At 38.9% G+C, this 57,343-nt stretch overlaps 2 protein-coding genes across 2 annotated transcripts; one reads left to right on the top strand and one right to left on the bottom strand.

The window, feature by feature from the left end:
- The first annotated feature begins 3,237 nt into the window (after positions 1-3,237).
- On the top strand, positions 3,238-40,578 carry LOC108682020 (potassium/sodium hyperpolarization-activated cyclic nucleotide-gated channel 3-like). Its single transcript, XM_047880577.1, has 13 exons — positions 3,238-3,379; positions 10,361-10,757; positions 12,179-12,316; positions 16,478-16,641; positions 17,787-17,923; positions 19,281-19,298; positions 20,948-21,094; positions 27,984-28,133; positions 28,623-28,841; positions 33,094-33,240; positions 37,173-37,290; positions 39,698-39,974; positions 40,159-40,578. Exons 1-13 carry the CDS (start codon positions 3,238-3,240, stop codon positions 40,499-40,501), a joined length of 2,397 nt encoding a protein of 798 aa, XP_047736533.1. The 3' UTR covers positions 40,502-40,578.
- Positions 40,579-48,645: 8,067 nt separating this feature from the next.
- On the bottom strand, positions 48,646-52,867 carry LOC108682019. The gene is made up of 3 exons (XM_047880582.1): positions 51,890-52,867; positions 50,248-51,318; positions 48,646-49,879 (listed from the first exon to the last, which is right to left on the bottom strand). The coding sequence occupies exons 1-3, from the start codon at positions 52,556-52,558 to the stop codon at positions 49,295-49,297; spliced, it is 2,325 nt and encodes a 774-aa protein (XP_047736538.1). The 5' UTR covers positions 52,559-52,867; the 3' UTR covers positions 48,646-49,294.
- Positions 52,868-57,343: the final 4,476 nt, after the last annotated feature.

Raw genomic sequence — 57,343 nt, 5'->3', positions numbered from 1 at the left:
CGAGTTTGCTAAAAGTAAGTCGCAAGTTACAGTGCAGCGGACAAATTGTCCCAAATTCGGTATTGAGCCAACGACTAGAAAAAGCATTAGCCGTTGGTTTACGCTTTGGTTAAAAGTTTTGTTCGCAGTCCTCCTACGTCAACCAAAAGAGTTAGTAGATAACGTGGTATACTCCAACCAACTGCATGGCAAGTTATGCGAAAACGTTTGCTGTACAAGCCCTATTGATTTCAACTTGTGCAGTCTTTAAAACCTAATGACAAAATGAAGCGTCTTGAATTTTGTGATGATATGCTACACATTATGAAGGATGGCGGATTTCTTCAACGTATCGCTTGTAGCGATGAAGCTACGTTCCACCTCAATGGGGAAAGTTAACCGACACAATGTACGCATATGGGGTCTACATAATATATTTTGACTCGCCAAAGAGAAACAGAAAGAGAATCGCCGCAGGTAAACGTGGTCTGTGCCTAATCTCGAACGAGGGCTATAATAAACCATTTTTTGCGGAAAGAACTGTGACTGGAATTAGTTAGCTGGGCATGTTGGAACAATGGCTCTTCCCTCAACTTGTAGAAGATTCATAGGAATTTTAATTTTTTAATTATTTTAATTATTTAATTTTTTATTATAATATAATTTAATATTATTTTTTTTTAATTATTTTAATTTCCAACATGATGGAGCTCCGCCCCATTGGCATCTTGATATCCAAAACTTTTTGAATCAGTCACTTCCTGAGCATTGGGTATGACGCAGAGGAAATGAAGATTCGGCTTTACACTTTTGGCCACTGAGATCACCTGATCTCAAACCATGAGACTATTTCTTATGGGGTTACGTCAAGGAAGCTTTTACGTCCCTCCTCTACCAGCAACTCTGTTTACGTCCCGCCTCTACCAGCAACTCTGTTTACGTCCCGCCTCTACCAGCAACTCTGGTTAATCTGAACCTCTACCAGCAACTCTGTTTACGTCCCGCCTCTACCAGCAACTCTGTTTACGTCCCGCCTCTACCAGCAACTCTGGTTAATCTGAAGAACCGTATCACTGCTACGGTGCTCTCAGTAACAGAAGATATGCTTTCTCGTGTGTGGGATGAGTTTGTCTGCCGTTTAGATGTTTGCCGTGCAGCACATGGGGGACATATTGAACATTTATAAATGTGCAAAAAATACTTTGAATCTCTGTCTTTCCATTGGTGTGTAAAAATATTCATTTTGAATTCATACTTGAATAAATACGAATCTATTAAATTGGGTCCTTCATTTAGCATAACCATGTATAACATTCACCAGTAACATTTATGTGTAGAACTTGAACGCATAATTGCTAATATTCACAATTCGGCTGTTATAAAAAGAATACCAAAGCATCAGACCCACTCAGCGAGATTGCAAGTGATACTATACGTTCGTATGTGCATTCAATGCATCTCAAGCGACGGTTATGCAGATTGCGGCCACGCCGATAGTATAACAGTGGCTTCGCGAATCCAGCAACAGTCAGGATCTATGCTGAGAAACTAAGCATCAATCGTTCGGCAATGTTAACGACTAGATTGAAAGTTTCTTGTGTCTCTCGAGAGAAAAGGTTGCAATACACCCACTGACAGGATGCAAATCTTACTTCGGTATGTACAAAGTCTTTAGCATCAGGCCTGCATTGAACACTTGACCTTCTAGAAAGCCAAATAACCAATTGAAGAAATCAGAAGTACTCGTAACATAAAGTTAGCTAGTCAGAAATACCATAAAAGGAAGTCTAACATTCATATACACTATCGGATACCAGGACTTTGCACTGTTCAACGCTAATATCTATAGTTGAATGAGGATATGCGCATGCAGGTTTATAGTTCGCTAAATTTTGTTCCTTTATGCTCCGCCAGTCTAGAATAGAAGTTTGATGATGATGAACCGACGTACGTTGATGCGTGTTGCTAACAACTGATTTTAGTACTGTTCACTAACGCTGCATAAAACTTGACATTCGGAATCTATTCCACGGAAAACTCAATTTATTCAAAATGCTATAAAAACGCTCTCAGTATATAAGTTAAAAGTAAAACGGCTGTTTTTATCTCATTCGGTAACAATGCATGTGGTATACCGTTTGGACAATAATTTATTAATCTCTGTAAACACTCGATGCGACGGAAACCCATTAACGACAAATTTTTTTCTCAGAAATTAAAGATCTGAGTGCGCCATCTCATGCAATAGAATGCTATGCATGTGTGGTGTGTAATGATGCATTGGTGCATTCTAATAGCAGTGGATCCTTGTTGTGGATAGTGGTGCATAATTGCGCTCTAGTATATAGTGCGTGGTGGTGCAAACTAGTGCATAAACGCGCAATGGTGAACAAACGCATTTTGGTGAATAATTTTGTACTAGTAGTGCATGGTGGTACAAAACGCAAAATGGCGCACTGGTATAGTGATCGGGTATCGAGAGGAGGCACAATTTCATTTCAATGGATAATGGTGAACAAGAAGACATGATGACGCCATTTCTACCGCCGAACGCGGCGTTAAGAAACTCTCGGAGCGCATTGTGAGGTGGTGTTCCCCTCGAACTTTCGACTTTCGAGGGGAACGTCGTCAAATATATATATGGGCCTCGTGGGCATCATTTGATATTCTCCCACTCTGGCCTTGCGCTCAATACTATAACGGTTGTTCGCGTTCGGATGGTCAGATGCATTCAAGTTCGCTTGTCGGGTGTCAAGTTTCGCATCGGTCAAATGATTTCAATTTATATGAATTAACTCTGTTGCTTTGCATTGTCTGCAAAAATAACAGAATTTATGGGGAAAACTTTTTTTCACAAATTTAAAACGTTTCTATTTGATTTTTTAAGGAAAACATTACTGATTGTAAAAAAATGCCGTGCATGCCTAGTTATTTTAATGGATTTACATATTTAGCGAAAAATCTCGCTCACAACCATGCACTGCAGAGATCGTTGTGGCAGGCATAGCAGGTAGTAACACTGCGAAGATCGTTGTGGCATGCACTGCAGGTAGTAACACTGCGAAGATCGTTGAGGCAGGCAGAGCAGGTAGTAACACTGCGAAGATCGTTGGGGCAGGCAGAGCAGGTAGTAACACTGCGAAGATCGTTGGGGCAGGCAGATCAGGTAGTAACACTGCGAAGATCGTTGTGGCAGGCAGAGCAGGTTGTAACACTGCGAAGATCATTGGGGCAGGCAGAGCAGGAAGTAACACTGCCATGATCGTTGTGGCAGGCAGTAAGCTTGGGGGCAAGCAAGCGCTGCTGAGCCTGTGCCTCGCGAGTTCACTTGTACCTGCAGCGGCTGCAGGACAGGCTGCCAACGAAGATAAGCCGAGAGAGAGAGAACATTGCACGATCGGTGAGCACAGCATGGAGGACAAGGATAGAGCAGAACTGGCTTGACTGATCAGAATGTCAGAGTATTAGACGACCCTGACCTGGGCCGGTAATACCGTCATGTAAGATCCGTATCTGTCGCTGCTGATGTCAGCTCTAATTTGGCTCCCCCTGTTAGATTTCCGGCTGGAAACGTTCAACTGGATTATACACAATGATAATATTGTGTGTCGTGATGAAATGCATTGTACAATAAATAATACGTTGTGTGACCAGGTATTTCAGTATATGACGGTGAGGTTTAGGATGGGCATGCGCTTGCCTCTCGCAGACTTGCATGTGTGTGGTATATATAATTTCAATTTAAAATTTGTCAGCACAATAGGGGGGTCAATAATTGTGTCAGCACAATAGGGAGGACTTGCGTCGATGTATAGTGAAACATCGTACGAAGTGTTGTAACTTGTAAGTTATAATAAATAGCTGGAAGTAAATATTTTCTGTGGTAATTTGCTATTATGAAGAAAAGTGAGAAATCACATTGAATCTTTCATTTTTTGGTAGGGTTTTTAAATCAGCCTTATTTCTCCGATGGCCATATACTGTGAAGTTTTTTTACTTTAAAAATTTTTTATAAAACTTTTAAAATTATTCTGCGTCTCGTGATTCCTCGGGCGTGACTTTTTAACCCGCTGCAGTGGCTCTTTCAACCGCCATAACCGTCCAATATGACGACCTTAGGAGGCTCCATGTCAAGTTTTTATTTAAAAACTTTAGCAATAAAATTTTTACGAACCTTTTGTTCCAGCTTTTGCGTACAGTTCTGCCGCTCTCCGGTCCCCTGCGACTCTTCTTGATATTGTGTAATTGGAAGATTAATGGAGCTTTCAATAAAATTTAACCTTTCTCGACTCCTTATCGAGATAACCTCGAGCTGCAGACATCAGGAGATATGCTATGCAAATCGTTAGCTCGGTCGAATATATAATAAGCAAATGGTTGTTAGAAATCTGTAACTGATAGCTTATATGAGACAAGGTTAAGCCTTTGACGTTCATGTCATCTTTAAACGTGTCGGCCCGTGCTATCAAAACTCGCTTAAGGACATTAGCTGCCGATTTATCGTGAGTGATCGGTGGGATTAGCTTGGTAAGCCGTCAATCATTGGCTGACGGAGTTTCGAACTCGCTAATAATTTGATCAGACGATCCCTGTGTTTGCGATCATATCTTCGTTTTTACTGCCATATCATAATTGCGCTCTGAGTGAATGCCAAATTATGGGCTTTAGGCAACTTGATTGCTATTTTTTGCAGTCGAATGAATTTGTTTTTGGTGATCTTAAATTGCAACTGCATTTTTATATTTGAACAAAGTTTATCTCACTATAATAATTAGTAGATTTTTTAGGATTATCGCATTTTCAATATGTAGGTACTGTGAATACAATTTTAAATCATCAAGCGTACTTTTTTTCCAAAGCAGCTGGCATCATGTTGTGAAAGTTGCAAATATAATTCTTTTATTGGTGTTTCTTTACGATCAGTCGTACATTTTAAATAAAGTCTATTTAGTTGTATTAAGAAGGAAATCCTAACTTGTATCAGGCTAACTGGACTCAGGCTCATGACACTCGAACAAAAAAAAAATTGAAATTTTATCTGAGGCGATTGGTGACTCAGTAACATTGAGTGTCCATTTCTTACGTCCATTAAAGCGTCGCCTCCAACTTCTGCAGCGGCGTCGATAGCTCCTCTCGAGGGCGCCATTACGGAGGCCTCAGCGAGGGTTGTTTGCCGCCTCGTCCTGCCCTCTTGTCCTCGTACATGCACTCACATAAATTAATGGGGTGAATTGTCCTAATATTGACCTCTTAGAACGGGCAGAAAGCGGGCGTAGCACTAATAAGCCCTATTTCTGGGCTAAATAAGATCAGAATTATCCACACAAGCTCAAAGCGTGCATCACTATTTGGACAAAAGTCTCACGCACTTCTCTGAGTGTGCGTTTGAGACCTGCGCGTCTCAGAGGGCAGGTCCTAGAAAAAGGATAGGCTTATTGCAGAATTTTTGGCTCCGGGAAGATTGAGTTGGTTTAGAGAGGCTTTATGGAACGGACGGTTTTGTGCGCCGACGATGTGGAAAGCAGCGTTCTAAACGTGAATGTTTTTTCAACCCTAAGCGGATTTTTCTGGGCGTTCATCGATCGTTCGTATTGGACGTTACGAATGTGATTGTCTCTTCATCAAAAGTAGTGAGATTTTGGTACACTTCCAAATCTTGGCGTCACGAGTTAGTTCTTTGCGACAAATTGCATTTAACTTTTCTATGACATTAGTTGCGTAATACGTAATCTTTCAAAGTCTACATGAATCCTGACATGACTGTTGTATTTCATTTATTTAAATTAATAATGTCATTTTACTGACATGTGTTTTCATAATAAGTGCTTTCTATGATTTTCGAAGCACAGCAAAAAATAGAGTCGACGACTACCTGCATGGTCTGTTGGTGAAAAACTCATTTTTAGCGCATTTCTCATTTATGGAAAAAATGCGCTATTGTGCTCGCCATGTCCGTCTGTCCGTCCGTGACTTCACATTTTCGTCGACGAGAAAATGCGCTCTCTGTCACTCACTGCAGTGAGCACCGAGTTATATTTTTTTCAAATAACCTCAACTTGGCCAGCCATCCAGGATGATTTTAGTTTAGTTGTCGCAAAAGTGGAAGACTTACGCTTAACGGGATCATCTAAGAGCATCTTTAATGCTTTTTTTTGTATGACAGTTTGCTCCTTGTGGGTCGGAGAGCATTCTTGTGAATGTCTCTCAGCCCGAAGTTTAGGAGGAAGGCTAACGAATTTTCACTGCCATCGCAACGCAACCCACGCAGCCCCAGCGTGTCCTGACGTACTCTGAACCGTGTGTCCTGACGTACTCTGAACCGTGTGTCCTGACGTACTCTGAACTGTGTGTCCTGACGTACTCTGAACCGTGTGTCCTGACGTACTCTGAACTGTGTGTCCTGACGTATTCTGAACTGTGTGTCCTGACGTAATCTGAACCTTGTGTCCTTATGACCTTATGATGAGTTTAGGACTTCTTAGTCCACGGTCACGCTAATGCACTCTCCGCCTTGATGATCCTAAAACCTTTCATCTCTATTTACTCACGGTCAGGTATTACTGCTATCATCAGTAATATCTGTATTGCTTTCATCATTGATATCTGTATTCCTTTCAGCTGATATCTGTATTCCTTTCATCGCTGATATCTGTATTCCTGTCATCATCAATAACTGAATCCATAATCCCTGAAAGACTCAGAAATGACAACACTCGAAGCGCAATTCTACGTTCATCCATGGCCAGAGAGAAGCTCAATGTCGATGTCTTTCAGTCGTTCACATTTTTCCGCCAATCAAGAGGCTCTTGCTGAAAATCAAGAGGCTCTTGCTGAGCTACAAAGGCAGCGCAACCTTCAATAGACCTGTAAAGAGGAAGACAAGAGGAGAGGGATCTTGTGATCAATGCTGCATCTGTTACAAACTGTGCAGTCGGATGAAGAAAAATATAATTCCTAAAGTTAACTATAATCATTCGTGCCGTGATAATATGTTTGGCAGGACGCATGCAATCCTCTGGTCGGGAGCGACTTTGATCAAGTCATCAAGGAAACGGCGCCTCCGTAACACAAAGGTGGCATTAACATTCGTGGTCCACTAAGGCATTGAAATTGTTTTCATTGTTTAGTCTCTGTTTGCGTGAGCATCGCACACAATTCAGCCTGTTTATTTGGAATGTAGTGTGTGATGAATTATATCAAAACTAATTCATCAGAGTATAATTTATATTAAACTAATTGTAATGTTTCATGTTGTCTCTCATGGGTGTTCAGAGAAAATTCGACTTGATGCAATGCGCACCTTGTTTGGCTAAAATCTTTAAATTTTTTCATTTTCACTCATACGCGATTTTAAAAACGAAGAAATCCCATTTAAGAATTCTAAAACAGTTATTTTCTAATTATAAAATATAAATATAATGCAAGTTCTTACCCAGAAAATAAGAATTATGGATCCGTTATATGAACGAGCTAATTCTACGCAGTGTCGTCGAAGTACTTCAATATGGACTGCACGTAGATCGTTAGGATGTCTTTATAATCCTTGGTCTTGACACTAGAAATAGTTTACGATGATCACTGCCTTTATGAAGCTCGTAAATTCGCCTTTCTTGCCAATCATTGCAATCAATTTTTAGTACAGGGCCCATGTCTTCTGCCAATCTCATTTGTATTTAAGTTCTTAACAGCCAATTCCAGAATTAGCAGCAAATTTTATTATATATGTGTGAAGATACTATCACCGTAAGAAAGAGGATGGTTTTCCTTCGATGAGAAGTGGTTATTTATAGTCTGTCATCTATAATATTATTGTATGAGCTCTTAAGACAACCCAAATGTATATACGTACATTTGACAGCATTTCACCCAGTGGAAAAATTTCGTTAACATTTTTAGGAAAAAAATGCTGGTTATGCATTTGAGCCGTAAAATTTTTTGTTCACAATTTAAGACGATGTAATTTTCAAGAAGCGATTAATTGTTCAATGTTAACAAAAATATCAAATTCATTTTCTAGCGGTTAAAGATGCCCAAAAATTCGCAGCAAAGTGTCTGTCGTAATCATGTACCAACGAATTAGATCAAACGTGATCGTTGCAACCGTACTTATTCCGCGCTACTGGATGGCTTTCGCTATAATAAGCCTACTCTCCTAGCATCTGAAGTTAAAATAACATATATAACGTTGTTTCAACGTAATCAATACACATTAAACGTTATTTCCCTGTTATTTGCCTTGAGGGCAAGCACATGAGAAGCGTTGCTCGTGATATACAATCCAGTCAGCGAAACGACACGCAAGAGCGACAATAATCATCAGAATTAACGGCACATAATGGTCGGTCTGCTGCCCGAGCTTAGCGTTGCGCTCTGCGCCGTTTTTACATTCAACATTGGAATGAAGAACGAAGGTTCTTACTATAGTCATGTAGCTTACGAAAGAATAAAATAGAAGGTCTAAACCAAAATGATACCGGAAGTTGAGACGATAGCATCCGCCGAGTTTATGCATACAAGGTTTGCTTCAATTAAATTACTATCATTTATCTTTTCGTCATTTTTGTCCTATCGCATACTATAGTTCAATTTTTCTAGTGCATACAATGCTCAACATTCCTTGGATTGATGCAATATCATTTTTATCGTCGCTTGATGATTGCAAATATCCAATGAGAATTATATGGTTAAGGCATAACCCTTTAGCGATCACCTACCTTGCGAATGCAAAACACTTCATTGCATCCATACCACATCGCTGAAATTTACTAATTGAAAAAAACATGACAGGTGACATGGGCATACCTGGGTAAAGCGCAGCCTGGAATTAAAGCCAACACATTTGTCAAATTGGACGAATGGGTTTCAAATGTTAGCAAGGCGACAGATATTAAATCAAAGGCGACAGATATGGATACAGCTAGACACCAAAGTGATTTTCAGCAATCGATAATTTGATCACAATAGCACATGTCTCTATAACAAGGTTGAGAGTATCGCGGTATTACTCAGTTGTTACAGTGATGCAACGCTGCAAAATTATACGTGGTTGACGTTTCTATAGATAATGTCGCACATCATTGTTTTTCCTCGTTCATATTCTTCGCAGTTTTGTGCCCAAATAACGGGCATTTTTACATCCACCCTGGTAATAGCTACTTGGTTTTTGTTTGGGACAATCAAGGTATCCACGATTACCTTGTGAGAGCCTTCTAAGAGCGACATCACAGAATGTTCCAAGCTGGCAAGGGCTCGAACCTACGACTCACTGCTTCGATCTCGACACCATTTGACCATTAAATATGGTGCTACTCGATCACTATATAACTTTATAGATTTTCCATTAGGAATCCTACCATTTTATTCATTAAAAGGCCCTGAATTCACGTCTGAAAATTTATTTTGTTTTTGGAGAAACTAATGTATCCAAGAATTTGAACATGGCTATTATGAATAATTTTTCCGGTTGTAGAATTTTATTTAATCTCGATACCATGGTTTTAATCCCACTAAATTGAGCGTGATCGTGCGACTGTGTAATTACTTTTCACGCCAAGTTCTTATCTTGTTACTCATGAAGAAAATCTCATCGCCGGTAAGCGGGATTAACGAGCTATGCCAGCCTAGCGCAACGCCAACGGCAGCTAGCACAAAATTTGATGCGGGACTACAAAAAAAAACATAAATTGCGAGAAGCTAAAACCGCTTTAGAAGCAACGAAGCCTGGACGCGAACTAGAGAAAATTAGCATGAGAACTTCTTCCTGACTTTGAAGAGCTTACCCGCTCGGTGTGTGTTTCAGTTAGCTAATTAACTTCCGAGTTTTCAATTAGGATCTGAGTCCAAGTTTGGATCCAAAGTTCTAACAGTCAGAAAAATTTTATCTTGGAACTTGACTTGGAAATCAATATTTTGCTAATCAAGCGCCAGTTGATAAGCATTATCCAAAGCGAAAACTTGTCCCTGAAATTTGTAATCTTATAAGAAATCGTGGAAAAAATTTGTTCTGCAAAGCAGTTGTTGAAACTTCGTCAGAAACTTTATTTTATATTTTATCGGGCGACGTTATCTATCACACTCGTAATTCAACTATTCAATGTGTCATTATGATGAGTTAATTTTTAAGTTTAAATTTATTTTTCTGCCCCAAACTTCACCGCCAATTTTTTCTCTTCTTATTTAAAAACCATCGACGCTTGGCGTGCGTGTTGAGGGCCATCGTATTTTAACAGAGTGAAGGACTAAAAAATAGTTTGCGCTCATAAAAAGTGAGGACAGCATTTTCGCGGCCTTGAATTAAGAGCCAGTCAATGGCGAGAAATTGCAGGTGATGAAAGAACCTTTTTTTGTTTGGCTGACGTCGCTTAGAAACGCGGCTGAACAGCCACTAACGTCCAATGCTTTTGCACCAACTGCTCCTACCTGAGCACCAACTGCTGCTACCTGAGCACCAACTGCTGCTACCTGAGCACCAACTGCTGCTACCTGAGCATCAACTGCTGCTACCTGAGCATCAACTGCTGCTACCTGAGCATCAACTGCTGCTACCTGAGCATCAACTGCTGCTACCTGAGCACCAACTGCTGCTACCTGAGCACCAACTGCTGCTACCTGAGCATCAACTGCTCCTACCTGAGTTTCAACTGCTCCTACCTGAGCATCAACTGCTGCTACCTGAGCATCAACTGCTCCTACCTGAGATTCAACTGCTCCTACCTGAGCATCAACTGCTCCTACCCGAGTTTCAACTGCTCCTACCTGAGCATCAGCCGAGATATGGGGTCACATTTCTATCTACTAAATTCGCGGAATTTGCATAAGCTTATCGTCTCGTAAGTTTAGAACTGAACGCGCTTCTGTTCGTCCAACTTGTGAATGAACTTTACATTCCAGAAGCGAATTATTCGATGATCCCGGTTGATCAACGAATTGACTTCGATCATTCATGATGCCGCCTCTACTTTCAGTATGACCGCCTCTCTACTGATGATCTTCCTACTCTTCGTTAAAATTAATCCACGGTCATATCAGTGCATATTTTTATGCGAATGAATGAAGTAATGTATGTATTCTTTAATTTTACTACCTACCCAGGACGTTGAAGAATAGTATGTAAAAATGACGACGAGGCGCTATAACCTGACGAAAAGTGGATAGAAACCAGCCTTTTGCATGCCTTCACTTGTCAGTTGCAGCTGATCGTTCTCATCGACAAATTGCAAAGTCCACCTGAATGAATTTTAATCACGAAAGAATTGTCGTGCAATTCATTTCGAACTCGGTACGAGCCCTAGCTGCCTCGTCAATCAGTAAGTAAAGTAAAAATTTAACGGGGAGAAAAATAGTATCCTGTTTTGAGGCTCATTGGAAGGCCAGACGTGCCCTTCATGTCCATCCTGCTGCTGTCGTGTTGAAAATTTCGGGGCGGATCAATTACCTTTTTCGCTCTGAGGTACGACGCTCGGTGGGCTTTTCGGCAGCGAAGAAATTGGATTATAGAAAAGATCTGTTAACTGAAATTGGATATTCTGCTCGGGACTGTTCAATTTAATGGATCTTTCTTCCCAAATTTTGTAGAAATTTTGATCGAATGCTCGATGTCGAATTTTGATCGAAGCACCACAGAGATAAATTTTCTTAATTTTCAAATTCTCTTCATTATTTACGTTACGCGCTGAAATGAAAATTCACAAAGTAAGAATCTTTAGCCACCAAAATTTCTGCCATTTTCTGGCCAAATAATGCGCAAATAATTCCCAAGTCTTTTTGTTTTTATATAACTTTGTACAAATTCCATATTCTCTTTTTGGTGGACGTAATTCTTTGTAAATAATGGCACGCGCAACATCAACTGCTCCTGTAACACGAGCCTGAGATTGCGATGTATTTTTGTATAACCGTTGATGAGTGCCTAAATTGCTGTGTAGAGTGCGCGAAAAAAATGAGTTATCATTGGTTTGTTTTTTAAGTCATGATTTCTAGTGCGACACATTATACCACTGAACTCGGAAATAATTTAACTCGGCGAAGTAAACATAAAATATTTATAAGCTTTGTTATAGATAACGAATATTTTTCTGAAATCATTAAAATGAGTTTATACGGAATAGATGGCTGACATGACTTCTTATCCGATGGCAAAATATGAAAATAATGTCCGGATCTTTTGAACTAATTTCACAACAATTTACCCTTCCCTCAGAACTGGACAGCTCAAACATTTTTGTAACAAGTGTTGCAGAAAAATGGCGCTGTGGGGTGTAGAAGGTTTATGGCAGATCTCGTGGAGTTCAAGCTACGCAGCGATCGAACTCTTCAACAGAGACGAGGCTGAAGTTAGGCAAGCTTCAGTACCCGAGTTTCTAACAATCTTTAACGCAATTAAGGTCTTTGTCTGTTTAAGGACAAGGAAATCCTAAGAGAATAAGATTCCTCGTTGTTTTGCGATGTTATTCATGCAGTCGTAGCCTCAAGAAAAAAACTCTTCGATACTCGATAGTTCAATACGCGCCAAAATACGACCGTTGAGCCTCAGGTCTCCTGCATTTTTCATTCAAGCCAGAAAATCTTGCATTAATCATCGAGCTTCAACATTGATTCGTTTTCATTATCCTCTAATTACAATGAGCTTGCAGAATCTTATCAGACTATGCACAGAATAAGTAATTTAAAGCGAGACCTGATACTCAAGACCATAACACTCGTAGAAGTAAAGAAAAAGTCTTACTTAGCGTGACTTCATGGTAAAAATTTTCCTAGCATAATTAATTGAAACTCCAGTTGATAAACTAAGACAGGTTAACCCTCTACCTACTGATACTTCCTCTCGTTACCAGTCCTTTAATTACTAACAGTATTGACGACGCTAAATTTATCTGTAAAACACGGGCTTAAAATTTAGCTCACTGCTTTACATCAGACTATTTAATGCTAACTGACGGCATGTCGACGGCAGGGCGGGAGAATACAGGCATAATTTGCACCCGGAGACAACAAAAGCAGCACAGGAACTACTTCCAAACAACTCCATGAGGCAGCAACAAGACAAAAGCTGCACCAACTTCGAGGGGACGCTGATATTCGCTGCAGTTGTAATATCGTAGCCAATATAAGGCGGAAAATTAAGTTATTGACTTCAATTCGGTTGTAATCACTTTTTCCGTTCTTCTCACATATAGAATACATGTCGACCGAGCATAAGTCATTCGCCTTATGCAACTAAGTAATTATAAGAATAAAATTTTTCAGGAGTTTGAAAATTTACGATTTCAAATTTCACGATTGAAGCATGAAGCCAGTTCTTCATTTTAAATAAAGCTTTACAGGTCGAGCGGTTTGGTCAGGAAGGACCTCCGTTATTTGCGGTTCCGCAAGAAGAATGGCCTCCCGGGGTTTCCGATTTTACGAGCGACGCCTGCGGTTTGTCATCGGAGGTTTCGGCTCCCAGAATTTGGTGGAAAATTCTGGGAGCGGTCGGGGTCGGTTCTGCCTTTAGAAGTGCAGGTGCTCGTAAATTCCTACATCATTTTTAAACCCGATGTCAATCGCTTGAATGCTTATGAATAAAATTGACCGATTATATACGGATGCGAGGCGAAGATTTACCATTTTTTGCGGTTTTGTCTAGTTACTGTAGAACCATAATTAGGTTAAACTACGTACGTCCCATTGTAGTGGTAATGATGGACCGCTGACATTTTGAACAAAAGGAAAGTGGCGACGTTACAGTAAATGAGAGAATGTGAATGGTTGTAATTCAACCTTTTCAAACGCTATAAATTTACGACCTCGGATATGAATGGCGTCTTTGAAGGGATGTCAGGGCCATAGTTGATAGTATATGGGGATGTGATGTTCTTATAAATATTAGCTTAGTTATCTCGTTCAGGTTTTTAGTCACCACTGACGTGACCTCGGGTAGAAATCTGTTATACCTTGTCACTCATTTATGCAATTCCACCACGTAGGTATACGTGGGTCAATTAGTCGTGTTTATTTGTGGTGTATGTCATATCTGGGTTGTACAAGTGTTGTTTTTATTGATTGTAAATATTTTTATTTATACGGCTTCTTTATTAATCGTGTGTGATCCGTGCTATATTTTTTACTTTAATTAGTTTATTTATTTCGTAAGTTCTAAATTTGTGTTTTAATTTTTGTGTGTGCAGAAAGGCTTCTAAATAAGGACTTTCAAAAATTATCTTTGGAAATCGATGGTTGGCCTAAAGAAACGCGCGGTTTTCATATTTGCTACTCTGCTCGAAGATATGTGGCTTAAAGAACTTACTTTTTATTCAGTGTTATTCATCTTCTTTTAGTAGCGATCGTTATATGATTCTGGAATCATTGACGGCTTTAATTTTAAATTTTTATTTAGTTATTTATCGAATGGGCCCCGACAATAGCAAAGATGGATGCTGGACTTGTTTTTTAAGTTTCTTCGAAACTCGACGATTTTTTTAACTGCAAGAAAGCTAAAAACTCGTCCAATTATAAGGATTCTTTTTACGAGTACCTCCCTTTGGTCATTTGAACTACAGGCTTATTCGCGATAGCTTCTTGACTTGAAATCTCAATAAAATAAGAACTAGCAAAGATATCATTACAGTATAACTTTTATTGAAAAAGACATTTCCTGAATTTTTGTATCATTTAGTTTTAAAAATGGCATCAGATAAATTACGGCCCCAATTGTCAATGCATTCCGTTGGTCTATTTTTGGTGTTTCGTTCAACTCACTGAAGCAGATTGATGGGTATGTTGGCGATGGTTGGCGTATGTTGTTTATCAAATGAGGTAGTAGGGTCCTTGGAGTGTAATTGTAAACAATTAACTTGAGATAACTTGTCCTAAATGTGTTCACCCACGTAACAATCGATTTTTGATCTGGAAACCGACCTGATGGACATATACGGATCCGAGTACCGAATGATCGTTGAGTGGCGATAATGAACGGCAATTAGAAAAGTACGCATCGACAGCAAACGCACGTTGCTCACTTGTCCAATGCATAGTGGCAGTGGACAAGGCTGAGCACAAAGCTTCGTTACTTATAAATTACTCATCGCTCTTTCCCTACAACATCGAAATACAAAAAGGGTAATATCCGTGAATCACCCTGTATTTTTTTATTCTAAGTAACAACATTGCTCAAACCGATTAACAAATATAACTTGTCCTAAATGTGTTCACCCACGTAACAATCGATTTCTGATCTGGAAACCGACCTGATGGACAAATACGGATCCGAGTACCGAATGATCGTTGAGTGGCGATAATGAACGGCAATTGGAAAAGTACGCATCGACAGCAAACGCACGTTGCTCACTTGTCCAATGCATAGTGGCAGTGGACAAGGCTGAGCACAAAACTTCGTTACTTATAAATTACTTATCGCTCTTTCCCTACAACATCTGGCTGCTTGACACGAAATACAAAAAGGGTAATATCCGTGAATCACCCTGTATTTTTTTATTCTAAGTAACAACATTGCTCAAACCGATTAACAAAAAATGAGCACCTTACTGATTTGTAGGAATTATTTGGTTACATTATAAAATAAACTCATTAAATATTAATATCACTCGATTGCTCGAATCGCAGATCGAGCAGAAATTTAAAAACAACGAACAAGCAGTTAGTATAAAGTCGTAATTAAAAAAGAAACGATTTGTGTGACTTATTCTTTGCATTTAAATATCTGGGTTACGTCGTCAAATTCATCGTTGTACACATGAAAGAATTTACATCTTGAAATTTAATTCCACTCAAAACTTGACGATTCTAAGTTCTATTCATTCGCTGAATAGTAAGACTTCGACTTCATGACGATTATTTTCCAATTATTATTTTCCAGTATCCAAAGAATATTGTGTTAATTTTTCTTAATTTAATGTTATTTTAAGGACAAAAAAAAATAATTTCAGTCCCGTTCGAGTGTATCACTTTCGCAAATATTTGAAATGAAAAAAGCGATTATAGTGCATAGTGACTTCCAACGTCGACCAAATGGGCTGTCAATGAACTGCCGACGTAAGCAAGGACTTTAGGGCAAAACCATCTGCAAAAATGTCAGCATATTTTAGCACTATTGTTTGACGTTATATTTAATTTCAAATCTAATTATAAATCTGAGCTGTCTAATTGAACTAAAATATATATATTATTATTTATATTTTTCGCCAGCAAATTCGGGACATTATTCCTTTCGAACTCCTTGTATTAGCTTGAAACCAGCGTAGCATGACACCTAATAGGAATTATTGTTAGCAGCTCATTATTCTGTTTAAGTTTATCTGCACCAGGGCTATTAAATAATCGGATTATCGTTACAAAGCTATTTTTAAGTTGAATTGAGATGCATTTATAATTTTTACGATACTCTGTTCCTCCTAATGTTCACTTCTCCCGTCAACTGACAATAAAATGTACGAGCCCCAAGTAATTTGAAGCCATGAATTTCCTGACCGTTCCATGCATGACGATGCCTTTTTGTTCACAGATTTTACTGGGACCTCTGCATGCTGCTGCTGCTGGTCGCCAACCTCATCATCCTGCCTGTGGCCATCTCCTTCTTCAACGATGACCTCTCCACCAGATGGATCGCCTTCAACTGCCTCTCAGACACCATCTTCTTGATAGATATCGTCGTCAACTTTAGGACAGGTACCGAGCACTGCACCTGCTGTTAGTTATGAACATCGGCGTCAACTTTAGGACAGGTACCGCACAGTGCACCTGCTGTTAGTTAATGAACATCGTCGTCAACTTTAGGACAGATACCGCGCAGTGCACCTGCTGTTAGTTAATGAACATCGTCATTAACTTTAGACAGGTACCGCACAGTGCACCTGCTGTTAAATGAACATCGTCGTCAACTTTAGGACAGATACCGCACAGTGCACCTGCTGTTAGTTAATGAACATCGTCATCAACTTTAGACAGGTACCGCACAGTGCACCTGCTGTTAAATGAACATCGGCGTCAACTTTAGGACAGGTACCGAACAGTGCACCTGCTGTTAGTTAATGAACATCGTCATCAACTTTAGGACAAGTACGCCGCTTTGCACCTGCGGTTAGTTCATTGCCGTCGGGAGCACATTGTTGCGAATTCGGATTTGCGATTCGTTGGTGCGTGAATTTGTTCATGTGAATGTTTCTTCAGCTTAAATTAAGTACTGTTTCTTTATTGCTGGCATTATGAGATGCCAATCACCTCGTTTCATATTCTTTTTCCGGCAAACAGTAGTGACACGCGCGTAATCTGAAAAACGGAAGTTTTAGAGTATTTTTTTGGTCACTAACACACAAGTGAACACTTTTCGGAAATTTTTTCCCGTGATGTAAACAACAGGCAGTCTGGAGTAGGACACGTATCTCTGTCCGCCGTATCACGGCGTCAGCTCAGCTTTATCTCTGTTCTGTCAGCCGTGAATTTCAGAGAATAAATTTATTTGTTCGCAATTCTGAATTTGCCAGCGGTTCGTTCTCTTTTGATTTAGTGAAGAGACCGGCCGTCATGCTAACCTGAGCGTTAGCTAATCTTGTCTCTGCTTTTTCTTCTCAAAGTTTGTAATCGCCTGATGATAAATGCCTTTCATATTTGTTAGTATTTTTGTATCAGTATTATTTAGAAAAAAAAACGGATAAATCAAGTTTTTTTTAATATAATTTTAAACTTTTGAATATGTTTACACTACGAGTAATTAAAAAGTAAACTGTCGCCACATTGTCCCCTCTATACAATGAATTTCTTGAGATTATGAAGTTTTATAGCTGCATTCGACTGACTTCAAAATTCATGCACAGGAATTATGCAGCAGGACAATTCAGAGCAAGTTATTCTGGACCCTAAACTGATCGCCCGGTACTACCTCAAGACTTGGTTCTTCTTGGACCTCATCTCCTCGGTGCCGCTGGACTACATCTTCCTCATCATCAACCAGGTGAGCTCTGCTTGTCTATGTACGAGGCTATATTTATTTTCATCACTATCCGCTGAGCAAATTGTAATGAATTCTACCATTTGGCAAGGCAAATTCCTGATATAATTTCGTTTGGTATTACTTACGATTCTGCACCTAATGCTCTTTAGAAGGCATTGTAGTTTATTTACCATATTTGAATGTTCCGAGTCGAATTTTAAATGTCCTTCAAAAAATCTTTTTCTCTTCGAAAAAAAGATAAGATGTAATGACTAATGACACTCGTTCAAAATTTACCTGCTTCGATGTTAGCAGTAGATACATTGTTGTATTATATGAAATAAATGTTACATTCTGCCGTGAGCTCCTTTGCTCGTGTTGATATCTGCCACGGGTTATTGGTTACGTCAGTGTTAGTGTGTTTAGTTCATGTACTTCGTATATTTAATTTTTCCTATGTTCGTAGATCGAAAACGTCAGTAGATACGTTGGAATCAGTGTCAGTAAATTGCATCACTATTGATTGTTACGTTCAGACTTGCCTAGTCACTTCTAGGTCGAGTATCCTTTCACAGTTCTGTCACTTCTAGGCCGAGTCTCAGTTTTCAGTTCTGTCACTTCTAGGCCGAGTCTCAGTTTTCAGTTCTGTCACTTCTAGGCCGAGTCTCAGTTTTCAGTTCTGTCACTTCTAGGCCGGGTCTCAGTTTTCAGTTCTGTCACTTCTAGGCCGAGTCTCAGTTTTCAGTTTTGTCACTTCTAGGCCGAGTCTCAGTTCTCAGTTCTGTCACTTCTAGGCCGGGTCTCAGTTTTTAGTTCTGTCACTTCTAGGCCGAGTCTCAGTTCTCAGTTCTGTCACTTCTAGGTCGAGTCTCCTTTCGCAGTTCTGTCACTTCTAGGCCGGGTCTCAGTTCATGTCTTCCTTTACTTGCTACCTCCTCCCCTCATTCACTTATAGAAATTTTAGCCTCCCGCTGTCTCCCAGATGACATCAAATAAGTTTGGGGCTCAGACGAATAGTTTGATGCGTTTCTCATTTCTTCTCAAATTAAAGCTTTGTGGTAAAAACAAATTTCTTGATTCTTATCATGATCAGATTAACATAAGGAAATCATTGAGCAATGTATCCGATTGTGAAGATATCCATTATGTTAACCGTCATCCATCTGAACATTACTGATATGGGTAAGAAAATCAGAATTTCTCCGTCGTAGACTTTTTATTAATATTACTTTTGTTTGATGGTTGCGACAAACGCTCATTCACCAAACTTGCGAAACCATTCATCATCTCATTACCTCAATGCTACAATTTCATTTACCACTCATTTATGCGAAGAGCCTCAAAATTACAATTTCATTTGTCTCTCCTTGTCTTGCAGTATCGGAAAGACGCCGAGGTAAACGGCGAAGACAGCATGCGCAATGTACGACTTTTCATTCCCGTTTAAATCTTCATTTATTTATTTATTTTACGTTCTCTCTACGTTTGAACACCAAATTTTTAGTTGAAAATGTTGTTGATGTTTCTGCCTGTCTGCACTTCAAGTAAGGCTTCCTGTCGGACTAGCACGTATAAACTGTCATTTCTTTGTAATTACTTTTGCACTCGTGTACATTGATTGCACTAATGAATTTTGATTTAATTTATGTATTTAATCCATGTTTCAGCTATTATTCCATAATTTTTCTATTGCCAAGTTTAAAGTCTCTGTTACTGTCACTCGTATTTTTTTTAAGTTTTGCTTGTAGAGGGTGACTCATAGTCTAATAATAACTTATTTTCCAACAAATTTCGTAGCTTTGAAATTTTAAATAATAAATTCAATTTGAACATGTCCTAGAATAAAGCAAATTCTCGAGCTTCCCTTTTCTTTTGAGTGGCACACTTCACCGCGCATAGCGCAGTCCTCTCAGTCCAGCGAAACGATGACACTATTAAATAGTATTAGTATGTTCAGTGTTCATTGCCTCATTGTTTTACACTTGAAACGACCGTACCTGTGTTCAGCTGCTTGTTATAGTGATTCGTTTCCGAGAAACATCATTCAACGTCCAAAAATATAAATCCTTTCTGAAATATTTAGATTAAAAACGCAACGGGTGATATTGACAAAGGCACAAATATTTTTGCTATGTCTAACGAAGGCATTATTTACTGCTGTCTTAGAGAAAGGTAGCTTTCTTTTGCCCCATAAGTGGCGGAGCATCGCCGTATGTCTTAGCCCAAAGTTAACAATCCGGGTCAATTTACAATAAAAATGGAATAATTCGTTCTTAGCATCGAAAATCTTTACTTAACAAGAAATTAAGATGTCAAGAAAGTCTGTGTACTCGACCAAATGTGTACTCGACCTCTAAGAAATCGTACGATTTTTTAGACAGTTGATCTGTAGGCATAAAGTATGTTTAATTCGTACGATGCTAGTGGAACGTAAGCTCGGGTCACCCGTAGACAGGGACATATGCGCTTCCCCTCCTGCATGCCAGCACTGAATTCGAATACCACTATAGGGTGTGAAGTGTCTCGTTTTAATTTTTTTTAAGTTTATCCTCTTTGAATTGTTATCTAAAGTTGTGCAAATTCATCTTATTAAATTGAGCAGATAGTTATAGATAGCCCAATTTAAGGATTGTAATGAGGCACTTACAGTTTCTTCTCAAAATTGGTAGAAAACTTATTCTAGGCCTGAACAACTTGAGCCTTTGCTAATTTATGAGTAGAATCTTGTTGTAAGTTAAAGTTTAGAGTTGTTGTTTGAATATATTCATTATTTATGTTGAAATTCGAATGGTTTTGAATATGATTTGCCATTAACTCGAGTTTGTATGACATTTAGTGATATTATCATTTGAATGATTGTCGTGAATCGTTCGTATTAGTGGTATTTTTTGCTTTAATCATCAACTTTTATTTAATCATTATTATTCATGGCCTAATTGACAACTTTTATTATTCATGCAATCTGTTGTAACCTAATCAGTACTGTTGATATCATCTTCGATGTAATAATTTTCATTCCGAACACTAATATTCTTATAATGGCAGGATGTGAACGAGGGCTTCCAGATTTTGCACGCTGGCCGGGCGTTGCGGATCCTACGTCTGGCCAAGTTGCTGTCGCTGGTGCGGCTGCTGCGGTTGTCGCGGCTAGTGCGCTACGTGTCACAGTGGGAGGAGGTCTATGTAAGCAGCGTCAGTGTTCCTGCTGCTCTCTGTTACACTCACACTGTACACCTACACCTGCGGGACGGCTTCTTGCTCTCCATATTCTTCGACCCAGAGATTAAATTCATTCAAATTTGAAAACTATCTAATAACAATGAGACGGGATTAATATAAATTGAAGTTCTGTGTCCTCATCAAACAAGTTTGCACTGCAACTTTAGCTGAGAATTTTTAAGTCTTTGCACATGTCTGTTCCATGCCATTTTTGAGTTATGCTCTTAGTTTATATCCTCACTACGCATTGATGTTTTTTTCCGTATTTTTTTTTTCGCACACGAGAGTTACCGACGAACAACAAACGGTATTCATTTGACACGTTTTTTCCGAGATTGTGCTTTCATTCTTATTAAGACTGAGTCGTTGATGGAAGTCATCACTAATTAAACACTAATTATTTTCCATCACTTTGAAGCATGCAAAACTCACATGTGTGAACAAGCTCGAGGTATCACATTCAGCATTCATATTCCTTTAGATCGGAGTTGCTTACCTTTCTTACAAGTCTAAACTTTTTTTAGCACTTAATATTTATATAGATCTACAAATAGAACACGAATTATGTTTCCACACGACCACTTATTCATCATGCATTGTTTACAAGCAACATAATCTCAAGTTTTCAATTCTTCTTCATCTTATGCCTTATCATTGTAGGTTCACGATTAAATCGTCCCCTAAAATTAATTACCGTCTTTGATGAAAATTTAAGAAAATACATACTCAAAAATGGCGTGTAAGAAGGCAAATAGCAACCTGACGCTGCAATAGGAAAGCAGGAGCCCGTCCTGCAGGCTTGGGCGAGAGGCAGCGACTGCGTCTCGCCCAAGAGTCGTAGCCTCCCGCACCTCAACTCTACAGCCTGCCGCTACGCCTGCAATCAAATAATCGTATGACAACTTGGGTAGGGCTGCGCCCACGGCCACGCTAGTCCGCTGCCTTGAAATTATCTACCAATCCATTCCGAGAGACGAGCGTCATGGGCTCAAGTTGTGAGTCGAAGCAGCGCCGTGCAGTACGCACTCCCGTCTTAACCCCTTAACTCTAAACCTAATAAAAGTTAGAGAAATTCTCAGGCAATGAAGATAGATTAATATATTTTTGAAGAAAAGCAAGCATTCACTTCACTTTCATTTCTTCACTTTATCCTGATAAGTGCATTGTGCCGGAATCCTTTAACGGGAATTAATTTATTTATCCGGGCTTTCCCCGGTTTAAGAGACAATTCCAAAATTTTGCTTCATAAACGTGCGAAAATGAACCCTTGCCGGATAAATTGAGCATTCGGTTGAGTAAACGAAATGCAAGGCGCCCAGGCTGCAGAGTTCAAAATCAGTACGAGTAGCAGCGGAGTGGGAGGTCTGCTGAACAAAGTAGTATCACGCTCAGATGTTCAGAGAACTACGCGGTACGAGAATGGAACCAAGTTCAGACTTGTCCGCTCATCCTGTGTTGGCTTTACTTTTCTTGTACAGTATTTTATTCTAATTTCACTGAGTATGAGAAACATTAATGATACCAATACGCAGTCAGTTTGTTTCAAGATCACGAGACTTAAATAAGGCGTTGTTCTCTGAGCTGCTGAGCCAAATGTGCGCTACTTGGGTGTGGAAGCTGAAAAACTGTCGCGCCATCTCCCGTCAAATGTTATTGTTGACATCTTGATTTAAAAATAATAATATTATTGACCATCTTGATATGAAAAATAGCTCCTAATAACTTGTCACGTTTTAAACTGAAGTTTTGCTTAGGGAGTTTGAGCAATGTATTTCGGGCTATTCACTGACGTCAAAAAAAGTGCGAGTTCTTTTGACGGCTTGAGATGGCGGGACATTTTTCAGTGTAACCGTTAATTGCAATGGTTAATCAATACATCCACTTGTATATGAGTGTGTTATATAATGATCAGTGTCTTAGATTTGTTTCATATAATACTATAATAATCGGTGATGCTTATTTTTGCGACAGAAAATATTTCAGAAGGGAAACGGCAAATTTAACAAATTTAAGCCATTAAATAAATGCCCAGCAGGACATTTCCATCATCAGTTTTTGCGACACAGGATCTGTCAAGCTTAGACCGCCATCTTTTATTTGTGATATTTATAAATATTTAAACATTTATTTTATATTAACTCTCTAAAGGACACCATGGTGAGATGCAAAAACATGGGCAGTTCAGGTGACATTCAACACAATAGTGATCAAATACTGATATCGTGATCTACGGACAAACGATAACTATGGATTAATTAACTATTTTATCGCAAACAGCGAATAATTTACCTAGTTTTTGGTAATGAAACCAATCGTTGAATAGGTACAAATTGAATATGCCACAATTCAAAGGGGAAGGGTGTGAGAGTTGTGGAAACACAACTCTCTAAGAAGCCGAATAATTGAAACAATTATAGTTGAGGCGATGTTTGTTGAATATTGCCAATGAAGTGACTTCCATCGCAGATGTCATTGTCGCGGAAAATATAGAAGGCTCTGGAAATGGTTTATGCCAAGTTGATCAATTCATAATGGTACTGGAACGAGATCTGAATTTCAATTCCTGCTTCAAAAAAATTTTCTTAAAAAAAATAAATTTTGAGTAAAATCAACCAGCTAGTGCGGTGTACTTCATTGCATTATTTACGTAATTAAATCGCTTACAGAAAACAATTGTTCAATCTCCATTTTTCGTAACATTTCCTGGAATTACCAATAGTTTCTCTGTATAGATTGCAAGTTTTAGTGGGAGAACTCAAGCGATGAGTTTAGTCCAGCTGCCTGAAAACTGACCCGTCCATTATTCACTGGTTATAAACTAGATGATAACAGCCCTGCTACTGAAATATTTCTATGTTGAAACATCCCTGTTGGAAGAAAGGTTGTTATATATTCCAAATAATGAGAAGATTGATATAAAATGTTTTTTATCGATTTTCTCGTCTACTCGTTTACGGAGATCTTTCGTGTTTGACGTTAGCCAGCAGAGAATGATTTGTTATCAAATAGCCGGCACAAACAGGAGTATGTTGATTGTTAGCTCTTGTTTTTTATGTACTATTTAGACAATCTTATGTTGATCTTACATCAGTGTTAGAGTGTTATATCTTTGTTACAGTTTGAGAATTAGAACGTCTACGATTTTTTCTCTTAATCTATGTTTTCTAATGATTGCGTACTGCTTTGCGATGATCTACATAATAGGATATTGAACTATATCCTTTGTATCGTAGTTTTTCTCTTTGCTACAATATATACAGCTTTGATTGACCAAATAACTAACCCCTGAGAGCATCAGTAGACATTGATCCTATTCTTTGCAGTACTATATCTCCTCGTTCTTTATTGAGAAACGAGGTCTTCGCTTACGTATGATTAATATTATTCCTTCAAATTTTTGTCATGACAAGTGTGCATACTTTGAGAGTTCGGGTCCGAGCTCTGGTATGATACTTGATTCTTCTCCCTCTCTCTGCCGTCGTTTCTGACCCGATGCTTGTACTAACTTCAAAATATTACACGCCCCTGCCAGACGTACATGATTGCCTAAACCTAACTTTTCCCTGCCGTTCTTTTAGGCATTTCTCTCACCCATCTCTTGACAACGTACAGTTCATGAATCGCTCCAACCTTCAGACGTACATTATTGTTTTTTTCTACTTTTGTCTCAACTTTATAAATTTTTATTTCTCCTCTACATAACCGACGTACATTACGCATCCTCTCTCAGAACTCTGGCACGTTTTTCGTAATTTCCCCTAGAAGTGCGTTTTCGGGTTGAGCTCTAAACTTTTTAAACATACACTCAAATTTTGTTATCATATCACTGATTATCTAGGTGTCCATAGCAGCGTTTTCACCTCTTTGACGGAAGTACGTTGCAGCAACTAAATTATTTCATATTCATACAAGAGACTCATTCTTATGATTGATTATACACTCAATCATGAACATTACATTATCTTGCGTAGAACCTCTCGCCACGGCGCGAGACGCACATACCAATGTTGACCTCGTGCACCGCCAGACGTATACTACTGCGTCTCAGAACTGAGACTACTTATATTTCATTTTCTTACTTATGCAAAAGTTATCTACTGCAGCCTTTCTCTCAGAGTCATGCTACACGTAAAATACTCGATTCTCTCAACTGCCTTCTCGGCCATCGCCAGACGTATGTATGTTTGAACGTCTCTATCATTTGCTGGCCAGACGTGAATTACAAGCTCTAACAGTAACGAAGGTACTCCTTGAGTACCCTAATACCTTCACACTCATCTTATCTTAACCATCATTCCTACCCCCAGCATTCATACTTTATCTTCTCTTTTACTTACCCGAAGATGGTGTATGTGAGCTGCTCTATAGACACCTTTCCAGAACTGATCTCATGTCTCAATCTGCAACCTGGTTTGTCTGATACGTTAGCTGACCAATAGCTTGCTATAATCTTCCATTTAGAAATGAAGTTATTGAGTAGTGACGATAACTGTAGCTCTCCTATGCATCGTTATCTCTGAGTTTGTCGTAGCAATGCTTCTTGGCCCCATGGGACTACTCAATCCAGACGTTCTTCATGCTGATGAGCTTATCGTAGATAACTTCAGAATTTAATGCGTTTTTTGCAGACATACTTCATAGTTGAGTGTTGACGAGTTATTTCGTAGCCTAAATTAATGGGATTTGTTGACTTTACTTAGTCCCTGTTTACCTTTAACTAAGAAGGCATATTTTATGCTCGAGTAATGATTGCAATTGTTCCTAACTGTTCAATCTCATGTGTTGCTTCCAAGCTTTCTTTGGTGCGAACGCATTTATGTTGTCAACTGAAGCATGCGCTGTAGAAGCTTATTTTTGACATTTTTGTTTTGCATCGGAGAATTCCTACAGCGCCGCAAAGGGCGAAAAGATGCGCTGTACTGTGAGTACCAGACTTTGTGTTGTTCACGTGTCAACCGTATACACGGTGCTTTCTGCTTCAGGACTTGCAGATCTTACGGATCGTCTGCAACAGAAGTTGAGTTTAAAGACACAACCAAGATGTTTAAAACTTTGACAAACTGTGCCCGTGTCCAAGTTTGTTTCGAGTTGTATTTTGAATTATCTAAAATGTAGATCCAAATTTATGCCTATTTGTTGGGCACTTTTCTTGCGCCTATTTAATTTTCGTTTGAAATTCAATCGAAGGACAGACCAGAGATGCTTTTGAGACGGCCGATCATCTAAGAAACAGCTGCTTGTGTTTAATTTGCGACCCAAAAGTGTATTTTTTAGTTAATCATGAATGCCTGACAATCTATTATTATAGAGATCCCTATCTTGATTACACGATCTTGTTTTTAAATGAATACATCTCGGGTAACAGCTACAGGCTTTCTTCCCCATGTTTCATTTCCACCGCCATCATTCTAATTTGTATTCCAACTAAATTTTCAACAAAATTTGACTGCGACAACTACGCGACCGTTATGCTTTAATTTGCATGCAACAATCACTCATACAAAATCTAAAATATTTTCCTTGTCTTCCGTTCCAATTCTTCCATAAATCAATTCAGGTATCTGAACCTATTCCCGTAGCTAACAAATTAATTCAGTCAGCGTAATTGAGTCAGTCAACGTAGGAGGTAGGGAGATGTGATCCGTGTTTTGATGCCTTGCCTCTTCCATTTGCCCCCATCCCTTCTGTGTCACTGTGGCCGCTCTCGAGATAGATTCACATGAATCATCGTCACAAAAACAATGAACGATGGAGTGACCCTGAAGCCCTGAAGAGGCGGCAAAAGAAGGAAAACAGTCTATGCAATTTTTCATTTTTTAAGGTAATTTTTATGGTTATAGCGTAGACCTTTCTAGTGACCATAATAACAAATGCATGGAGTGTTTCCTAACGACCTAAGCATGCTCGCCTACAATGTTTGCCTTGTGTGCTATTCTATTATTTGGTGTTGCTTTTCGGTCTTGTTGCGTGTTGTGATGAGCTTAAATTAAATTAAAAATTCTTTTTATGGCCCTATGAATTAAGGAATAAGTTGTAAGGCTTTAACTCTAATGAATAAGTTGTACTTAAAAAGAGGTATGAGCAAAAAAAAAAGAAAAAAAAAATGATTGCCTCATATTGTCTAAGTGTGTATTTGGAAGAATTTCTAACCTATAAATTGCGATTTTGATTCAAAGTTTTGTGATATATCTTTTGCGAGAGAATTAATGATATAATAGTAAAAATTTGAGCATTTCTGCTTATGAATTTTTTTCAACTTTAATTGCTACGCGCTCATTTTGCAGTGTCAGAATAGTTCAATATAAATTCGTGCACCACTTGAAGCTGAATAATTTCGTGAAATAATTTCAAATTTCCTATCGTGAATCGTTGTAAGTTTTCCAATCGCAGTGAAGTGTCAAAATTTCATCGAATTAGGAACTTTTTACGAATGTCATCGGGAACAATAGTGTTTATTCACTGATATTTAGGTTCTATATTTTTCCAAGTTCTGCATGTTAGCATGCGTCTAGAAGCATATCAGTTTAATGTAATTTTCTGTGATGCCATTGCAAAGCAATCAATTAACGGGCATATTGATACGTTTACTTCGCAACTTTTTTGATTGATCTCAATCACGTTCGCGTTTCTTAGTCTAAATCACATTTTCCGTAAACTAATACTAAGCGTATAAACTTAATAGCTTTTCGATGCCTCAATTTATTAAAGAAACCCTGCAAGTCCGAAGACAGGTACTGTTGACATTGTTAGCCTGGAACATAGAGCTTCTTTTGACGAATAATATCTTTCATTGTTGCGTTTATTTGGAACACCTCTCATAAGATGGTTGTCTGCAAGAAGTTTTACTTTTCATTGCCTGCAGTTTTTGAACATGGCCTCAGTGTTCATGAGGATCTTCAACCTCATCTCAATGATGTTGCTGATCGGCCACTGGAGCGGGTGCCTCCAGTTCCTGGTGCCCATGCTGCAAGGCTTCCCTCCGAAGTCGTGGGTCGCTATCAACGAACTTGAGGTGAAAATCTTTGTCTTCTGAACCCAACTTGTCGTACATTTGCTCTCATCTGAACCCAACTTGTCGTACATTTGCTCTCATCGGAACCCAACTTGTCGTACATTTGCTCCTCGACTGCAAAGTGGCTTCAGCCACTGTATTAAATGGTTATTCATATCTGCCAGGATAAGGGTTATATTCTGTTTTATTTTAGTGTTTATATTAGAATGTTATTGCTATTGTTGACTTGTACAAGACACTTTTTAGACTTGTTACTTTTTTGTTATGTTTTAATGCATAGGCGCGAACAATGAATCCTACTAATGAAATTACTTCTGAAATTCAAAGATAATTAATTCAGCTAATTAATTGAGATAATTATTGAGCTACTCAATTTACCTCATGTCTATGACAGCATATGCTCCTATACTCCTCGCTCAGTGGTCATTGAAAATATTGTTCAATAACTATGTCTTTTTCAACCCCATTCACATGAAGCTGACATTTCAGAACGCCTACTGGCTGGAGCAATATTCGTGGGCGTTCTTCAAAGCTATGTCCCACATGTTATGTATTGGTTATGGTCGCTTTCCACCGCATAATTTGACGGACCTCTGGCTAACGATGATATCCATGGTATCGGGAGCCACCTGCTACGCCATGTTCATTGGTCATGCGACCAACCTAATTCAGTCCCTGGACTCGTCCCGTCGCCAGTACCGAGAAAGGGTATGAAAATTCTAGATAAACCTACAGATAAATACGATAAAATTAAACAATAAACTCTTTTTCGTTGCAGGAAACGTTCTGGTTAGAACAGTACTCATGGTCCCTGTTCAAAGCTATGTCGCACATGCTCTGTATCGGATACGGACGCTTTCCGCCACAGGATTTAACGGATATGTGGTTAACAATGTTATCAATGATGTGCGGTGCCTGTTGTTACTCTTTGTTCCTGGGCCATGCAACCAACCTCATTCACAGTCTTGATTCCTCCAGGAGACAATACAGAGAGAAGGTGCGTACCAATGAACCTGCTACCAGGCCTAAACTAACCTCAGTTCTATATTGTTGTCGTACCGCCCGCATGATCAATTAATTATACGAGCATCCCTACCAGCCATGCACGTGCCTTGCACGAGTCGATCGCTTCTCAATTATTGCGCAAAAGTTCAGTAGAGAAAGAAGCTTTGCTTCCGCATCCTCTTAACGAATCCTAATTTTGTTCATAGCTCAACCTCTAGCTACGCTGTGCAATTATTACCACTCGTCAACTTGAGGCTTGACATCGACGCATCGTGCATGTGAGTACCTTATTAGTTTCGCTTACAGATCTTAGCTGGCATCAAAGACTCATAAGTGCGAGGTTTGAGTCTACAAATATTATTTATGATGAAATTGTTAATCTATTCATACACTTTAATTTTGGTTTTAATTTTATTTCTTATTCACATAGAGTACGGCTCGGTTACTATTGCTTGTTCTTGACATCAATCTTTTTTTGCGTTATACTTTCTTATATTCGCCCTCGATAGAATGGCTCGAAGCTCTCATTAATAAGCTCTTTCTCTTACCGTTCAGTAGCGCATTTGAGGATGCATGCAGCGCATCCTGTCGGTATTTGATTCACTAGCAAAATCCGAAACGCACGATTGGGTGTACGACCCATACAAAATAAATCACTTAGATTTATTCAAAATTCAAATTAAGATTCCCTGTCTGCCTGGTAGCAGGTTCCTATAGGAATCCTGTCTCATGGGCCATTCTTTGGCCGTGGATAACCGCAACGCTCCAACATGGGTAATTACTATAAAGGTGAGTCTGGTACAAGTAGTGACTGCCTAAATTGTGATTTACGAACTTTGTGTCGTTAAAGCAATTTTTCTAAGAAGAACCGAGCTGACGCTGCGCAAGGCTCAGACACAAAAGACTCGCTCTAAGGACTCAAAAAGCTCATTTGCTATGAGTTATTTCAAGAAAAACAAACTATATTAACACGGCGTATATTGTGACACATTTCATTGTGTCAACAGATATATTAGCACGGTGTATATTGTGACACATTTCATTGTGTAGTTACATATTGATCTTGTGACTGTTTCTGAACCTTGCGTGGTTCAGACAAGGTTTGGTGCGAGGAAATGAGTTCATTGAGGTATGTTTTATCCAAAAACATCCATCCGTGCTGCAGCTTGAGTCGTTTAAAATGTAATCTCTAGCTCCAAAGTCAACAACCCTGTTGCTTCTAGAGACAGCCCTAGACCACTAAATTAGAGAACTATAAAAGCTCTCCTTAATGCATCTTGTTCGGTCATCACAAAATCCGCCTCCGTAGGCTCTGGCAGATTCCTTTGTGTGTGTTTGTCATCATCGTTCTTTTTCTTCCTTGTCGAGCTTTTGCTGGTAAATGCATCCTTTGTTCTCAAGAAACATAGAAGTAATTAATCTTTGAACTTCTATCTGAATAACGAAATAAACCAAACTTAATGTCGGTACAAATCACTGATGACTTTTATTGCATACCACTTACCGCTTATACTCGCCGGCTGTGTCAGGAAGAAGTGATGGAAATTAAATTCTTTGAATAACCAACGATAGTGCAGTATGAGTGTTCGATTTAATTTCTTGATAGCACTATCCAACTAAGCACTTGAATTAGTTGAATAATTAAGAATATAAACTAGTGATACATGCAGACGGGTTTTTTTGTGCGCGTCATCGGTATAAATAACTCATGTTAGGCTTCAAGAATCCCTCTTAATTACTTAACTTTTGCATAGTCCAACGATGGGAACTCTTGTTGCTAGGATATAGGTGCTTATTGTTTCAAAGACGGGTTATACATCTGCTGACATTAAACTGCCCTTTTTGTGATTGACGGCGACTCTCTTTTTCAAGCCTTCTTACGATTCAGAGTACGATTAATATTGACTTTGCTTAGTATATCCGTCAACACGTGGTCAAGCACTTACGCTCTTCCTACGCAACTTGGCAACAAAATTTATGACCTCGGTGACAGGCTGCCAACGGTATATCATAGCAATGATTGAATAGATCAGTCCACCGACATACACAGTATAAACATGATAATTACGCGAAAAATACATTATTCATTTCAAATTCGCATTCTAATTCATTGCCTAAGATTAGATGAAAATCTGACGACGTTTACAAAAATTTCATGATTTCTAACAACTCAAAGCAGACCCTGAAGGAGATCAATATAAGCTATTTGCTACTTAGAAACATCTACTTTGATGATCGTCATTAGAATAGTTTCATTTCATGTATAACAATCTTATGTAAGAAATATTTCTGTAACTCGTTAAGCATTCTAACATTTTGACACACCTTCTCGAACTTCAAATAGCGATTCCCATCAGATGCTCAGCCCTGAAAATTTTGCAATTACTCAGCGCTTTTAAAATGAACGACGTACAGTAACTGTGTTTATAAAAGCTTGTCATTTTGAATATAACTATCCTAAATTTGCTTTCAAATTGATAAATGCAAACTCAATGCACTGTAACTTTCAAAAAATTAATGTGCTAACTCGCTCGATAAAATGTCATATTAAACAAAAAAGTATCTCAAACATAATAACAAAATAATATAGTAATATATTTTCCAGCTCATTTTTACAATGATTTTGTAATAATTCGAGAAGAAAGCCATTTTATTGAAATTAGCAAAACGCTTATATTAGTTAACCTTCTGTTATCTCAACATAGTACTAATGACGTCTTCATAAACTTCTAGGTCGAGAATCACTAATTATCGTAATTAAGTATTTATTAGGTTTCAAGTAGATCTAGTCCCTGACTGTTTGCCTAGTAAAGTTGAGTTAAAGGCAGTCTAGGCAGTAAATGAAGCTCTACATCGTTGATACCAAAGCTCCACTGCAAGCCGTCGCCAATAATGCTGCTGTAATCTAACATTCAAATAAAGGTTTTCAATCTCATCTAATTCACTGATTAACTCTTATTTAATTCGCTCGAGTTTGTATGTGAGGCTATAACAAGACCAGAGCACATGAGTTTCTTCCAGCTAGCGTTCTGGAAGAAACGCGACTCATATTGTAACTAACCAGCAATGTCAGCTACTCATCGACGACGATATTCAATGGAGGTTGTGGTTGATCAATAATGTCATGACTTCGCTTATGAGAGTACATCCTTTACCAATATCCTTTAGGTGACGCTATACCTTTAGGTTCCTAGCAAATTTATCCCTTAGTTAAGGCCACTGCTGAAACATCTACATCTTACATCTATTTAATTACCAATAGAATGTAAATTATGAGTTTTTAAAGCTTCATGAATAAACTTGATTAATAACAAACTTGGTGTGCAGCTCTAAATGTTATTAGTGAGGCTGTGCTACCTAAAACACTCGGGCAAGTCCCTGCAAAATTTAACTCTTAACGCCGCTTTGTGTGCCATTAGAAATTATTTTTGTAGGCGATATGCATTTGGTGTCTTCTAATGCTGATTCGTTCCCCCGTGACCTATAATTCTATTTGGTATGATATAAAATTTTTTCAAAATCATATCATCGGAAGCGTTGGGAGAAACAATTAGGTTAGGGTCTATAAGTTCAACAAATTTTTCTTAAAAAATCTTGACCTCCGGCCTTTATATCACTGAATTCCTTTCTTGTTCCTAATTTTGGTCTAATGCTATGTTTCCGTCAAATTTTTCAATTTTTACTCGCATAATCTGATCAAATTACTTCTAACAAGCTTATTTGCTTTACCAACTGGATAATTTTTGATACCCAATGTGTCTCGGGTAGATTACCCAGCACATCAGCGGCTATAACACAGCTAAAATTTTAAACTAGGGACCATTTACCTGAATATCAAGCTGATTTGAACTATTGCAGTTAATATAACGAAATAACTTAATTTAAGCTATTTCAGATGATATAAAGAATAAATGTCACATATTTCTTCACCATGTGCGTTTGTGTTTGTCGGCAGCTGAAGCAAGTGGAGGAGTACATGGCGTATCGAAAGCTGCCTCGGGAGCTGCGCAGTCGCATCACCGAGTATTTCGAGCACCGATATCAGGGGAAGTTCTTCGACGAGGAGATGATACTCGGAGAACTGTCCGAGAAGCTCAGAGAAGTGAGTATTCTTTAGTATATTCTGCTTACTAGAACCCGGTGTAGGACGCGCTTGATCTGGAGTAGGATCTCTTGGTCATATCGGTATCTGTTTTTCCTGCAAAGCTAATGACTTCCAAGTGATCATCTGAATGTGGGGAATGACTTGTCGTGTTCCAATGTGTGTCGTGTCCGTGTCTTGATGTGTGCATTCTTACATTTATCAGTAGTTGCAATTTTTTAATAATTAGGTTTTTTCTCTGCTTAAGCAGATGATCCGCACTCGTTGTCTCATAATAATTTTCTTCTTTGTCTGGGACTTGAAATTGTTAAAGCAGAGCTCGAAATTCAAAATTTTTTGAGTGTAAAAAAAACTTTAGCATGAACTTAGGCGTGTAATGAAAATGATTTTTTTGTGATATCTTGTTACGAGCTCCCGCCAAGACTCACGGCTGCATGAAATAACATGCATGAGGCACCTGAGGAAGTTTTATTCTATCAAGATTGAACGAACAAGAACCAAGAAATGAACTCTTGAAAATTCATGTGAACAAATTAGTGGCTTATTTCTTATTCCTACAATAATCTCATTTCCTGAGCCTGAAAAACGTTTGGGACTCCGCTCATTTTTAGGTGTTCAAAATTTATTTACAAACTAATTTCCATGTATTTAAGTTGTAACAAATGCTAAATGGGGATATATTGACTGATCATTGAATTTTACGCTTAAATCCTGAATATCATTAATTTTTGAGGAGGTAAATGTTTTGAAATATTACAAAAGTGTCAATGACAGATGCTATAACATAATCAAATATAGAGCGTGCCTGAGCTGTTAATTACTTGGATCAAGAGGAGGGGCATTTGGATGAGACTTCTTCCTTTGAAAAAATTATCATCGATTAATATTATGCATAGAGATCGCCGGATATTTCGTTCACATGGATGGCTAAAAAATTTCTGACGCAGAAAAAAATTATAAGCCGGGTTAGCGAATGAGTTTTCGACCGCTGAAGACAATTTACGGGCACTTATAGTTACGGTACTAACATGCACTAGTTACGAAACCAACAAGCACCGGTTCGGATCGAAACCAACATGCACCAGTTACGAAACCAACATGCACCAGTTACGAAACCAACATGCACCAGTTACGAAACCAACACGCACCAGTTACGAAACCAACATGCACCAGTTACGAAACCAACATGCACCAGTTACGAAACCAACATGCACCAGTTACAAAACCAACATGCACCAGTTGCGAAACGACCCACTCAAGAAAAATTAATATGTTGAACTTCAAGTTTTCTCCAGTTAAATTACTCATGCACTCAATGTTCTCTGATGAATCAATCTACATATTAGGCCATCTTATATTGTCCCTCTCTTGCTCATCCAGCTGCTCAGGTGTATACACTCAGCAAATGAATGAGACATTGTCCTAACAGTGACACTTTTTGCGCTTACGTAGGTCATCTTGACCCACTTCGGCCTGACTTAAAGGGCGCTTGTGTAGGTCATCTTGACCCAGTTTGGTCTGACTAGAGGGCGTATCAGTGTTACGACCGCTCTCTGTTCATGTTTTTGGTTACAAAAGCGTGTCAATACTTGGACGATGAGTCTTTTATTTTTCTGAGAACAGCTTTGCAATGCTAGCAGCTCCGACGCTATTACATGGGACTGACGCTTCGAGGACATTCGATCGGTTTAGCAATAAATGGCGCTTATAGGACTAGTTTATTCAATTTTTTGGACCCACCCGAGGATGTCACCTAATTGAGAAGATGTCATTTATTGCGGATAAATTTCTTAAAATAAATATTTACACACAAATTGCCAAATGAAATGAATGATATAAGAAAAATCCTAATAATATCATTGCGGAAATAAAACCCTGAATTCACCTCCATGCTGGTAGCATTTGCGTAGCCGGAATGACTATCCCTAATCATCGGCTTATTGAATTTAAAATAATATTTTTGATGATTCTAACTCCAAACTTTGATCTAAGTGTTGATCGAGGCAAAAATATAATCGATGCTTATTCGGTATTTCATATGCGAAGGTTACGATACTGATTAGGATTTTTTATGGAACTTGGAGTAGCATTATGACTCAAAAACTTATAAATTTAAATATTCCGTATTCACACGAGTTAGACCACGTAATTTAACATTTCATAGACATTTTTACAATGCAAATACGAATTTGAGACAATCCATTATGAAAGATACGTCTGCTTACTGGTAATATCATCTGTAAAAATCTCTAGGCACTAGACGCTATCATATAGGCAATCAAAGCCTTTAAGTTTCGCGAACATTCATGCGATTTATTGTGTGAATTTGTTGTTAAAATGTTGACAAGCGAAAGATGCGCGTTTTCACTCCAAGATTTATCTTAATGCGAAAATGACTGATTCTTGTTTCTGAGGGTTCCAAATAAATGTCACGATGAATTTTATTGTGACCTATGATCATCTTTTATCATAAAATCTAATTTTTTTCATAAACTCGAACTAAATTACTGTTTTTTCTCAATTAGATTTAACCAGTAGAGCAAGAGTGGAAAAATTTAAATAAAAAATTTAAATAAAAATTTAATAAACTACATTCGACCAAGTGTTTCTGCAATACATTTTACTGAGCTGAATTGGAAATCTGTTATATTCTACCTGCTACAACCGAAAACCAAAACCAATTGTGCAGCGTAAAACTGGCAGAAATAGATAGCGTTAACCTTTTCAATGCATTAAAACTTGTTTGAATTTCATTAGATAAAAATATGTACGAGTGTAGAGCTAAAGAGGTGACACGATTATGATATCATGGTTCACAATACAACTTGGTTCCTCTTCAAAGAGAACGAAATATAGTAAGCTTAGCCAGTAAGCTTTTCCCGTGGGAAAGAACATTTCAACCGGCCGTATTACAAGCAATTTTTATTTCAAAGCATTGTATTCCGTTCGGAATAATAAGTTGATTAGAATAAAACAGCGAAATGGAAATTCGATATTATATTTCATCATCTGAGACAGTACAGCTAAGAGGATTGTTGCTGTTCACTCACATTTATAACATAAATTATTTTTCGGGTGGTCAAGAGATTTTGTTTTTGGTAGGACTCGCACAAAATGAAAGATGTGGTCTTCCCTCTAAACCAGCATCTCTTTTAATTTTTATTTTCATTCGTATAATTTCGTCTAGCACTTTCGTCTGCACGATTTTCGCTTTTGCCTGTCGCTGCCTCTCTCATTTTCTCTACGGGAGTCTTTCTCCGACTTTTATTATACTAGTCACAACAGAGCGCCGAGCTTTGAATGTCATTATTCGCTCACCTAAATGATATCAACTATTAACTACATGATTTATTCCAATAGATTATGCTTTTTTATTCTGTTAATGATTTCTGGTGACATGAGCTGTATTCCATTCAAGTGATTTCCTTTCAGATGCTTTTGTATTATTAAGAAGATATTTTCACATCATCGGTTTTTAGTACACATGAACTATATTTGCACGCGTAAGTGACCGCAAAAAATTATGATGCAGTCACCCATTCAATCACGTGTTAAAAAATCATAGTCATCATTCAAGTTATTCTCATTTCATGCTTACAATTTTTTCCTGTAATGTCATTTTCACAAACAATTGTCTGAATTTTACAGGTTACTCTAGAAATGAAACACGAAACACAATAGGCTAAAAGAAGTGATCGACCACTTTCAGTAAGAAGAATGATTGATAACAAGTATGAATACTAGAATTACTTTCATGACTTAAGTTTCAGTTAATCTTTGTCAATAGTGGAGTCCTACAGCGTACTCCTAGCAGTGAAGGAAGTCATTACCGTATTCCGTACGAATTTGCAGTTCTCAGCGATGTTACTTCAATAATTTCAAGGATGGGAAATGTGTTAGTGTGTAATTTCATTTGTTATTTTGTACCACAGGACGTAATCAATTTCAACTGCCGGTCACTAGTGGCATCCGTACCATTTTTTGCAAATGCAGATCATGGCTTCGTCTCAGAAGTGGTCACCAAACTTAAATACGAAGTCTTCCTGCCAGGTTGGTGGAAGTGCACAACCGTCTTTTCACCGCATCTCCTTTCATCATATCTTCTTGATTTCAGTCACTAAACGTTTACTCGAAGCCTTCTTGTGGGTTGGTTAGGTCTTTCCTCTTCAGCGCCTCTATTATTGCATATCACCTCACTGCTTTTAATTCGCGTTTAACGGTTAGGCCAACGGATATTCACAAACACAAACACTTAATTTATCAAAAAATTACCAAAACTTCAAACAAAATAATCAAAAGTATCGAATGTTTTGCCACAAACATGAATTTTGAGATAATTCCTTTCACATTCCAAACATTCCATTACACTTTCTGCCTCATGCACCATCGATAACTCATAACTTTTCCCCACAGCGTAGTCGCGCAGGTGGCCATGCAGGGAGAGCTCCAACCCGACAGCATTTATTATGTGTTATGATCGCACCTTCGCATAACTCATTATCACAATCATTAATAATACCAATACCCTTCCAATGATCTCTCAGGATGTGATAAACTTCAACTGCAGGGCACTTGTAGCGTCCGTGCCTTTTTTTGCCCATGCTGACGCGAGATTTGTCACGGACGTGGTCACCAAGCTGAGATATGAAGTTTACCAGCCAGGTAGAGTAGAAGTCTATACAGGAAGTCATGGACCGTGCAGATGTACCTGCAGCTGTAGCTACAAATTAGAAATGGACATTTGGATAACACGTAAAACTTCCTGTCATTCAGCCGCCCGAACCCTATAATTTCTAGTGATTGTTCTAGATGCCATGGTATATTGCTGAAACAAACGCTGCTGCGGTAGATTTGGATTTAACTGTGTTATATGATGTGTGTTCGATGTCAATATGAGGTTTGTGCTAATGAGTGGAGGCAGTGTTTCCCATGTTTGTTGCTAGGGTATATCATTGGAAAGTCCGTCCGTAGAGCTTTTTTTTATCATATAATGTGTGAAATTCCAATGTGTACCTATTCATTCAAGTTTTTGCTCAACATTTCACCGCTTCAGATTAATATCTAATGTTAAATATAGAGCAACTCTATTAAATATCACAAGTTAACATTTTTTATTACATTTAATTTATCATCATGTTTTCCCTTCTTATTAAAATATAGAAAGTTGAGCATTGATATCTCTCAACATCTTAATTTACTTCCCAGAGAGGCTATCGCTATGTGCATTGTGAGACTGTGCATATTTTAGTGCTATTCAACTAACAAGTTCAAACCTTTTCCATTAATTAACTGTACTAGACTCTTGGCGGCGTACAAAAATCGATCCTAAACATCGTTATCTTTACGCTACCATAATGAAGTATATAATGGATCCCTATGTCTAATTTTTTCCAATTCGTACTCAACCAGCTACACAACATTAGGGATCCATACTAAAGAAAAGATGTAGTTTATAATGAAATATTTCGGGTTTGAAGTTAATATCTTTTGAAGAAGAATGCGGAAAATATTTCATACACCAATTTGCCGAGAAAGATTTCCTTACCATTCTAAAGCTCAAATCGTTCTCAGAATCATGATCGACCTGTCGTTAGAGCTACATCCCATTCAAGGACAAAATTTTTTGCATCATACATTCAATGATAGATCCCTAATTAATGTTTTTACTCAGCCCTTGCTGTCGTATTTTTCTTGCACCCTAATTATGAGTCTAGTAAAGTTGTTCAACCTTCGCCCGCTCTTTCTAAGTGGCGCTAGTATCGGTGTCTCCTATGAGTAGCAACTAGTGAACTGTTACGTGTAGCTCAAAATTTGTAGCTAAAAGTGAATCTCTTCGTTTTTTTAAATTTCTTCTATATTGCGTAGCCTAGGTGAGTGTTATTCATATTTTTTGTTAAGACTATGATAGAATGTCACGAGACAGGTACGGATAAATAATCTAATTCAATAATTGAATATCAATAAATCCATTCAATAAATTTTTGTTGAAATAAAATCTCTATTACTATACTTCTACTTAAGTTTCAATTTCAATACTGCATGCAAATAAGAATTTCTTGATCTGAACGCAGCATGATATTTATTTCTCTGCATTTAATTATCTTTTACTGTGAATAATCTTGCGACCTCGATTATGACTTCTTGCCTAGAATTTCAAACATCATATAATCATTAACTTTTATTAACTTCTCTGTAGTAACTTTTGTCTCTCAATTTCTGGCGCTGAACTCATTCATCTGCATGAAATGTATGAATATTGCCCTGCAGAACTGTCAATCATGTTACGTTCATATATTCAGACCCATAATTGCCCATGAGAGTTAACAAACTCATTAAAGATGGGCAATTTCCAGATAATTTCTCGAGAGAATCGTGAGAGACTCACTCCGGATATTTTTTATCATTGTCTTGTTGGCAGAACAATATTCTAGGGAACCAATGATTGTTCTTTCCTCAGGCGACATCATCATTAAGGAGGGAACTATTGGCCACAAGATGTTTTTCATTCAAGAAGGCATTGTTGATATAGTCATGTCAAATGGTGAAGTGGCAACTTCCCTCAGCGATGGTTCGTATTTCGGCGAGATTTGTCTCCTTACGAACGCTCGACGAACGGCCTCTGTTCGAGCTGAAACTTACTGCAATCTCTTCAGCCTGAGCGTTGAGCACTTCAACAGTGTTCTCGACTCGTATCCTCTCATGAGACAAACCATGGAGAGCGTGGCTGCCGAGAGGTATGTTTATTATTAATTCTTCACCATGTGAGTACAACATTCCAAGCAAGCATTGTCTGTAAAGGTTTTCCTTCAATGCTACAACAGATTTACGTTGAATATTTAAAAGTTATGTCCAAATTCAGTTTAAAATAGCTAGGCGCTATCTAATATGGTTAGGTAATTTTTGCGTTAATTCCTGCAGATTGAACAAAATTGGTAAGAACCCGTCAATCGTGAGCAACCGCGACGAGATGACGAATGACGGCAAGACCGTGAATGCCATCGTGACTGCCCTCGCGTCAGTGGCGGCCACCGAACAGTGCGAAGACAACAGCAGTTCCGACGAGTCCGTCAACCACCAGAGGCATCAAAATATGCTGGATCTTGGCTCAATAGGAAAGGCGTTGGCGAAGGGTCACTTACCAAGACCAAGGAGTGACAACAACTTTGCCCTCACTTTCGCCCAAGATTGCCCTCCCTTAAATAGGAATCGTCCTTCTTTCCACAAATCCGACACGTTCAATAAAAACCCTTCATTTCAATAGCAGGTGGCTCCCGCCCATGCCCTGCTCTTGCTCGGGGCTACGGCGGATTTGTTTTGTTCTCTAGTCAAGCCTGAAGTCGAAAATACTGATGAGCTTCCAGGTTCTGATACGGCTTTAGAAATAATTGATGGTAATGTACCTGAAGTTAAAATTTCTCCAAGCGCCCAGGAGCACTTGAAGACGGCGTCCATATGTGACTTCTCTTCCAACCAAAAGCCATCGTCTCACGATTCTCTTTATCAACGAAGAGTCAGTCGTTCGGGCTCACAGACCAAACGCAAAATATCTCCCAGCGACGCGCTGCCACTAAAGAAAATGTCTGTCAGCGAACCTCGTTTCCAAAGACGCATTTCACTGAGCGAGATGCCCCACGGCCAAGTTATGGCTTCCAGGAGCGCCTCTGTCCGACAAGACTCGGATTCGAACAGTCAAAACGGCAAAGGTTTTCAAAGCAGATTAATGACTTCGGTGGCGAAGCGTCCTAGCTATCCATTTCGTAGTCTGTCCACTGAAATTCCGTCTTCATCTTTTTCAACTAACCTTAAACCGAGTGAGCCTATGATTCTCCCCCATTCATCTAAAGAGCCCTCTTCTACTTCTAGTCAGCCAGACGTGAAAATATCTTTCAGTGACATCTCTCCTGTGTCTTACCACGTTAGAAACTTCGATAGAGACTCTTAGTTAGCAAGACTTAAGCAGAGAACAATAATTGTTTGTAAATAAGAGTTTCGCAGCGAGTAGAAATCTCCAGCACTACGTAGATTGCTCCTTTGATTAAGTAGAAACGCCTGAAGGTCGAAATTGGACCTGAGGATACATATTCCGATCTATTATCTCGCGACAAGCTCTCGAAATCTTCAACCATTAGCAAGCCGCACCAATTGAAACCAAGTGGATCGAGCTTTTGGAATAGTATCGGCAGCATGGCAATAATTGTATAGAATCCAGAAGTAACACAAGTTATTATCTAATGGTTTTATGAAATTTCACGAAATTTTATGGATAAGAAAACTCACATTCTTCTGCAAACACATGTACATACTAAACTGTACTGAGAGCGTGGCCTATAACTTTTGTATGAGTGTTCCCAGAAGAGTTGATTGCGTGTTGTAACTTTTATAAAGACTTCTCTACGACTAGGCGATGTTAATCTTTACTGAACTATCAACTGTGATTATTGTTGGGGCCCGATTTAAATGCTTCGTGTATCAGAATTAGGGTATTAACTTGCTACCAACGACTCCATCGATGGGAAAATTATACTCCGAGAATACGATTATTTCTGAATATTCGTGACATGTGTTGTAATAATTATAGTAGGTCTCACGCTTCGAATGTCCGTCCGACATGGGAGTCCAAAAAGAAAGGAAATAGACGGATGATTTGCGCTCGAAAATGAGTTACGCATCCAACATTATTTTCGTCTTATGTGGACGAAATTTACCGGGAAGTATCGTACGCTTTTTTTTACATTGACATTAATTGTGTTGCATCCAAGTAAGCAACTCCGACACACAATATCTTTCCTTTTTACCGACTTGACTGACACTGAATTTTATAAGAAAATTACATGCATTTATTCACTCCATACCTGATCCATGTGCGTGCCTCATTCATAATCTGTGTACAGCCATTGACCTATGAAAGTACTTTTTTTGTTATTAATATAAGTTGATCCATTGCTGAACAGATAAAAGGATAATTGCTGAACCATTCGTGCACACGAGTTTAACTAGTCATTAATATCTATCATAAATATGCGAGTTATTTACTGATGATTGTTCGACCATGTGACAACTTCATTACGTTCAATCTGAACGTAGCCAGCGAGGTTTAGCGCACCGTATGGACTAGTTGTATTTATATTTAGTGTTAACAGTTCAATCGCTGGGCAAGGAAGTCGTTTTTAAATCTGAAAATTTTTATTCTAATCTTATGTAGTATTTTTCATATGGTCGGAATGGATTGGCATCCTTCGAATACTTTTCATTTATAATGTGTCTTGAGAATATTACAATGAATACTATCTTCATAATATTTAACTGTGAATATATCTTAGAGGTTGTTATGGTTCAAACTCGTTTTAAGTCATCTTCCAGATAGGTACAAAATACATTAGGAACAAAAAATTTCACTTCATCTTGACATTGAAATTTGCTTCATGATATTTGTGTATGATGAATTATCAGTGTATAATCATGACATGGAAACGCTCATCTTGAGGTTCACCGCATAATCTACGGGATGGTCTTAACGAGGAGGTTTGGATACAAAAACTTTTATTTATTATCGACCAAAGGAAGTTGAAAAAAATCAATATATTAATGTATTAATAATTTTTAAATTTAAATTTTAGAGAATTCCACTGGCTCCCTGCAGTGGAAATTGATTCGTATTTTTTAACACAAGAATATAGTGCATTGAAATTTGATGATAACTGTATAGTCAAGGTTCACGGACCACAGCTTAGCATCAATATCCAGTGACAGGCCGTTGATATAATACCTTTATTATTATTGTTCTAATCTGTCCACCTGCGATAACTTGACACCTCCTATAGCTGTGACATCACTGCGTGTGATGCACAGTGACTCCACTCACCGTCTAGCTTTCTGAAATGTACAAGGACTGACTGCCCCACCGACGCTTCCTCTGCCTCACTAGGCTTCTTGCTCAGCTGATATTTCTACGAATACTCCACCCGCGCAATAATCGATGTCCATGTGTGGTAGGACTCTGGCCGTGGTCATCATCTGTACTCGTGATACATACTGTCACTCGTGATACATACTGTCACTCGTGATGCATTCAGTCACTCGTGATACATTGCATACTGTCGCTCGTGATACATACATCACTTGCGTTGCATACAGTCACTCGTGATACATACTGTAACTATTGATGAACCCTTGTATTGACTTTGGAACGATGCGAGGCTCTGAATTGAGCGATATGCAGACCTAAATATCACCCCGTGGTGTTGAAAGGATGTCGCACAGTTCATAACACCCGTAGTGCACAGAAGTCTTCACTTCATTGCATCGTTCCAGAATCAACGCACGTGTCGTAGCGTTCCTGTAATTAACAAAAACTTTATAAGCTTCCTTGCTGCGCTGCTTAGAATACAACAAATAATGTCTAGAGCTTCGTGCGGCTTGTTACGAACCAAAGCTTGTTGCTGGTGAGCGGGTTTGATAATCTTTATAAGTCTTGTTGACCTTTTATGCGTTGTAGTTGTAATAAACTCATCGAAAGTTGGACATGGCCTGTTCTGTGAGATATTTTATCTTGTTGAATTTTACAATGATTATGTAAAGAAATTTACTCGTAATTATTTCTGCAATAATTTGTTGGATGTTTATGCATAATATCCCAGTGCCTCATCACTGAAATACAGACGTATTTTTGTCGCCTTCAATGTTCATCTGGAGCGAGATGCTCACAAAATGATTTGACGCGTCACAAGTCCAAAAGTCAAGCTTTAAAGCATGCAAGGCAAATCGCGCACGTGAAAAATAACGAAAATAATACAACTTACGAACACCGGGAGAATTTCCGAAAAATGTGTCTCTTCTGCACTTCGTCCTCCGACAGCCCGTAGGACGCCCTTGATGCGAATCTCAGGACTAATGTTTGAAATGATCAATAATTTGAAGGAGTATTTTAACTTGCTATGAGTTTCCGAGATTGTTGGTATCTGTCTGAATCCTTACTATGCGTGATGTTCCCCACGTTGAAACATACCTGCAACAGCCAAGTTGAATGTAGCCTGAGATTGGGTTTCAGGTTTGCGTGCCCTAAAATTATTCGATCAACACCAGGTCATTGTTGGTTAAAATTTATGATTAATCTACTGCGTCGTACGAAATTTCTTTACATTACGCAGGGAGTTGAAGCTCCTTGAGTCGCATGGTTCATATGAATCGTGTCCGTGTGGTTCTAAACTTTATTATTTGTGAAAAATGTCTATTTCCGACCTTGAAGTCTACAATTATAGTCGCCTGCGAAATTGGCTATATAGAGCTTCTCTTAATTCCATTAGTTGTTGTTAAACTCCACTTAAAATCAAGCTTGACTATTTGACAGTATTTATGATACTTAACCACTGTGCAATCTGCTTGCAGTATTTTCTTCACACTTGGGAAAAAACTTTATGAAAAGCTTGCAGATAATAGCGATGGGGTTACAATTAAAATCGAGGGTCCGACGTCGAATAGACCACTTCAAAAATTTCTGTGAGGGGTTAGCAAAAATACATCGTTCAGTGACAGTAAAAAGAAATTTAGCTCCACGGTCGCTGAGAATTTCCGTCTTTCTTTTCCACTAGAGATTCTCTACTTTCATTGTCAGCATAAATGCCTATACTATTATACTTTTTAGCAGAGATTTCTTCACGTGTTTTGTCAACGGATATCTTCGTTCATTATCAACAGCGATAAATAGTAAAGTGATTCCACCATCGCCATTTTGAGAATCTTAGAGTTTGAATTCTCACGGACTTAATTGATAGTAAGGTTTATTATGAAATGTTGAATCAAATTACGAATTCAAATCGGTTAATAAATAGGAGGATTTCAATATGATGCCTCTCAGCAAGATCGTCACGTCGTTCATTGCAAGCCCTCGACTTTTGGCGTCTTCCATATGTGCAGCCATGAAGCGTTGTGGTCGTAACGTGCATTTATTGAGCACCCATTTGCAATAAGCTTCTCTCGTGATCAATAGGTTTGTTTACGTTGTTCAAGATAAGGGCATGAGGGTGGAAACCCAAAATAATTTATGCTATATTACGTTAATTAATTATAAGAAATTTTCTTGTCGCGTCTGCAATTGGCGAAATCTGTTGAAAACTTGACTGGGGATAGGCTGACGAATAAACGAAATTGCCGTTTTTATTATCTCGATACTGATTCTGAAAAGCCTTTTAATAAAAGTATCTTAGATTACCATTACCAAATCCTGCTTATTCAAATTCCATAAGCATCTACCAGCAGTACGTACAAACGATTTATTTTTCGTTTTTTTTTGCCGCATTTCGATTTATTTGTCATCCAGTCATTCGATTTCAAATGGGATGCGTTGTGAAAGCTGCTGCCAGGCTCACCAATATTTTCCATTTTCGAAATTTTTATAGTTACATTTCGAGTAGAAGTTTGATACTCTCAAGTAATGAGTGCAAATGCTGTAAACTCTCACGTGTGTTAAGCGGGGACAAGATTCTTGATCATAATTCCGTTAGTGTAAAATTTCAGAGTTGGCAGTGACGGGCTCGAATTGCAAGTTTATGACTGGTGAATTCAGTTGAGTTATAAATGATTCGCTTAAGAAATTACGATGTCGCTGAGTATCTTGTCCCATATGAACTTATTTTTATCTTTATTTTCTATAGAGAAACCATAATAGAAAATATATCTCTTGAAACTGCTAGAGCCGCAGAGCGTTTCATTTTCTCCTTTTGTTGGAACCAGCTAGGGGAATTTGTACTCAAGGCATCCCCTGTTAGTAGGATTATTTATCAAGTCGTTATCAAATGCACAGAGTTAAAAACGCTCAGTTCGCTTAGAAAGTTTTACTCGCTTCATCTACACAAGCGCCTCGCAAGCAGTCGTCTGCAGTGGCTTCCACTCCTCTTCGTCACTCATACGATCTTCAATTTATTACTAATGTACATAATTTTTGCTAACTCGTATTACTTTTGGTATTTATTGAAGGAAATGGATCAATAGCTATTCAAAGCCTTAATTTAATTATAATTTTATTACATAGAATTATTGTTTTTCCACTATATTGTGACATCAGTGAGTATTATCCGTACAATCCGTACAATTTAAATACGCAAATGGATTTCCTTAAGTTACCGGACATCGTTTCGTGTCATGACCTCAAGTAAATATGGAAGAAACAGCTGGCCTGTGCTAAGTCAAAAAGTTCAGTGTACGGAGTTGGAGACTAGGCCGTCGGGCGTTAAATTCCCATTTCCCAAGTCGATCTCACACTTTTTGCAGCGAGAGATTAGAGGTAAGTGGGTGTAGGCTAATCCTAGATAACGTCAGCAGGCAATTTCCCTATGTTTGCTTGTACCTTCAGACTGAACACGTACACAGAATCATCGAAACCAGTAGCTATCACTAACTCTTAAAGCAACACAACCTCTAATCAATATGTACAATTTTGCATAATTTATGCACTCAATTAGACTATTAGAGTTCAAAGCTTAAACTGATGACAAAACAATAGCAATCTATTTATTTGACGGTTGCTGCAACGTATAGTCCAAGCCAGTGGGATGTTGACGCACTGGAAATGTTGATGCTGCATGGATCTGGCAGCATCAAGTCTGGTGCATCGGCGCGTCTTGATACCCAAGCAATATTAATATATTGCTTTTATTCTTGGGGCCGTACTATGAGAATTATGAACGTAGCAGCCTATTTGCTTCTCGTCTGTGATTGATGGGCTTATCTTGAAGAGCCGTCAGAGATTGGCTAACATGGTTACGTACTCGTAAATAGATTTGATTATACGGGCCCTGAGTTACACATCACAAGACAACACTTGTTGGATATCAATTCCATTTATTATATTGCTCCTTATAAATTTTTAGCTTTTTTAGCGACCCGTAGACACGATACTAGCGCTACCCCAAGGTAGGATGCGATGGTCACTGAATTTAAATAGTGTTTATTTTGCTTATTTTCGCACCTTGCCCTTTAATGGAAGCCAGATGTGATGGAACCATGTTTCGGACGTCCAACCGTCGCCATTGAATTAAGAATTGAAATTGCGAATGTTGCTTTGAGTTTGCTAATAATTTCTGAAATTAATTATCCATTTACATCAACTTTTTCTGAGCATTTTCGAATTTTTAAGCGTTTGAAAATTAATGATTAAATGATCTTTTATAATCGTAATAATAATTCACATTATATATAATCATAATTTATAATTATATTATTACTGTCAAAATAATACTGCTTGGAAGCAATATGCATAATTCAAGGTAAAATACAATATTCTTGGAAAAAGGTTCCAGTGAATTGTATTACTGTTTACTTCAGTGCAACTTTATTTTCTCAAATTAATTTAAATGTTCTGGGTGGTGAGAAGACTACAAGAATTCCGAGCTGCTATTCACGTGCACAGTTCAATGCATTTATTTCTTCTAAATATTAACATCTGCTAGCGTTCATTCACAGCCCCAGGCTGGGGGACGGGGGTTTTGGGTATCGATAAGAAAAAAATATTTCGCCCATTTGTCCTGGCCTAACTATAGTTTAGCCAGTAAAATTGAAGAAAATAGCCAATAGGTATATTTTTAACGCATATTTTTTTGTTAATAAAATTTACGAAAAAAAATTACGTGACAAACCCTTTGCATGATTTGTCACGTAACAGCTGATGATGTCATCGCTATAGTGCACAAGCTGCCTAACAAGCAGTGTGCCAGCGAACCGCTGCCGACGTCGTTACGTAAGATGAATGTTGTTTGTAGCCCTAGAATCTTTTCTGGTCGAACTTTTCAACCGCTGCCTCACTGACGGTGTTGTTCCAGAGAATTCAAAATCAGCTTACATTACGCCTCTATTGAAAAAAAAACAGACCTTTACGCTTCTGATCCCAAATCATATTGATCTATTTCCCACATGCCGATTTTTGTCGAAACTCCTGGAACCCGTTTTGTCCCGACAGCTGAATAACCATCTTCCGTAGTTTGGTCTCATGCCTCGCCTCCAGTCTGCATACCGTCATCTTCACTAGACGGAAACCAATGTGTTGAAGGTGCTTTTATAGATATTCTGCGAACTGTAGACCGCGGCGACATAGCGGCACTAGCTATACTCGACCTGTCGGCAGCATTTGACGCGGTCGACCACGCCACATTATTGCGTCGACTTGACATCTCATTCGGCCTGCGCGAGAAAGTGCTACGGTGGTTGGAGGCACTTGGATCCCTATCTCAGCAGTAGATTCTTATGCACTCTTCTTTTACGCCATCGTTGGTTGCGTGCGGCGTTTCACAGGGGTCAGTCTTCATATCGATCCTCTTCCTTATCTCGCGTAATGTCTGCAGCGCGTGTCAGATCTGCCTTCTAGAAGACGACTGCGTTCGCCATCTACAGCGGACCTCGTCGTACCATCTTAACGTCTATTTAACGTCGGCGACAGAGCGTTTCCGGTCGTCGCCGCCGGAATCTGGAACAGTCTGCCTTCTTCTGTAACATCGGATTCTTCGTTGCCGGTATTTCGTCGACGCCTGAAGACGGAACTATTTCGTGGAGCTTACGAATCAAGTACTTGGTCATTTTTATCCGATCTCACCCTTACTCGTGTGTATTTCTTTTTTTGCTTGCTATTAAACTTACCCGTGACGTGCCCTCAAAGTTCGTTTGAACCAGACACCATGATAATTGCTCCGAAGAATACGCGGTTACGCATCTGCATTTTATGCATGTACTCGTATATATCGCATCCATCCGATGTTTTAGAACGGTATCGTATCATGAGTATTGAAAATTATATGATGAAATATGATTTGGCTTTGGAAATCTTAACTCCGTGAATTTACACTTTCTATATATTTAACAATTAAATCGCTTCAGGAATATCGAAAAATACAACCTCTGACCATTAATAGGTATTATGGACATTTCCCGCACATTTATTGTACGCTTCGAAGCACAACAAGACAAGTGACCCCTAAAACAACAGTAGATTTATATGCAAACATTCTTTTCGCATGTCTCAAATTGCGTTTTGAAGAATCTAATTTATATGAGGATTTATGAAAATATTTTAGCTGAACTCGACGCAGCTAGGGATATTGTAAGACGTCTCGTACCCGGCAGGCCAAGTGCTCCGCCTGCCAAGCCGAGAAAGCTTCCTACATTTTATTTGCAAATTCATAACAAATTCAATACTTAAATATGGTGGGTATATTAACTCTAACGAAGTTAAAGTTGAAGGCGAACAGGCAAAAACTTCGGCGAGGGATTGTTCTGTAATTTGATCTCCACTCTGTAGGTCTGACTCACGAAATTCCAAAGCAAGAATTTCAAGCTGAGGGGAACTTTGAATTAGAAATTTAGTGAGCGATTTCCCAAGGCCCCAAAGTTGTGTCGCGTCGGGTGACGTTACCTCAAGTCTACTCAAATGCGGAAAAGCATGCCCGATAAATGTGTCCTTGGTTGTTGATTGGAGTAAAGAAACGTCGTTTTTGAGGCCGCAGTTTGAAATGCTCAAGGTTTGCAGGCACCGACAAGCTGATGCAATCAACACAAAGTCGCGATGCCCCATCAAAATCTCCGTGAAGCTCAGCTCGATGAGGTGCATGCTGCTGCTGATGCTCAGGGCCTCCGTCAGTGGAGGGTCGTACGGTGTCTGATGGAATGGCCATGTTATGTACAAATAAAAACAAATACATTCCTTTATGACAAATAACGATCTTTCATTAGGACTTCCGGACTAATTAACGATCTTTCATTAGGACTTTCATTAGGACTAATGGACAAAGCCACGTAATGTGTACTTCGTGGAATGAAACTTGACAAATTCCATCTCTAAAAAAGGGTTTGAAATATTTTCCTGCAGGTTAATGTCTACATGAAGTTATGTAGGTATTAAAAGTCAGGAATTTATGACTAAACTGCCTCAATGTAATGTGTAACGACTGTTATTCCGCGTTGATTATAAATCTACGATACTAAGTCATTATTTATTATCTTGTGCATACTGTTAGTTAATGGTACCTGAATTATGCTGAGTGAGGTGAGGTGAAGTCTGTTGAGGATGAGATGGAGGCCGGGCGGCGCCACCACCGTGACGCGACTCAGGCGCGGGCAGGACTGCAGGGCGGCCTGCAGCTGCGGGACACTAGCGTACACCCTCTGCTCCCCGTAGCCCGGGAGCTGCGCGTGCAGCGACAGCGTCACCAGCTTCAGGCAGCGGAACACATTCGTGGCCACGTCATTGCTGTGTGGAGGTAGTTTGTGATCCGTGAGTGAATTGAGATTGAGGGTAGACGAAGAGTTGTAGCATGGAAATGAATTTGGGTTACAAGCCGGTTTGTCATTAGAATTAGCTATTATATCAGCATCAATATTAGAGACAGTCAGAGATCGGTGTGTTTTCAGAGGGGGGCGATGCGATAAAATCGATTTTGAATGATTTGAACGTAGATTATCTTGGGCAAGGTCCATTGTGGAGGATGCTTGCTGGGAATGACCCGAGAAGAGGCATTCATTCATTAAATGCGGGTTCAATTTGCTGTGTTTTTCTTCTTGAGTTTGTATCTGTTGGTGGATATCATAAAGTAAGTTAATCAGTTCTTTGTGATAAACAAATTCAAGATGGTTGAGACTCAAAATGAGAGACTTGAGCTCGGAAAATTCACTTTTTCTACCAAAGTTGAACAAGAACAAAGACTTGAGTTCATGGCAAGCCCTCAAGCAGAGCAAAGATACGGCATCCTCATCTTGATTGGGACTGTCAAAGGTGCGCGCTGGTCCTTCGTATCCCTGACCGAATGTGTTATTGCCACTGACATCAGCTATTGGAGTAATTTTTATATGAAATTTTTCAGCGTTGCAGCTTGTGTTCAAACTATCGGCCTTTATTTCTTGGGGTGTTGTGCACTGGGTCTGATTGTGGACTGTAGCGTCGTACGCTATCTTCAGATGAGTCAGTTTAGGGCAATGCATGCCGATGGTCCTCAAAGTCCAGTAGAAACTGGGCCGGTGTGATGCTCCTGTTAGGTGAAGACGTCGCAGATGGACGAGCTTGGTGAACTGTTCCATGGAGATTGACGTTCCAGGTGGAAGCTGCAAAAGATAACAAAAATTCTATGTTCATTTTGAACTAAAACCGGCAAGAATGAAGGCAATGTGTTATATCACGATAGATGGATTTATTATATCACGATTATATCATGAGAAACGTTCAAAAGGTGATTAGTGAATATTTAATTATTGGCTAGTAAATTAACTAGTAAATTGGGTAAGCGTTATTTGTGCTCAATCCGGTGGTTATTTTTTCGAAACAGTTAACTCTTTCTTCGTCACGGTCATCTCTCAAAAAAAGTATTTAGAGGCACCACGAATCAAATTCCATGTGCAGCGTGCCAAGTCAGGTTGACCTCAGCATGAGCGTTCAGGTGTGAAGCGGAATAATTCATCCTCTGATGGTCTGGATTATAAACTATTAATAAAATAAAGAACTTTGCGCCGCCTAGTGCTCATTCATAATTAAATTAAACTGTCATCTTCACACACATACAAGATTCTGCATGAACGGACATTTTTTTCGTTTCAAAATATTCGGATACAATCTTAGAATTGTACACATTTACTCCGGTTTGAACACGCAGAGTTGAATTAAAAATGTTGAACTCACGTCGCGCAGGAGAAGTTGTTGCAAGCCAGTGCAACAAAATTGGAGTCTCCGCAACACGAGTTGAGTTAGCTTAGCAGTCAACGGCTCCAGCCTCGATAAGTCGAATTCGCGGAGTTTTGCACAAAGAAAAATCTCGAGCACTCGTTGTCCATGATTACAGGGAGGTTTTGATCCCCTTGACGATTCTTCTTTCGAGTGAATGTCGGAGTATCCATTGTATATTGAACTTAAGACTTGGTAGAAGAGATCGCACCAAAGTTTACTCGGCAAAACAGACAAATAACACTTCAGGCATACGGAAACATCACGGACTTCATTACAACCGATTGATTGATTGGATACTTCGAATGCATTTTGAATGCATTTTTTGACAGGATACAAATTTAGTGTTTTATTTATGTAAAGTTCTGAATCATCGCTAGTAAGACGAAGCTTCTTGGTAGCTTGCTGCGTAAGGTGTTCACTTCTACTTCTTTTCCGCTTGCCAGTTAGGTGACTCGAAACCTCATATTGATGTATGCTCGAAATTTGCGTTTCTGATCGAATGCTGTAACAAATCAATAGCGAAAGTACCTCACGTGACAGCACAACAAGGGGTTTGATTCCTACCATTTTACATAAAAATGTATCGGCTTGGAAAACCACGAGAAACAGGAATAATATTTGCATTTGCACTGATGCTATGAATGTTTCCTAACAAAACTAATGGAAAATTAATCTCAAGGTAAATCAAGGACCAGAACTTATTTCAAATCAAGTGACGCGCCAAGTTGTAGGTCACATGATAGAGTTGAGATCGGGCCAACTTGACGACCGTTTCACTTGCAAAGTTAAACTGTAAAGAACTTATTAGCCTCCCATACTTAAGCCTCAAAATGCACTCACTAAAAACATCAAATTAGGCTAAAACCATTGTTAACACTTAACAGCACTACAGCAAAGAAGTTTAAATGCTAGATACTTTAAAAAGTTCGCAGACAGGTGTTGTGGCCACAGCTGGCCCCATATCTGAACTGCCGCGTGCCAAGAGTTGCTCACTTCATACGAACGCACGCATTGGAAAACCTTTTAGAAAACGTGGTGAAGCATCACAAAAAATGACCGTGATCTTGAATAGAGAAAACGGCATGTATAGAGTTAGCTTGAGGAAGAAAATTCTGCCATCCTAATGTTCGTATAAGACGGTTAATTTTTCGTGCGTGTCATAACACATTCAGTTCGTTTAGGTTAACTTAACTCAATTGACGTTCTCTGTCACGGAACCAACAACTTGTTTTTATTTTTCAATTTCTTCGTACTAGAAAAAAATTTGCCATATCAAAATTTTTCTAATTCATGTCTCTCTAATTCATTCTAAATGATTATAGAGAGTATTGTGATTTCATATCTTATGCCAGAGGATTATGGCAAATGAGATAGAGGAGGATGGCCATAGTCTCTGTGTCTACTCTGTATGAAGCAGGAGAAATAGAGATGTTGTGACTCGTGTTCATTCATTGAGTGTCATCATTAATTTTATTAAACCTTTTAAACTCGTTGATCATCAATCTTGGTAATCATATGTAACGTAATTACCTTGAACTCTCCTACTTATTTCTGATTTCATCACTTTCACTATTAAATAAATATTAAAATATTCAGTCAGTAAATTTTGTCGATTCTCAAGCACGAATAATATTCGTGTAATATCTGAATAATAAAAATGTAAGTAAATACCGAAAATACTTCCATGTTTGAATAGTGCCATCAAATATATTGAATTTTGTTAAAATGTCCCGTGGATAACATTAGGCAATCGCGCCATTTCTGTCTGCTGCCGTGGACTTAACATCTGCTGGGGTAAACTGTTGAATTTTTCACTAGAATTCAATTATTATGATGTAATATACTATTTCAGTGTAACTGTCATATCTAATTACTAATTGTGCGGCAGCCCAATTAGTAATTACTATACTATACTTTAAAACTATACCACTATACTTTAGTATAGTAGTAGTTAGTATAGTACTATATATATACTATAGTAGTAGTTAGTATAGTACTATACTTTAAAACTACAAAATGCATCACAAGAAATTCTTGACTTGACAAGTTAGACGCTTGAGGTCTTTCTCAGAGGCCTGTTCGTCTCTCCGAGACTATACTAACTTTTGTACTTTTAGCAAAATGCGGGGGCGGCTGGGTTGCAAAAAAAAAAGTTAGTGTCTAGTTCTGGCATAATGGATCATAGAGAGCAGGCAGATGAAGCCAATGTTTATCGAGGCGACTCTTGAAAGTATCCAAAGATGCTGCTTTGACGACATTCTCCGGCAAGCTGTTCCAGTTTGTGATAATACGTTGAAAGAAAAAAGTTACCTCTACTGTTCAAACTGAAGTGGCACTTTTGGAGTTTTAGAGAATTTCCTCGGAGGTCTCTTGCTGTAGCCATCGCAAAACTCGGGCGTGAGACGTCATAGTAGCCCTGCAGGTATTTATAAACCTCAATCATATCGCCCCTCAGCTGGCGGTATTCCAAGCATAGTAACTTCAGCGTATTGAGCCTATCTGAGTAGAGTTTGTCTTTTAATGATGCCATGAGTTTTGTTGCTCGCCTCTGGACGTTTTCTATATCACTACAGAGAGTCTTGTGTGCTGGTTGCCACACGCAGTGCCCGTACTCAAGAAGTAGGCGTACCAAGCTCTTAAACAGTTGAACGAATTGTCTTTTCGGTTAGGTGATCAAAAGTTCTGCGAATGATGCCGACGACTTAGTTTGCATTTGCTGTGCACTGAGCGACATGCTCCTTGAAGGAGAGCTTATTGTCTATTATCACTCCCAGATCCCTCTCCACCTCACCCTCTGCTAATTCCAGTCTCCCATCTTGTTCATTCATGTAGTAAGTGCCTTGTGACTTCTGCCAGCCTAGTTTGATCACACTACACTTCTCAGGATGAAATTTCAGTAGCCACCTATTTGACCATGCCTGCAGATGATCAAAGTCCCTTTGGAGGTTGTCAATGCCGTTTCGAGTCGTCTGCAAGAGTTTCGTGTCGTCTGCAAACATTCTTACGTTGCTATACGGACGCCATCTGGTAGATCGTTAATGAACATTACGAACAAAATTGGTCCCAATACAGACCCCTGGGGAATCCCGCTCCTTACATCGGCTTCCTGTGATTTCGCTCCATTTTTCCATTGATTCCTAATGCCGATACTTTCGCAAGCAATCTTCGATGAGGGACACTATCGAACGCCTTTTGGTAGTCCGTGTATATTGTCGGGGCCCATTCGATAAATAAATGATATATAAATAACGCCGTCAGTGGCCCCAGACATTCACTTATGATCGTGTCGTAATATCTATCGCCATTTAGAAGGAAGAATGAAAACTGAATCAATGAACAAAAATAATAATTTAAAACACTTATCGATGAATGCAAAAACAATAAATAAACAAAACATAACCATGCGGTTTTTTTTGGCCGACTAACTATTTTCAAAAATGATCGAAGCAAGTTCTTTTATCGGAGCCTTTCTGCACATACAAAAAACGAAAATACAAAATTAAACTATAATGAAATAAATAAACTAATAAACGCAGAAATATAGCACGGATAACATATAATACATGAATAAATATAACTACAAATATTCACTAAAAGATCAATAAAACTTGCTTAAACACCAGGGTCCGTATTATCACAACTTCGTAACTTTTTGTACTTCCGACAAAAAAGTTACGTGTTACGTAAGTACACCCTAATTTTGGCATTATCAAAACACTCGTAGGTAAGACTTAGCTAAAAGCGTACTATCAAAACCATCTGGCACACTGACCAATCAGAGGCTTTGGATTTGTTTACATTCTGTGAACTTCGATGGCGGATGGCGGGAATCGATGCCTTCGATGGTATCGACTATCGATTGCTGTCTGTCGGTATTGAGTCGATATTGCTCCTTGTTGGCCCAGAAAAAGCCGTTATTTTCTAAAATGAATGAAAAAATTTGTGAAAATTCTTGAAAAAATAAATTGATTTTTTTTCAATAGCACTGTTTAGCACGATCACATATTTTGATCGTGCAAATGTTGCACGATCAAGTAGTGGAACCATCGCAAGTAGAGCCATCATTCTATTCGTGCATAATCCGCGCTGTCGGATTATTGACAAAATTCTATCACAAGTCAAGGTGTTGCTACTTGCTAGTAAATCAATAGTTTCCTGTCGCTTCAGCAGACACTCTAAACTTGTGCGGAACTCCACTTACGACATTTCCGAGCAGGCGTACAGTTACGTTACGTATCTTCCCGCGCAAATGTTTTGAAAATACCACCTCTAGAGTTACGTCATCAAGTCAGCACTTACGCCACTCGCAAGTCGATTTTGCGTACTTACGAAGTTTTGATAATGCGGCCCCAGGGCACTATAAACACTGAAAATAAACACGACTAAAAGAGCCACGTACCTCTGTGGTGGAATCGCACGAACGAATGACAAGATATGGCAGATTCCTACGCAGGTCACGCCAGTGGTGACTAAAATCCTAAAAGAGAAATTACTAATCTAATATTTACAATAACATACGTCCCCTTACAATATTACATCCACTGTCCCGCCCTCATCAACAATGCTTGACCAAATGTCCATGACGTCTAGTAGTTGGGTTACGCAGCAACGTCTAGGTACAAAACCATGCTGATGTTCGCTAAGTAGGTTATTCTGCTCCAAGTGTTTCAGGACCTGCTCCCTAACCAGCCTCTCCATTACTTTGCACAGGATGCATGTTAAACTTACAGGGCGGTAGTTGTTTGCTGTTTTGAACACCGGAGTTACCGCTGCTTTCTTCCAAACTGCAGGAATCTGCCCTTTTTCTATCGAAAGTCGGAATAGGTATGGCACTGGTTCCGCTAGTTCATCTGCTGCAGTCGCTAGTACGATGGAAGGAATTCCATCTGGTCCTGATGCCTTGCCAACATGGAGTCCAGCAAACTGTTTTCTGACTTTATCCAAAGTAACTTCAAAGTTTAACAATTCTTTCTCAAACAAAGCCTCAGCTGGCTCTGGGATCGTGTCCCCAACTTCCTGTGTAAAAACGCTCTGAAAGAAATCGTTTAGTAGATTGGCTTTTTCCTGGTCATTTTCTGTTTTTCTACCGTCTTCCTGGATTAGGTCGGCTACTCCACTACGACTCTTGGTTTGGATTTTACGTACTGCCAGATCGCCTTTGTGTTGGTTATTGATTTCATCTGCGATTTTCTTTTCTAATTGCTTCTGTGCATTGCGACAGTCCTTTCTGGCCTTATTTCTTTCTTTTTTGTATGCTTGGCAATCTTGTCCGTCGCGGGTTTCTTGCCATCGCCTGAAGAGTTTGTGCTTCTTCCTTACTATTGTAAGAGTGTCTTTGTCCATCCAAGTTTTGCCTTTTCTGCCAGATGTGCGCGACACTGGAATTGATGCTTCAATTGCCTTAGTTAT

This window comes from Hyalella azteca, unplaced genomic scaffold (genome assembly GCF_000764305.2).
Source record: "Hyalella azteca isolate HAZT.00-mixed unplaced genomic scaffold, Hazt_2.0.2 contig5628, whole genome shotgun sequence".
In the NCBI taxonomy this organism is placed as follows: Eukaryota; Metazoa; Arthropoda; class Malacostraca; order Amphipoda; family Hyalellidae; genus Hyalella; species Hyalella azteca.
This window is presented reverse-complemented; position numbering and strand designations above follow the sequence as displayed.

What these genes read in the sequence shown, in the direction of transcription:
- LOC108682019 (XM_047880582.1), bottom strand. Translation starts at nt 52,558, where the DNA reads ATGCAAATATTATTCCTGTTTCTCGTGGTTTTCCAAGCCGATACATTT. An exon ending in AACAACTTCTCCTGCGCGAC is followed by an intron (nt 51,319 to 51,889) that starts GTGAGTTCAACA and finishes TATCTTTTGCAG; the next exon opens with CTTCCACCTGGAACGTCAAT. An exon ending in CCTCACTCAGCATAATTCAG is followed by an intron (nt 49,880 to 50,247) that starts GTACCATTAACT and finishes CCATTCCATCAG; the next exon opens with ACACCGTACGACCCTCCACT.
- LOC108682020 (XM_047880577.1), top strand. Translation starts at nt 3,238, where the DNA reads ATGATCGTTGTGGCAGGCAGTAAGCTTGGGGGCAAGCAAGCGCTGCTG. An exon ending in AGAGACGAGGCTGAAGTTAG is followed by an intron (nt 12,317 to 16,477) that starts GCAAGCTTCAGT and finishes TTTTGTTCACAG; the next exon opens with ATTTTACTGGGACCTCTGCA. An exon ending in ATACGAAGTCTTCCTGCCAG is followed by an intron (nt 37,291 to 39,697) that starts GTTGGTGGAAGT and finishes TTCTTTCCTCAG; the next exon opens with GCGACATCATCATTAAGGAG.